Here is a 71,415-nt window from a genome sequence, read left to right as displayed (position 1 = left end):
TCCACACTCCGATACATCCGGTTTTCCACAGGACTGGCCAAACGTGCCTTGCCTGTGTGGCAGGCAAGAGTGTGGAAGTCCCCACAAAAAATATGAGTGTCTAGGTTCTTTAGTGGATGCATGCTGCTAACTGAAAAATTCTTTAAGCCATGCTGTGCACAGAGCTGATTATTTTGGCAGCTCGAGATCACCCGGCAGTGTTCCTGTCTCTCATCAATACTGATGTATGTCATAGCAAACGCACATGGAGGCTCTAGGACAGTGGCGTCTAGGGGGAGAGGAGGGAGCTGGCGTGTTGCTTAGATGCCAGTCAATGTCCAGAGCCCACAGACAGCACAGTGTGCTGCTGGGCACTCACATGAGAGAGCTCTCACGTGGCTGGAGTCGCCATGCGTAGAAGACCTGTGAATGGAAGGAAAGATGAGTTACTGAAGCAGCCGGGTGCTGACTCGCAGGATGCAGCAGCAGGTTCCAGGCTATGCAGAGTCCAACACCAACAGCTTGGGCAGGAGCAGAGCAGCGTAACTGGGCGATGAGCCGTGGGGCTTGGGGCAGGGAAGCTTTTCCTTTTCCAGCCAAGCCAACAGTGGCCTTACACTACCTGTCTGAATTTGGAGAAGTTTATCCTACCTACCATCAGCAACTCCCTCACAATAACATTGCTCAGCTCTAGAGACAAATGCTCAGAAGTGCTTGCTGCAGGTTCAGCTTACTCACACAGCAGCACTATGGAGACAGCAGGTTTACAAGAGATAGTGAGGTTCCTTCCCTAAAATGGGGTGCAGACAAGAGTGTATGAGTTAAAGGGGATGCTGGAGCTGGGAAAAGATGACATAACTGTGGTCTCCTTGAAGACTGAAGTAGCAAGGAGGAAGAAGAAGGCTGACAGGTGGTGGTTTTGTGCCTGACAGTCACATTTCAGCCCCTTATTGCTCTGATTCACCCTTCACAAGGAAGATACATATGGTTTATTGACTGCATATGGTAGCCAAGCATTGCCAAGGCCTTTCCAGTGCAGAGACAAAGGTATCTTACAGACTTTGACAAATGCACCCTCCTGACTCCTTAGCCACAGGCTCAAATGATCATCCTCCCATGACAGCTCAGTGGAGGCCCCAAAAGAGAAAGCTGTGCTTTTCAAGGCTCCTCTATGAGCTGTGTTCAGCACTGTAAGGCCCAGGGAAGTGGACAGAGCCTCCTTACACTGAATGGAGAGACTCTAGATTTCTTTTAGAGATTTAGGCCTCATGGACTTTCCAGCAGTCACACAAGACATCAGCGTCTGCTACACTCTAGTCCACTCCCTTCCTTGGCAATCAGAGGCAAAGGGAATGAGTGAGTGCCATATGTAGAGTAAGACTGGCAGGGGATATGGGGTTAGCCTGAGATTCCTAAGGGCAAGATAGAGCTGGGATGGTGGGGTATATGAGTCTTTAATAATAAGCCAGGCAGGAACCAACCAGGTTGAACACACAGGAAGAGGTCTTGATAAAGCAAGACAGAACCAGTCACAGCCCAGATTGTTCTGTAGTGCAGCTGGATTCCCCACATGTGGCCAACTATTCAGGCAGCACAGCCATCTTGATCAGGAGGGGAATGAAGAGGTTTGTTACTCCCTGGAGGCACCACAGGCACCTAGCCATGTGATGCACCAACAGACATCTATCTGAAGGGAAGTCTGAGGTACTGTATTGCCTGGAAGATAATCTTGCTAACACACTATGAAGCTGATTCATCCTTGCTTAGAGTGACTCAAATTAGCATATTTTTCCCGCATTAATGAAATTATGTCTAATCTCATCCCAGAGAGATGCTCCTGCAGGTCACCACTGAATGAAGAATATAATCCTTCATACATCCTTCATAACTGCTAAAAATAAAAATTAAAACTAGCTCTCAAAGTGTGCTGTTCCCCAAAACGTCACAGGCACTTCTCACCCGGTCTTCTCATGGTGGGGCTGGAGCTCCCCCTTCTTCACGGCTCTGAAGGAGCCCACAGGTGACAGCAGTGAAACGTGAGGATCAGGACTTTCTGTGCTCATAGGTTATAACATAATCTGTCAAGAAAGAAAGAATTATATGATGTGAAAGCCAGTCACTGAGCAGAGAGCACGGCTCCTGGTAGTGCCAGAGGGCTCCTGTGACAAAGTGCTGTTAATAAAGGATGCCAGGCCCTGTCAGGTTAGTCTGTGATCAGGTCACAGCCACAGACTAAAAGCCACCACATACTTTTGGCACTATGCTTTCAGAACAAGAAGAAAGAGAAAACAGCCCTTGTGCAGTGAGAGCAGAGAATACAGCTGCCCTTGGCCAAGGCAGGGAGTTACACAGAGTAAGGTCTGAAGAGAAGGCAAGGCCCAGGAGAGGCAGGATCCTGGGCTGGACACAGGCTCGCAGGCTCGGCATGTGTGCATGTGACAGCAAAGGGGCCAGAGGAGAAAGCGCACAGGCAGGGGCAGAAGCAGTCAGGAGAGGAGCAAGGAAGCAGAGGCACAGAGACAACAGGGTGGGATCTGTCTGTGGCTGCTCCATTCACCCAGAGATGGGCAGCATTGAGAAGACAATTGATTGTTGCCCATGATTCTCTTCAGGTGGAAGCTCACAGTCAGGACTCATGCAGCTGACCCCTCTGTGGGCTGCAGGTCAGCGACAGAGATGCCAGCCATGGGAGGTCAGGGGCCACTCTGTCCCTGCCCACTCAAGTGCACAGCACCCACAGCACCCCTCCATTTCTCAGGGGAATGCCTCAAACCCTCCAGCAGGTGAGGGTACCCCTCTGCACTGCACAACAGCACAGGCCCATTTCCCCAGCAGCCACGGAAGGTACCAGTGCTCTCAAGCTCTGCCAGGCAGTATGAACCTGCTGCTGCTGCTTTGTCAGGGCAGGATTTCCCAGAAAATGGGCATGTGATGGCAAAAGTCACTTCCAGGGAAGGAGCAGCTGGAAGAAACCTCCTGTGGGCACAGTGGGGCAGGCAGAGTGGGGGACAGAGAGTAGGAGCCAGAGGCAGGTTTGCAGAGCAGAGGAGCCAGAGAAGGCAGAGAACAGACAGACCTGGCTGTGAGACAGCAGGGGACAGAGACTTTCCAGAGGAGGCTGCACAAAGTTTGCTGACACGTAGGCAAGAACCAAAACTTACTGGATTAAGTGCAGAAAGATGGGAATTTTGTTCCCAAATAATTTATTTTAATATTTGTCACCCATTGGGGGTGAATTTTCTTTCTCTGAACAGTGATTTTTTTGGTTTAAACACTTCTAACACAGGAAGTCCTTCTGATACTTCCAGGAGAGCTAAGAGCAAAGGTGCACATGGATATAGCTCACAGGTGGGTAAGCAAGGCGGTCTGGTGCCCTGGCTGGAGTGAGAGACTCAGAAATCAGTGAGTTCTGTTCCCCCTAACACCTGCAGGGCAGATCTCGTAACAGCCAGCTCAGGCAGCAGCACCTTTGCTCCCTGTCACTCCACTCTTGGAAGGACCATCTCTTTCCAGCTGAACTCTTGTGATCTTGCCTGTTCCTCCATGCCACTGCCCTGAGGGCTGTGCACAGCATGTCAGGCAGCTAAGCTTAATTTCACTGAGCACCCAAGGCAGCTGCTGCCCGAGTCATGACCTGGACAGGGGACTGGCTGAGGCACAGCCTCCTTCCCCCACTGCTCAGGGATGCTTGGAGCAGGAGAAAAGCAGTGGCCTCTCTAAAACACCAGGTAATTTGTCCCTGGCTTGTAACCAGGAGACACTGAGTGTTTCTCCCTCCTTCCCCTGTTCTTGTGCTCCATGGCACACAGCAACTGCATCATAGTTTCAGCTCAGATGCCTGCATTTACCAGGTCATTGACACCCCATGATATAAAACATGTGCCTACACATTCAGCTCCCAAGTAACATGACCACAAGCCTGCTGGAGGAGAGCACAAGATGGAGACAGAAAAAAAGCCCAAACCAAGTTAATATGCTTCTGGTTGATAAGCTACAGATGACCTCTGAGCACATACTTGTGGGCCTGTGGCACATCCAGAGTATTTGGCTACAGTCTTATATGGTCACCAACAAAGAAACACTGAGAACCACAGCAATTTCAAAGTTTGTCCTCCCACCACCTCAGAGCTGTAAGCACATGCTATAGCTACAGCAGGTGATTCCAGGTATTGACTAGGAAAGGTCAATGAAATGTGAGGGAGGGAGGGAGGGAGAGAGGAAGGAAGGAAATGCTGATTTCTTACATGGTGACCCAACTCCGGGTCCTAATTTACCCTCTCCTAAAGGTGCACAGCAGCCCTAATGTATCCTCTGCTCTCCTCCAGTTAGACCAAGCACTGAGTTGCCCATCCATTGTCAGTGCCCCTTTGTCACAGTGTGGATTGATGCTCCTTTGTTTATCCCCTGGGCACTTCAGGCACTCTTGTCCACACTTACCCAAAGCTCAGGCTTTATTCTAGACCAGCAATCCTCCAGGCCAACAGTCACTTATTCCAGACCAAACAGCAAAGCAGAGTTTAGTGTTGCTGCAGCATGTCACTGCTCCTCAATCACATTGTCTGTGAAGCATTTTCCTGTTCCCTGGCTCAAGGACTGAAACGTTTCTAGTGGTTATCAGCCTCATGCCTTAAGTGAGCATAAGACTAAGGGCAATGTGTGCTCAGCTTATTTTCTACCATGTGATTCTGTTTAATCAACTTCTCCACTACTCTGATAAGTGCCTGCTTGGAGACTTGCCATTAACCTTAATTTTCCTGTAAAATCCCCCCCAAGAACTTATTTCTCAAGGATTAAAGTTTGAAGGATAAATTATTTCTTCCCAAACACATCAGAACTGTTCTGCCTGGCTGACCTTCCCAGCAAAGCACGAGACAACATGTCAGGAGGATGAAGCAGGCACGCACAGGGTAAGTAGCTCATTGCTGATGAAAAACACTGTGGAGAAGACCAGACATGTTCAAGGACTCCAGGAATACCAGGACAAGGGACCACACAGCCTCACAAGGCCTCAGGAACAGAGGCCATCCAATCTGGCAGGGCTGAGTAGGTTTACTAGGTTTACACAAGATCTACTCTATAGACTTCTCAAACATGGACATTTGTTCCATGAAATGGTGGAGAGCAGCTTGCATCTGTCTGGCATCTCCTGCCTGATCAGAGACATCAAATCAGGCTGGTACATTTTCCACCTTCCACATTCACAACATTTCAGACATGAGCAAATGAGCTTCAGAGTCATGACCATCACACCAAACTCCTGTGTCCAAGGGAGGGGAATAACTGCAGAGTCTTACTCCATCTTGAAATAAGAGATTACACTAACCTTCAGGTTTTATTCTAATGTCTCTGCATTAGGTTTTGCAAATTGCAGCACTGAACAGAGGTTGGTTTATTCCAATCTCCCTTTTATTTCAGAGATCCAGCCAGCTAGAGGGATGTGAACAGCACATTTCAAAGAGCTAGCTAAAGGATTTTAGCAAGCTATTTTACTGCTGTGAGCTTTGTGCTATCTGATACAGCAAACCTCATGGTCACAGCATGATCTGTTTACTGACACGTCATGCACATCACTTCAGCTGCCTAGCAGAGCACCAGCAGTCTCAAGGGAAAGAATGCCAGATGTTTTATTTTTTTAATATTAAAGGTTAACAAGAAAAAGAAAGATGCCTTGGCTGTATTTGCTTTCTTAGCTGTTCTCTTAACCAGTACTTGCTACAGAAACTGGTTGATGAAGATAAGGTGACTGCAGTTAAATTTCTGGGGTTTTTTTTTTGTCTGCTGTAGAAACTGAAACAGGAATTCAGCTTCTATAGTGTCTGTTAATTGCAGCAGGAGAGGTACAGCCACAGTACAATTTCCTGGGTTTCTTTCTCCTTCCTATGGTAAACATAACTTTCCCTGAGTATTACCACTGCTTTCATTGTCCTCTGCATGGCATAAATCAGAATTGCTAACAAGAGGAACAACTGCTAGATTGATTTCAAAACCAGGTAATAATGGGAAAACAATAACCTTTATAGTCTGCTCACTGATTTATAGTTCCTCTGTTCTCACCTTAAGCACAAGCAACAACCACAAAGTCTCAGAGACAGCTTGGCACAGGGAACCCCTGAAGACAGAGTACAGCCCAGGGTCAAGAGGGTGCTGAGAGCACAGGCAATGGCATCAAATTCTGCTGTGTTATGAGCTGCTTGCTTCACCATGTGATATTGTCTAGCCATTTTCCTCCTTTCACATCTCTTTTCCTAATCCTTTTACAGATTTTTTCTTACTTCTCCAAGTCTTCCTCCATCCCACTGCATTCAACACAACGCAACTTGTTGCTAACAACTTGTCCAGAAAAACTGGTCTTGGCCACAGTCAGGGCTGGCTGGTCAGAGCAGCCCAAAGGGCACACATGTGCCAGGGAGATGTGTCACAGGAGAATCTGGCCACAGTATCTGCTGATCACCATAGGAACATCCTCCTATGGATCAGCTCAGTTCCAGCAGGGAGAGTGTAGGAATCACCATACCTTCATTTGAGTTTCTATTTGGGTCAGATTGGCTCTGAAATAGTCTCAAGGCAGTGCAAAAATTACTCCCAAAACTTTATCGACTCATTTAAGTATTCTTGGCTCCTTTTCTGTAGGATTTTTAAGCTGTGGGGGAACTATTTTTATTGACATAAAAGGTTTCACCTGAGAAGCCCTACTGCTTGACACACCTGTGCACTTGGCAGCAGTGTCTTTGACAAATTTTTCTGGCTGCTCTCTTAGTCTGAGCAGCTTCTCCTTCTTGACACCCATCATGGTTTTCTCCTTGTTCCTCTTTCAAAAAGGCTATGATGAGATGATGCTTCCAGCCTACCTCCAAGGGCAGGCATTCCAGCACACTGATTTCAGGTAGAACACTTGCAAGGTGATTTGTGCTCCCTCTTGATTCCCTGCTTTGGCAAAGGGTACCTCCTTTTGTCTCAGCAATGCACCACTCAGTCTCTTGGATAATATTGCTTCAACAGTCCTGCTGATGATGCAGCAGAGGGACTGGAGCTTCAGAGGATTGACATTTATCTTGCAGCAAAGGAAGGCTGAGTAGGTAGATTCTGTAGCAAATGCTCCTGGAGACATCAGTGTGACACCCCCATCAAGTGTCCCAGCTGGAGCTGCTTGTCATCGTCAGCTGGGAAGCATCCCAAGAGATGGCAGCATCCACCATCTGCCAAGCTTTCAGTGACTCAACACCCTGGCTGACCACAAAGCTCCTTTGGATGACTCCCTCTCAGGCAAAGCAAGTTCCATCTGCAATGAAGTCTTCTCATCACCCACAGCACCTATGAATCTGCAGGGTACACCTGACTGACAGATGCTGCCCTTGTCTGTAACACTGTGAGCCACTCTGCTCCCCTCTTACAGCTGGAGAGGGAGTCCACAGGGTTATAACCTGCAGAGACAATGCTCAGGCTTGAGTTAGCTGATGCTCAGGACCCAGGTGGTTTCCCCCGACCTGTGCAGACACCATGAACCAAGCATTCCCCAGCCTTTGGGTCAGGCAGAGCAGATCTTACCGACCACCCCCTTGGTCTTGGCGCACACACACATCACTCACTACTGGCCTTACGAGGAACAGACGTGATCTGAGCACAGGCTCTGACCTTGCTCCATACCTGGCAAAGACACATGCAGTTCTCAGAGGCAAACCTGAGCCAGGAAAACCTACCCATCCCCCTGTGAGATCTGGGAATTATAAAGCCATATGTCAGCTCACTTTACAAGCTGGCACCTCCACTTCTCCTTCAAATTCCCACTCTGCATAGGTATAACATCAGCACTCACTGGAGAAAATGGTTCCAATATGGCTACAAGTGAATTTGTTATTTCTTGGGAAGTGGGGAGGAGAAAAGATTAAGGCTGTGAATTGAAGCTCAGTCCCAGCAAAGGGTCCAACATCAGTTGTGACTTCCCAGTGCCAGCTCCAGACCATTCTCCTCTGGCTCCCTGCCAGAGGTGTGCCCCAGCCCAGCCCTGATATGCTCAGTCAGTGACTCACACACCTTTGAGGCAGCCCAGTACTGCCAGCCCAGTGCTCTGCCTCCAGCTGTGGTCAGCAGCACATCCTTTTGGAAAGAGCAACACAGATGGAGCACGTCTGCAGCTGAAAAATGATGAGGTGGGGAACTACACCTCACATCATCTAAAACTGTCTTGATCCTCTCTGCATGTGTTTGAGGAAGGCAGAAGAGACAGTGCAAAAAAAGCAGGGCACAATGGGTCAGTTGAGTATGAGAACTGACAGGAAGAAGTAAAACAAGTCAGTAGCAAAAAAGGGCTGGCTGCTCCCTTCCCCTTGCAGCATGTGAGGAGGATCAACAGAGCCTTCACCTAAGCTGAGTGTTGTCATCTTTTGTGCACTGAAAACTGGCATTTCAACTCACCATTTTCATTCACATTCTGGCAAGAAAGAGGTAAAAAGCCAAGTCACACTTACTGGGAAAAATAAAATCAAGTCCTTTTCTAATGCTGTCATTTAACTCATGATTTACTCTCATGATTTGCAGGGCCTGAGTCATGATTCTGGATTTCTTTCAGGGTGGAAATACCCCTGGCTCAACTAGCAATACAAGACCTTCATGGCACACAGAAACAGCACTTCCCATGCCCTATTACATTGCTCCACCAGTCCAAGGACAACAGAAAACCAGTCCTATGCAGTTGACTCCCTCAAGGTGCTGAAGGTATTCCTTCTTCCTTGTTCTACATTTGTCCTAAGAGTCTCAGCCTAATCCTTAAAATGCATAGGGCACAGGAAAGAAATCACACCCTAATTCAAAGAATAAGCTGTACGTCCAAAGTTCCTACTCCCTTCCTTGTACCAGGAAAACGTTTTTTGCAGCACAGCCACAAATGTTAAACATTGAGTGCACCAGTGACTTACTGCATCACTACTTCCAACCAGGCAATATGAACCTCGGCTCCCATCTTACTAGTGGGGAAAGAAGCCCCACCACTTAATTCTGTTGATCCCAGTTTGTTAATTTTGCACTGGAAGCCACTCCAGCAGTCCCCAAAGCTTTGGGTAGGTGGATGAGCAGAGCTTTTCCATGCCAGCATATATGAGATCAGAAAGAGACCTTGGGGAAGGAAGGGGGTGTTGAGGACGGTGAGGGACATGCATGATCTCATCCTACACCTTGCTTGGTTACATCCCAAAGCTGTCAGGCACTGTGTCATACTGCTGGCAGGCAGGTTTGCCATGAGGAAATGTGGATGACAGCAGTGCCAGTAGTCCTGGCTGAGCATGAATGGCCACAGGCAGTAACACTTCCTGTTCCTTTGGCTTTGGAGGCACTCAGCAGTGCCTCTACAGAAAACCAGGCAGGACTGTGCCCACCACCTGTCTCAGCTGAGGGATGTATCCTCACATGGCCCAGCACTGCATGTTGCCCACTACGAGGCAGTGGGAGTCCTGACAGGGAGCTGGTGCAGCTGGCCAGGCTCCGCCCCTGCATCAGTCCCAAGGAACATCACAAGCTCTTCCCTACCTACCAAAAAGAATTTATTTTCTTTTGCACTGATTTTTCAACTCCTCCCACGGGCCTCTCTAAACGACCCCCTCCCTTTCAGATGCTGATGCTTTTCAGCTGATTAAACTGTGGACCAGACCATGAACTGGGTGTAAATCAGTATTGCTTGTCAATGCTAATTTACACCTGCTGAGAATGTCCCTTCCTTCACCATTTAGCAGAATTATATGACATGTCTTTTATCTCCTCTCACAGTTTAGCCTGCCATTCCCCTTTCCTGGCCCCCAAGCCTCCCGCTTTGCTCTGAACTCCCTGGAGGTTTACAGGATAAGTTGCTTATTTGCAATGTAAAGTGTCTCTCAGAACCACAGCCCCGTGCAAACAAACCCAAGAGAGGCACATTTATCCCTACTTGTGCAACAAATCCAGCCCCATCTTTTCCTGGCAGCAGTTCCCTAAGCACACGCTGCACAGAACTTGCTAAGGGAAGAAATATGTCCCTTATTGCCATTACACAATGCAGGATTTCCCTGGCGAGATGCAGAGGATGGAGAATGAAAGGATTGATTCCACAGAGACCCTGAGCTCTTTCCTTTCTCATTGAAACTGATGGTGATGGCTTACCACCCAGATCAGCACCCTGTAGATTCTGACTGTCAATAGGCAGGACACCATTAATGACTTCTTGTTGCTATGGTGATATTGATGGATACTCTGTGGTGTTGGTGGGGATCCTGTGAAAGCTAGCAAAAAATAAAAAAAAGTGGGTCAACAAAAATGTGTTTGTCTACAAATGGGCAGTTATGTGACATACTTGATAAATTCAGTGGCACTTCACACCTCTTGCCTCCTCCTGCCTCCTGCAAGAACAGCACGGTGTTCCCCAGAGCCAGTGCAAACCCTCCTGCTCGCAGCAGGGCTCTGGTGCAGAGGTGCAGTGCTGCAAGTGGATTTCATTACTAGGCATTACTTTCGCAGCTTCACCCTGGCAATTCATTTCACATACAGAATAAAAATCTTGGCTCCAGTGAAATCACTTGGACCTGTGCCAGAGGGCACAGAGCCAGGATTTCCCCCAGCTCTCAGGATGCCTTATCACAAGTGACAATTTCATTCAGCTGCCTGGATAGCCACTGGGAACCCCCTGCCTCTCCAGAGCTGTTTCAAGCGTGGAAAAGCCACTGTTGCAGTTTTTTGCTCTATTTTGCTGAGGCTCAGTGCTGTGCTCTCTTTGAAGGTGGTGTCATGGGCTCTCTCTTGGCTTCCTACTTTGCAATGTGCAGTTTAGAGCAACCTTTCACCTTTCATCCCAACCGAGTGACCATTGGAAATGACAGGCTGGGCTCCAGTTACAACTGGGTCTTTTCACTTTGCACAAGTGTTCTTGGGATTTGGGGCACAGGAGCCATCTTCCTAAAGTAACACTTCTCTCTGACCTTGCTTTCTCTGGGAAAATCATTCCTAATTCATGCTGGCGGCACATTAATGAAGAAGTGATAAAGACCCAGTGGAACTCCTTATTTCTCTACAGATGCTATTTATCTAAGCCCACCAAAGAGTGCACAAACTGCAAGATGCCTTGTTTTGGGGGAGATTTTAGTATGATTAGCAAATTTTAGACTATGCTTTTTCTCTTAGCAAAGACTCTTATCTTTTCTGCTTTGTTTTATATTATACAAATACATACAAATTTACTAAAGAACCTTTTATTCCTAACAGTAGTACCACTCGAGGCATGTATCACTCCACCACCTGACGGGCACTCTTAATCCAGAAAGTTTTTATTCATTTGGATCTGATATTACAGAAGAATTATATCCACAGGGGAGCATTATCTATAGCAAAACCATTACATGGATAGTTTTGCCAGTAAATGCCCCAGTGCAGATCAGATTCAATGGATGTTTCAGTGTGTTCAGATCCTTTGTCTCCATATGAACTCAGGAACTGGAAACAAAATTACCTTGCCCCTTTCTTTTGCATCTTTTGATATCCCTAGTTCTAATGGCCTACAGAGTCTGAAAGCACTTTACATCAGGAACAGATCCCAAGAGGAAAATTCAGTTCCTTTCTCTACATTACATGTAGCTGCTCATCAAATTTCCCGGGCAAGGTTCCTGAGCACACGGAGGCTGGACCAGCACTGACAGAGGGTCTCTCTTGTATGGCAACCCTTTGATCAGAATGACAGCATCATTTATTTACTTTTGTTTCATATTCTTCAATGCTCCAGTAAGTTATTTTTCCCAGTTGATTATCAAAGGCAAAGGCTGCCCTTTCAAGTTGGATTTGCACCTCTTCCCTTCCCCTCCATTTCAATTAGCTATGGAAATTACTTGTATTTTCTTTTTCTATCTCCTCTTGCCTGCCTGTCTACACAAGAGGCTTTAGGAACACTGACGGCTGGAGAAAACTCCAGCTGATGTCTTCCCTGTAGGAAATGTTGTGACTTGCAATTAGCACATCTAAGTGCTCTGTTTGACCTACTGCTGGCAGGGTGGAGAGCACAGACCCAGCTGCAGTGTCCTGCCTTTTCCCCAGCTAAGAGCAAGGGATGGAGGGCTGTGAGTGCTGCGGATGGAAGAAAGGAGGTATCACCACAAACCAGAAGGGACAGACAAGGACAGGAACTGGTTTATTACACTAGAAGACAGAAGGTGATAGGAATGCAAAAGCTTCTTGAAATAGGATCTCTGCCTTTGGGGAACTGCTGTTCTGCTGCGTTTGCAGCTATTACTTTTCTGCAAACAATTCTGTGACTGCAGAAACACAACAGGCAGTGAACTGCCCAGAGCAGCTTAGGGCTGAGCAGAAATGGCATTTGGACTGGGCTGGAGCTCTGGGATCCTCCACATGGAGGTGCATGGATAAATGTCTTAAGGCACAAATCCCAGCATGCTGCAAGGAGCACACATTCCACAGGGCAGCTTTCCAAGCGTGATTTGCCCCAAACAGCTGGTTACCAAAGGTTTCTGAGATCACAATATCAAGACTTAAAAACACATCAGATGTGTTCAGGATAGGAGAATCACTCTAGGCTGTATTTGACACCAGCTGGGCATTAACACCCAGGTCACCCCACAGTAACAGCATTTGGAGAGATCAGACTGGAGGCAGTACAGATCCATGGGATTTCTCACCACACACATCTTCCCTAGACACATCGTGTCATGGTTTACTGGAGATGTTTTAAAGTCATCATTAAGAAACAAATTCTAAGACTGATTAATACCAACACATATACCCTTGGGATGTTCCTAACCACATCTATATATTCTAGCTTATCAGAATTGCCATGGGGCTCTTCCTTTTTGGTTTTCTGCCAGACCCTATGCTACAGTGAAAGGTGATGGAAGAGGAGGCAGGACATGCCCCTTGTTTAAAGCCAGCTGTAAGAAAATGTTTTTATTTGCTCAGATGTACGAGACACTTTGTGCAAGCTGCATCTTCATGCAGTGCAGGCTTGCAACTGTAACATGGCGAAAAAGAATAAATGCAGCAATTTTGCAGCTCTTCCTAAGACAGTGAGGGAGAAGGATAGTGAATCAGATTCCTTCTCCATGTGCTGCTGGAGTTAAATATTTCTCCATCATATAGACCGTATGACATTAAATATGATGAAGACCCACCCTGGAACCAGAATCACAAGACATTCCATGTCATTTCTTATGCCAGTAACTTGCTGCAGGGTCTGAAGCTGGCAGTTCCCAACCAGCTCTGGGCTCTCACAGCCTGAGTTAGATATCATTACTTCCGTGCCCTTTTGCAAAATACTCCAAGAGCCTAATGAAGGTCACTACATTCTTGTTAAACTTAATTTTTTTCACAACTGGGAAAAAATAAGACACAGATCATAGCAGCTGATGAGAGTTTTTGCATGCACATTTATTTTACCAAAGTAGTGCTAAAAACTAAACCAAGAGCATCAAGGCAGAGTTGCAGGCAACCAGCCATTTTTTTTAATAACACAGCACCCAGTGTTTGCAGCCTTTGTGGTTGTCACAAAGTACACACACCTACCCAAAGCTGCATAGCAAAGAGGCAAAACCACACTATTGATACAACTTCACAATACCAATGAAAAGAAAGGAAACATTGTCCATGCAGACATCTAATCCCTCATGGGAAACAGGCAGGAATCCCCTGTAAACATCTTTTTTAAGGAGTAGTCTGAGAGGATACAGTGGAGATGCTGCAGTCAACATTGTGGTAAGAGTCTCATGCAACACAGCATCTCAGAAAAGAATTTAATCTCATCCTCATAAGTACTGTCCATCAACAATTCCTGTATGTATCTATAACACCTCAGAAAGTTTAATTACCACTTAAGAAATGGAAGACTAGATGAGCCATGTGACATTTCCCACCCCAGACCCTGTAGGTCAGCATTATTTAAGACAACTGGGAGCTCGAAAAGCTAAACATTAGGGTTGGCAGATGAACAGATGGATGGATTGCTGCCAACATAATCCATCTTCCCACTTGCCTCCATGGGACTGGGTGACATTCAAAGCTAACTACTTCCCTGTGCAAAGAGAAATGCATGTGGTGCAATGAGTAGGCTTTAAAAAGGACACATCAGCTGGCAGGACCAGTGGCAAAATGCTTTATGGCTGCTGTTTAATGTGCAGGTGAGACTGTAAAAAAGAGGCATCAGGCTGTGACAGAAGAGGGGACTGTAGTGACCAGAGTGGATTAGCTGTAACACAACATCTGAGCAAGCTGCTAAAATCTGTCAGGATGCTGTCCTTTCTTCTTTACACATAAGAGGTCTAAATCTAATTAACCTTTTAATCAGAGCAGATAAAATTGTGGTATTGTCATCAAAGGGAATGGCTTATCTACAGCTTCATGAAAATTTACATCTCTGCTCAACTTGGATTTTTTTTTTTTTTGCTTGAGGCACTATGAGCAAATTCCCCAAACACTGAAAAATAAAAAAGAGTAAAGTAGGAGATGGTTTAACACAGCCAGTTACTATGCAGATACTTGCTCATCTGATTCCAGATGGGTCTCAGTTCAGAACTTTCAGCTCAAACACCTGTTCTGAGCACAGGGGAAGTTCCTGCTCCCTGACTGGGGCAGGCATAACAGGAGCTGTGACACTGTGACAGCATGAATCGTGCCACCCTTCCTGACCAAGGACACTGAAGCCCACAAACTCCCACTCACCCAGGACTTTCTGGTTTTCTGCAAGGATTCAAACAAAAGTAAAACAATCTCCTACATCTACTAGCCATAGCAGGCTGTTCTGTCAGCTACTAGACTACAACATAGCTTTTTCTAAATTGATGCAAATAACTGTGACATGTACCTTTGTACCTACAGGACCCCAAAGAATAAAGGTTGCTGTCTCTGACTGCTCTGCAGTATAACCCAGATCAGACTGTATGTTGTGGGATTTTTCTTACAATGACTGAAGTCTTCAAGATTTTTTACATCTGTTGGCAAACATTAGTACTGTTGACAAAGTCAGCCAGCACAAGCACGTGCAGAAAAAACCCCAATCAAGATCTGAATCTGGGATTCCAGATAATGAAGCTTCCTGACTAACGTACTGGCACATCTGCTTCACTGAACTTGCCTGTGTAATCTGAACCAAAACCACCACTCATTTCCATTTACTACTGCCCATATGTCACCTCTAAATATACTTGCATACTAGCCTTTATGCAACGTTCAGTACAAAATCCATATGGCTCCTCTCAGCAAGGATACTTGCAAAGTGAGTCTGGAGATGGAGCTTCTAAAGATTTCTTTCTAAGCATCATACAACAGTTGCTGTAGATAGACAGAGGTGGAAGAGTTGTTACAAACTGCTCCAGATGGACCACGTTTCCTTTCTTGCATGAAGCTAAAACAGATTTCTTTTCTATGAAATGTTTCCTAGTGATCCCTCTGGAACAGAATTTGGGTAGCAGGGCAGATCCAAGCTTAGGCTGAGGAGTGTTGTACAGCTGCCACTAATTACTTTGACCAGTCTCATCAGGGACCTTCACCCTTGCTCTGCCACCCATTGGCCTGGGAGCTGCATTTAAACCCTTGTCCTGGCCCTTATGTGGCTTGTGTTGTGTGTGCTTGCTCTGACCTGCTTAGCTTTACTTCTTTGGTGACATCAGAGCTGTGCTGGAACTACAGGTTTCTCTCAGGCCTTTTGGATGAAAAAAGATCCAATTGTGGGACCCACTCTACCCTTCCTGTTTAGGTGCAGTGGGACTGTGCCCCTTTTCCAAGGTTCCTGTCTCAACCTGCCCTGTTGTCTGGCTTCCACCTCACCTTCCTTCTTGGAAGGAAGATGTCCATCCTTACTTGCTTCCTGACGAGGAGTTTTCCAAGCCCTTGAAATTGGTGAGTATAATCCACAATTAAATAGAAGAAACAAACGTTCCCATGGAATGTGTGAGAAGAAAATCAAAAGTTTTTGAAGCTCTCCTGCAGTGACCAATGCTGGGTGACCTTCCAGGATGTAGAAGCAAAGCAATTCAAGCCTGTCCCACTTGGCCTTCTGACTATCAAAGAGAGCCTCTGAATGTTAACAACTCACTGTAACAGATAAAGGGTAAATATAGGTTGGCTGTCACTGCCTGAATCGCAGGAATAAAATGTGGCAGCCAATGAACTTCTTCTACTTAAACCATCAAGACTCTAAGACCATTAAACTTTCCCATGCACTGAAAGAAAAAGGTTCTATGACTCTAAGAGACTGCAGTCAGAGCAGTAAGTCAGGGGCCTTGTGCTGCTGTTGCTCTTAGTCTTTTAGATGACGGGTTCTTAACTCCACAAATTGTTGTATCCCTTGTGGACACATGCTGTGTTAGACATAATCTTGAGAGATAGCAAGGAATTGATCACAGACATAAAACATAACTGGTTGCTTAGTTACCAATGATCACTACACAGTTACATTTGCTGTGTGCAAACAGAGCCCTGTGCAAACCAATTACCCCTCATTACAACTCTAAAATGTCAGCTTCAGAGAGCTGAAAACAACTGAGCCAGGTAATGAAGGGAAATTTTTGTAGAAAAATACAAATGATAATTGGGAACTTTTTCTTCCCCCTAAATGTTCAAATAGGCACAATCCTATGGCTAAGGAAAGTAAACATATAGGTTTGAAAAAAATAGGATTCTTATTTATTGGAAAAGTGAAAATGAATGTTACACTGGGAAAGTAGAAAGTAGTAAATAAAAATGACAAGCTAAGAATTGCACAAAACTGAATGGGGGTAGAAGACATAGGGAGAATTAAAGAGCTTCAGGATTAATGATGGTATAAAGGAGCTGAAATACTTTGGGCCCAAAAAACAGCACGGTGTAAGTCCATAAATGAAGTGAGGGGTGTGGTGGTTAGGGGTAATGGCTTAGGCATGGGAAACAGCCCTATGTCCTTGTGAGGCAGACCTGAAGAGCCAGCAGGTGCAATGGTTCTAGGATCTGCAAACAGGCTTCCCACTTCTTGAAACACAGATATATGACTATTGCTATTTAATACACTGTGAGGAACCACCCTCATACTTCTCACAATTAGGTGCTATTCTTTTATGGTCCATCCCCAAAGAGCAAATCAATAAATCTCTCATAACTTTGACCTTCCTTTAGCAAGGTCTGTCTTTCATCTATCAACCAAACAGAGCTTTGGTGCCAGCTCTGTGGATAAACTGCTTTGCTTGGATGCCTCACCAGAAGCACATTCATGAGAGGATGCACCACAGAGATGCTGCAGGTTAGATACTCATGGACTAATCCACACACTGAATTTATCAGCAGGACTGTAAACAATTCATTCTTAGCATTGCTTGTGTCCAGCCTCTCTCCTCCTCAGAAGTTCATCTTCCCTCTCCTAAAATACATGATAATAAAAGCACCTATGGAGATTTCTGCCTTCCCTGCATGTGCTGTAAAGTGTAAAATCTGATTGTGTCCTCATGACAATGTAAGTTCTCTGAATACAGGAAGAGTCAGATCTGGATGCAGCCACAGTAGAAATGGGTTTGGGCTCCTCTCCAGTAAAAATTGTATGGCTTGTGTACAGGAGGGACAAGGACCATAAGTGCTAAGTCCTCTACAAGACCTGGGCTGGAGAAATACCCTACCCTGGGTAACCTGCAGTTTACAGAGGAGAAGAAATAGACCCATTTTTTCTGTTCTCACCTCTACATGCAGTGCAGCACAATGTAATAAAAAAAATTCTACAGGGGACAAAGAGCACCTTTTTGCCTTTGACTCCATTATGAAATTGGTTCCTATGTGGTCAGGAGAGAAGCAGAAAACAGAATGTGCAATATTGAGGCTGATAATGAACAGAGAGAAGTGTGTTCCTGTTTATTCAAGAGATGTACAAGCTACAAGCACTTCAGTGTCAGGAAGCATTTTCTGTTGTTGAGTTTGAGCAGAAGCTCAGGGAAAGACACTTTACAACAGCCACCAGCTCAGCTCAGTGTTGGCTGTGGAACTATTGCTCTGTGAAGAAGTTTATCAGCAGCCTGGATGGGATGTCTGCAGGGTAGGAGAGGTGCTGCTTGTTTTTACATTAAGAGCTGTGTGGGGCAATGTGTGCATGTGTTACATTGATGGCTGATCCACAGAGGTGCTTCCTAAATGGGATTGTTTCATAAACATCCAGCCTGCCCTGGAGAAACATTAGAGACGTAGGAACAATGCCATCAGAGAGAGTCTGTGTGAAAGATGGGAAGTGCCCCTGAGCTGCTGTGGTGTCCAGGCCATCTGCCTGAAGGGTGACACTCTGCTCTGGGGGTCAGCATGTAGCAGCTGAGTCTGTTTCTGTAGAAGCAAAGCCACCTTCCCTGTGCAAAGACAGAGCTTTGTGATCTCCTGAGAGATGGGGGAGTTCTGTTGCCTCTTCTGCTCCCTGTAGATCTATCCCAAGTTAGCACTGTCTGCTGCTAATCCCTTGGTCATTATCAAGGCCCTCAGGTATGTAAACCTGGACCAAATGAAAAAGGCCTCAAGAAATAATGGGCTTACCTCATCATATCCCAGCTGGCAGCACTGCTGAGGACATGGTGGAAAACTTGATTTATTAAAATTGATGAAGGAACTGGCTAGTCTTGAATAATTCATTACATATCAGCTGCTGCTGAGGTAATAGGAGCTCAGCAAGATCCTCTTTAGCACTGCACAGTGCCTAAAATCTTTAAATAAGATGAAGTCAAAGATTGGCTAGTTAAAGATTGAAGGGCTTTCTCCATGTGAAGTGAGAGGCCCTGGCTCCTGCTGCTGAGGTCATCCAGCTGTGAAAATCATCCACGTCTCTCAAATGGAAGCCAGCCTGCTAATGTCACTGATATTTGCCAGGGCATGAAACATTCTGCCTCAGCCATCAAGTTCTGCAGAATATAATAGCTCCATTTTTCCCAAATCTTACTGGAATCAGGTTTAGTTTTCAATATTCACCACAAGCTAGGGATGTCTGAGGGTGTTGGCTTGCTTTTCTGATCATTATGCTTGAAAATAAATCAGCCTGGTACACTAAGAAGTAGGCACTACTATTTGAGTACACAGCTCTTGAGGTGCAATCCCTGCTGCTGCTCAGGGCTTTTGTCAGCACCAGCAGAACCAAATTATCCACAGCCTGGGCAGTGGCTGGACTGGGTTTTGGAAGCATGTCAGAAGCCCTAGAACAGAATCCTGCTAACTTAACGAACTTGACGAACCAAGAGCTCTTTTTAACTCCACTGATGTCAATGGTAAAACCTTTGCTAAACATGTAAAGCAGCAGCAAAATAAGGCACTGTTATAAGATGGCTGGAACGCCTCTTCCTGTACGTCATCCTGCAGAGGTCAGAGAACCTGTAGTTAATAACCAAAGAGGAAAAACCTATTGATGTAATGGACATAGTCCTGCTTCCCAGCTGCTGGTATGGGGTCTCCACTATCCACAGTTATAGACTCTCCCTGAAGATCAACACTTTCTCTCTTTCCAGCTGGTGATGATGGAAACTGGCCCTACAGCCAGTACTATTCTCAGCTCCAGCTCTGTTTTGCATTGCCTTCTTTCATCCTCCACCAGTCACCTAGGAATTTGTGAGGTGCTGATGGTACAGTGCCTCTAGATCATTAAGACAGCTGAACATAAGACAGCCTTTGACTTAAGATCCTAATGAATACAGAGATTGTGATGCCTTGTTGATTTCCTCAAGCCAGATTTTACTTCCAGATGCCATTCCTGCTTCAGCCAGAGCAGATGATTTTAGCCAGTGTCTGAATTATGTTGGTAAAGGTACTCTGATGTACCACGGGCATCATGAGACAGTTGACATAGCAGCAGAAGACTGTCAGTTTCCTCTCCTCTCCAAAAATACTGCTGCATCAATCACTTGTGAAGGTGTTTTAAAAATTAAAGCCAACTCACCCTTGCCTTGAAATGCAGACAGCACTTTCTCTTCCTGCTGTCTGTTAATAGCCTTTCTGCAGGAGGTCACACAACACTGATTTACACTCATGAGCTTTTTGTGGACATAGGTTAAGACCATTTGGAGAAGCCACAAACTGAAGTTGTGACTTCTCACCCTGAAGAGTGCGAATGAAGCAAATACTGTAACTCTCACAGCTGCAGAGTGGAAGATATTGTGAATAAACTGTAACTTGGTAACATCTGAGGCTAATACCTGCTCCCTGATCTCCTGAGACAAGACACTCCAATTCCTGTGTTTCAGCTCCACTACCTGTAAGGGGACAAAATAAAACTACTTTCCAGCATCTGCAAGAACTCTCCAGGCAGTCTCTGAGAACCAAGGAAAGTCAGGTAAGATTTCCTAAAACTGAAGTGTAATTACTTGAAATTAACTTAATTCTGAGACCTGTGCTCAGGTGTAGGAGCTCCAAGCCACTGTCTGAGCAGAAGCTGGCGTGGCGCAGGGACATGTGCCCTGAGGGACACTGTGCCTTCCCCTCTGAAGTGGCAAGGACAGGACTATGGTTTTAGAAGAACAGTCCATGACCCATACACCACCCACCACCAGCATAACTCTGTGTGCAGTTCTGTCTTTGCAGCTGCTTTTGATCTTTCATTGTTATTTTCTTCTCCTTTTCCTTCTTTCTTGCCTTTTTTTTTTTTTTTTTTTAATAAGAGTCATCTGTTCCCTTCTGGAAAGGGCACCTGATTGGCACAATTGCCTTGGGAGCTGGTTTAGGAGGCACAGTGCCCCTCTGACCTGCAGTTGCTATGTGGCTTCCTTTGCTTTATTCCTGCACTAGACCAGCTGGTATTTATAGCATTTTCTCTAAGCAAGGCATCATCCCTGAGGTACACTCAGGTGAGAGCACTTCAGAGAATTCCCACTGGGGGGTGAGAGTAAAGGACTTTATTATTTAAAAACCCAAACCAACAACAAAAACCAAAAAATCACAAATCCTGGAGGAAACGCCATTTCCTTTCAAGTGATTCTGTGAGGTAGGGACTGCAAGAGAAGTAGGGAAGCAAGAGTTTTACCAGTTCCAACACAATCCCATTTTTTTTTCAGGAAGATATTAAAAGTCCATTCCAACGCAAACCCTTCTGGGGAAGGGTGGAAGCTGAAGCCTGTTCAAACATACACCTGGTTTTAGCTGGGATAGAGTTCATTTCCCAGCCTAAACAGTGAAAAAAAGTTAAGAGAAGGGCACAAAGCAACCTACTTCTTATTCCAGGCAGAAAGGAAGGCAAATGGTATAAATCAAGAGTAGGAAAACTTAGATGCTTTTCTTAAAGTTTGTTTGTTGTTTTGTTTTTGTTTTTGTTTTGTTTTTTTAACCTAAGAGATATAAAATAGATGAAATTGAGTTGGCTAGAATTTTGGGGACACTGGAGTGGCAGGGTTCACTAAAAAGTTTGTAAATTGTCTGAAGAGACACATTTGTTTCTCTGGGGTACAAGTGAGGGAGTAAAAGGGCCTTTCTTCCAGTTCTGTCCTTGGTAGTGATGCGCTGAAGGTACATTCAGTGCCACTGATGGCCCAGCTAAGTGTGAAACCTGGCTTTGTCAATACAGCAAAAAGAAAAAGAAATGTTAAATGCTTTTCTATTTTCTCTAAGGATATGGTAGAACTAAGCCAAAAACCTGTATTTGTACTGCTCTGCCTAAGGCAGCATAAGAACCTTCTCTGGTGAATCATAGGCCCCAAAGCTTTTACTCCTCCTAAATGAGTGCCAAGTATCCTGGGGAAGTGCTGCCACGTACAAGGACACAGCAACACTGCTGGGCTAATGCATGATGGGTGTCCATGGCTGAGGGTCTGCAGGATTCTGCCCCAAACTCCCTAGGATGATGAGGTTTGGGATCTAATCCTCTGTATCTGACTTTTCACTGTGCCCCAATTCACGTCAGTTTTTCTGCTTAATGCTATTTTCTGATCTTCTATAATGCATTTGCCAAATATTTTGCCCAGTATCTTCTGGGAAGCTGGTGAGAGACATTCCTCACTGTTCAGAGGCCCACATATGCAGGATGTTGGCAGGAAGGTGCACAGGGTATCTTTGGAGATCAAGGAAAACAGAAGATTGCTGCCACCATGCTTCTACGGACGTTGTGTGGTGCAGAGATAGCAGGTGGTTCCTGGCTGGGGCTGGTCATGCACTTGCACCAGTGCAGTGGCACACCCAGCCTGGCTCCACTGAGCCAGGGGTGCCACTGAGCCTGTGGAGCAAATTCCTGCTAATGAAACTGCAGATCATCTTGTAGTCATCCCTGTTACAAGCAGCAAGACACTGTCTCAGCCTCCTGATCACAACCTCTGTTAGGGTTTTGTATTAAGAGAACACAGGCTCAATTTCTCATCCCCATTATAACTTCAGTGATGTAAGTGTAGAGGAAAAAAGACATTAAATACTCTGCATCAAGGACTGCTGGGTCTTTTTCCAAATAAAGTGGAGGATTCCTCAGTAGGGTGTAGTCCCACACAAGCAGCTTTGATGACCACTAGTCTGTCCTCACAGTCAGTACATCAAACAGAAAGGCAGCTGGGAGACCCAGATTATTGCATACAGAGAAGCAGTACCACAGGCTAGTGTTTACCCTCATTTGCATAGATGTAAAAAACCTGCTTGGAAGCAAGCAAGGATACTTGATTTTTGCTACTGCCAGTGTGAGGAGGACACTGCATGGGTTACAGAGCTACCAGGAGAAGCTACAGTGAAATCAGCCCACCCCTCTTCAAGCCATTTACTGCAACACAAGGCAGAATGAATCAATAATATGTATCGAGCTGGGAAAGTTAATCTGCATCCAGAGCATCATAACAAATTAAAAGGAAATAAAATCAGTACAATTCCACTGGCTCTCATTACTATCACAGTGGAGAGTAATTAAAATCTATGGGGCGAATTCAACGCTGTAGGAACTCTCCTGAAGCCAAAGGCACTGTACGAGGGCATTGCTTTTTCCAGATGCTATGTTTTTCCAACAGCAGCAGGAATGGCAAAATGGGCAGAGTGGATAGGGTAGAGTAAGAGCACAGCCTCTTGAGGAGCTAGGCATTCTGCTGCTTGCCCTTCCTCATGTGGAGTCATGCTGCACACCTGCTGCTTTTGTGTTTGACGTGCTGACTTTCAAAAGCTCCAGGCATTTGTATGTGGGGCTCCCATTCAAGGACTTCCCAAGCCAACACACAACTTCCATTCATCAACTCTGGCTGTCACCTCATCCTGCCTGATCCCTGCTCTCCTGCATTATCCTGCTGCCTTTGCACTCCTCTCTCCTCCCCACTCCTAAGCACAGCCACCCGTGCTACATGCTCTCTTAGGTGCTAAAGAAATACCTTTTCCTGCCACAGAGCACCTTTTGCTATCCTGTTGCCTGATAAGACTCTCAAACTATCTTTCTGTGCTTCCCTATAAACTCCTTATCCTTTGACCCACACAAATTCCTGATGAAGCTGAAGGAGAACTATATCACCTGCCCCAAAGCCACAGCCACCTGCAAATTACAGCTCCGCTCCAGTCCTGCGTTAATTATAAGCTGGAGCTGTGCTATAAGGCAGGAATTCAGCTTGAAGCAGCGTTCACTGCCCAAACTTTGATATCTTGACTCTGTGCAAGGCCCTACTGCCCCACAGCCAAGGTACTGCCATGACTCAGTGGACACCTGATGCCCATTGAGTGGAAGATGTGTGAAGCACAGGAAGCACATTCCTCATCACTGCACACAGCACTGTGTCCAACTACCCAACAGTGCAGCACGAAGCAGCGGTGCAGCTGCCACACTGGCACCCAGAGGCAACTGATGGTGACAGCCAGTGGCACAGGGCTGCACGTGCAAAGTTTGGTTCACGGGGCTTAGGAGCTGGAAACTGCCATTAAAAGAGAGAGGCACTGGATGGAACAAATCAGTCTGGGGAAGTCCTATAGATAGTGTGTAGCAAAAGATTTCAGCTCAGCGTGCTTGTCCAGCTTTCACCTTTATGAACCTCTTATCTCCCCTGTCACCCCACCCTGTGCATGGCTTCCACCTATGGAAGCTGTGTCAGCAGGATGATGCAGCTACTAAATACCATGTGTGGCCACCAGTCTGCACACATATAGTGCTGCTGAGGGCTCTTCCACATGGACATGTTTACCATATAGTAATTATGGTAATCTACAGAGATAATCCAAAGTGGATCGTTAATGCTGTTTTACAAATTGGTGTACTATGGTCCTGCAGGCGGAACCACGGACCAAGAGTTGTATTTCCAGATATACCATGATCTTGTTCACTGTCTGGAAAAGTAGAGCTCTCACTTGACTTGGTCTTACCTCAGAATGCCTTTCAGAAGTTCACTTTATTACCACATATCCACATCTGTAACCATGTTCAGATTCACCAATGAACAGCACAAAAGCCTCATTCTTAAAAGTCTTCAGCACCTTAAAAGGCACAGCCATATTATCACAGAATGTGCTTCAACATTTCAGCAAAAACAGGTGCTCACATCTTTCAAAACAATCCACAAGGAAAGCAAACAGAAATCTGCCCCTTAATAAGCACCTATCTAGTGGCCAATCTCCCTCATTTTTCTAATTTCCATCTGAAAATAGCAGACCTTTTCTCCAGATATATAAACCTCATCTGCCTTTCCTATTACAACAACTTTGAGCTGATTTGTATGATATTTATACATTCTTCAAAGGGATTGCTCTTTAAGGTAGTATCAGCTTGAGGTACCACTGGAGTTTTGATCTGAATATTACTCCACTCAAAAGGGACTGTGTTCTGACCGTCTTTATAGGAGGTGAGATACAGGTAGAAGAATGGCTTTTAGGCAAAGAGGAAATAAAGTTTCTGAGTCTCATCCCTCTGTACAGGCCAGGGGGAGTAGGGATCTTCTTCCTATGGAGGTCAAAAGCCATCCTAAATGAAAAAACATCTAAGGTATGCACTAATGCATGCTGCCCTATTGAAAGCATGAACAGGATTGCTGATGTGGTTGTGGGCTATGCTAGTGTCTGCAGCTGCTTCTGGCCGGGTTAGCTCTGTTTTATGGATTCACTTCATGCTACTGCTGTAATGAAGAATAGCCTGAGGAGTGTGCTGAGAGCCAGAATAAAAAGTGTTGCAGAGTTATTGCTCCACTGACTGCATGTGACCAGAAATATCACAGCACTGTGTAGACAAGCAATGACTGTCACCCTTGAGAACTCTGTGGTACCCAGGTAAGAAGAGAACCCAGAATAAAGGGCAGAAGATCCTCACTGAGAGACAGGACTGGCTGTTGAGTTAGCAGACTGGTTCTCAGAGCCAGGAATGAGACATCGATTCTTCTGGCTGGAAGGTGCTCCGAAACTCCAGTGGCAGATCAGATCAAACAAGTGAGCTGTGCACTTCAATCTTAAAAAGCTGATCAGCTCAGAGGCTGCTTATCAGTACAAAGGAGTCCATGGCCTACCCATTCCTCTTTCAAAACCAGATTTTCTTTTTCTTTCTTTCTCTCTCCTGTAACTTTGGCTGATGCTTTTTTTCAGTGATACCAAGCTTTTAGGGAAGCTGAAGTACTGTGTTGTGAGGCCTCCCCACTGCAGGTATGGCTTCTGCAATCATAAAGCACTAATTTCCAAAGCTGTTTCTCCCTTAAATAGGAGGAGAAGTGTCACACTGGGGCTTACTGACAGGTTATCTTGTGTTGTGGAAACCTGAGCCCTGATTGTCCACAGAGAACAGAGCTGTTGCAACAGCTGTGGTAAAAAAGGGGCACATCAGTGCAAAACAGTTAAGCACCGCAAACCAGCACTCCTGAGGGAGTGCTCTCATCTGCTTGTAACTGAGAGGTCTCAGTTCAGGCCTGAGGGGTTTTTTTCAGGTTAAACTACCACAGCACAGATTAGCAGTGAAACTATTGATCTTTATGAGAAGCAGTTATCTCCCAGGCTCTTACAAGGCACTTTCTTGGAAAGGCTCTTTCAAGACAGACCTCCTCTTGGAAGGGGTTGCTTCTGTCTACTCCTAGAAGCAGGCTGGAAGGATCAGCCACAGCACCACAAACAACAGCAGTATTTCAGCACAGAGCTGATTGATATCTCCAGGCACTGACACCCTGCTTGATATCTCCAGGCACTGACACCCTGCTGGTCAAGGGGGCTCAGCTTCAATCCAGTACCAGCCATGGCTAGTGCTAATTCCGCTCCAGCCAAACTCTGACCCACTGCTCTGTCTCTAGACCTCTCTGCAAGGTGTGTTTATTGAGAAAGATGCTTGAGACGTAATGATCCTTAAGATAAGCAAGGACTTGAGTAGAGGGAATGGTAGGGAAGTTGTCCTTTCAACAAGCTAGGAAGCCAGCAAATAAATCTGACACAACAGCTCCAACAGGCTGTGATACTAGAAATTATTGTGTATCACTTTTGTGCTAGGTCTGAATGGAGCCATCTCTGCTCAATGTCTGAGGGTCTTTAATTCCATTTTTCCTCCGGGAAGAACCTTGCATGAAAAGTTCAGCTGTGTGTACTCTGAGTCTTGTGAATCACTTGATTGTGGTCAAAGCCACTGTCATCTTTCAGTTGCTAACTGGCTTCCTAAACATGCCTACAGAAACAGTAGGATTGCTGTGTGGTAAACAAATTACTTTTGACAAGAGACGGCCAGCACTGCTCCCAGACGCCAGGGAAGCCACAAGACGGGCTGCACAGTGTCTGACTGGAGCAGCTCTAGCATTGCATCCACAGCTAGTGCAGTGTCAGGCTGCTTCTGCAAGCACTGACAAAGAACCGAGCCTGCAAACTCCCACCACCATCTGCTGAAGCTTCATATCCCAAAGGAAAAATGGATTTTTGCTTACACGTATCTTTAAGCATTTCAACAGCAGAAAAGGCAAGGGCGTAGACACTCTCTCTAGCTAAAAACACAAAGCCATGTTTTTTCTTTGTAAGAAAAAATTTACTGCTGCTCCTTGACTTCCCATCTAGGACAAGGTTTCTTTCAAAAGCTTTAGAACCTTTAGTCCTTCTCTGGAGAACATCCTTAGGACAGGTACCACTGAGTTCCCAAACATGTTATTTCTAGAATGTGGAAATAAACACAGGTTCCAAAAGGTCTGCAAAGGGCCCTGAAATGTTACACAGCAAAGTGAATATCAGCAGACAGTGGAGATTTTTTTCCCCTTGTGCTTCACCTTGAAGCAGCTGTTAGCAAAGCCAGAAAACTCCTCTGCCCCTTGGTGTATTTAATACAGCCTTGGCAAAAGGACTGCAGTCAGCTCATGAATATGGGAATTGCCTAATTCTCCAGCTATTCTTATTACCTCAGCCCGAGGATCCCAGCTTTTCATAACTAATTCCTGAAATCACAGACTTTCCTCTGTCCTTTCTGTCCTTGAGCAGCAAATCACTCCTCCTCATGTAACAGATGCTGGTGCCTGCTGTGGTGCCACCCGTTTTCCCAGGGCCCTTCCCCAGCAGAGACAGCACTGTGGACAAGGTTACTGACCCCCGCACAGCTCCCAGAGATACTCACCCTTTGTTGCTGTAACTTACAGGAGGATGTCTGGAAAATAACAAATGCTGTACAGCCCTGTGCAGTGGCTCAGGCTGGCTGAACATTCTGAAGCCTGGGCAGGGGCTGGCAGCTGCAATGCAATCTCTCTCTGGCAGCAGAGATCTCTCACTCACCCTGTTCCCACAAGCCGACTCCCTCCGCATCCCACCTTGTCTGTGACTCCCACAAAGACTCAAGATTTGCAGTGCCTCCCACCTGTCACTTCATTTTGCCCTCATTGTCATCTACATTCTCAGCCCACCTTCCCTCTCTGTGCCCATGTACCTGTTTTCTAGCTCTTTGTTATTTTTCCTTATCTCACTAATCCTGACAGCCCCGTCCATCCTCCCAAGACTCAGAGCTAAAGCTGTTCCTGTGCTGGAAAGTGATAATGGCTGCCAGCAACCAGCTGTGAGGGCCACTGCAAACTGAAAAACAGATGGAAGCTGAGACTGAGCTAATTATGAAGCAGGGACTGCAAAACTTGTGGAGATGTTGGGCAGAGGCACCTAGTTTATTCCCAGAGACAAACAGGTACCTCCTTTGAATGCTGGCAGGTGACACAGGAGCAGAAAACTCATCAAGCTGTGGACAGCTTTCCAACCCTGACTATGGAGTGCATGTGATGCCTCCTCATCTCACTAACACCCACGACTGCTGCTGCCAAGCTGCTCTGGACAAGGAGAATGTGCTCACTACAGTGGCAGCTGAGGAAATCTCCAGGCTGCTTCCAAGGGCTACACTCCTGCAAGGCACAGGCAGGTTAGGTCTTTTGTTGTAAGCCAAGAAGCAGCTATAGCAGCACAGGTTATACTGCAACAGGATCTTGGCAAAGTGGAAAACAACCCATTAAGATCTTCCTGTTTCTTTTCTGATAGAGGATTTTTTTTTTCCCAAGAGCTTGCCAAAAGGGTAACTGCATCAATGGAAAATAAAAACTGGGTTATGTCCTCCAGTAGTTTATTTCTTAGTTCCAAACTGGCTCATTAAAAAGCTGCAGAAGAAATCACCTCTGAAGTCCATGGTTTTGTAATCAGAACCTCCCTTTCAATTAGTCATGTTATAGGGCTGTAAACACAATAATTCCATCAATACTATGGAACAGTCATGTTGCATCTGTATTAACATAAATGTGTGCTGATGTGCCATAGAGCTAATCTGATATGACAGTAATTGGCTGATGCCCAGCCATGGAGGCCCTGGAGCTATGCTTGCTGTCTCTCCTCTAAAAGAACTGTCCTCTGAAACACTGGAAAGGAAACCAACTGTGATGCTATATCTTGCCTGCCATCAATCAGAGCTGCAATGCAAGCAATGCTTCTTGCACCTGCATCACTGAGGGGTTTGAGGTTGGATGGTAACTGTTTAGTTGGGGAAGCTGTATTTGAAGTGCAACTTGATCTCCTACAAACTTAGATATTAAGAAATCAGGATTTCCAGGCTATCTTGTTAGACTAAATCAGACTCAGCAAGCTCGCAAAGGATAATAAACTCAGAAAATCCATAAAAGCATTCCTTTCCCTTTTCTCTCTGACTACTGGGAGCTGTGCATCATCACCTAGTCTGCAGTAGGCTTTTCTTACACAGATGAAGCTTAAGGAGCTTAAAACTTTATAAATGCTTTGGGGCTACCGTTGTTATCTTGTACAGTGCTCTACAGACAGAGGCAAGCCTTAAATCTGAGACTGCAGCTGGGGTTCTCTGGTTAAAGGCCTTAAAGGAGATCAATATAAACAATGCCTAAGGATGTGAACCGGATCTCAAACACAGTCCATCTCCTGTCTGGGCCATGAAAGCAAGTGGACAGACTCAAAAACCAGGCTAGATCAGGAGTCTTTGCAGTTGCAGGCACAATAGGAATCACTTATTTTGCTTTTGGCAATACACCCTTCAAAGAGCCTTAGCGAGGAGAGACCGTGTCTCTTTTTGAGGGATTCTACCAAAGAAACCACAGCAGACACCCAAGCTGTCTGTATCTGGCTCATCAGCTCTGTGTAAGCTTTGCTGTCTGGATGCACAATGCCTTGCCTAATGCATCCTTGATCACAACAGAGCTCTTGGGTTCTAGCTCAGCACAAACCAACTAAGAAAGACTTGTTTTCCTCAGAAACCATTATTCTCAACATTATGGCACTAGAGGTGCATCACTTTTGGCAATATACAAGAGCAGTATCTCAAAATCCCAGAGCATTTGTGGCTGACAGTGCCTCAACCATCTAATGGAGCAGCCAGTAAAATCAGGAGAAAATTTTTTAAAGTAAGGTGGGGAACAGCACTCTAAATAGGGAATTTTGAATCTGTGCTTAGGTTCTGGATTTGACTTAAATCTTTCTAGGTCTCTTATCTGCTCCTTCATCTGTGAAATGAGATCAATAAAACCTCCCCAGATCTGCGGCAGTGCTCCCAGTCTTAATTGATGTCTGTGAAGCATTTTGAGAACCATGAGTGAAAGAAACCACTACCAAGCCCTCAGGCCTTACTATAATACCAACAAACAAGCAGAGTTGTTTACAACGCTTTTCAGCGCCACAATGACTAGGAAATGAGGAAAGGCTAAAGTGTAGATGCACCCAGCGCTGCCTTGCTGCAGTGTAAATGTAAATGGTAGGAGCAGATTTTAGAGGTTTTCCTCCAGGGAATTTTGTTTTCAATAAAGCAGTAAAACTTCTACCTCTCTGGATTCAAACAGATGCTCCTGCTAACACCTCAGGTACCAAAACCTATTATGAATTTGGGAGAATGCGTCTTGGAGCTGAAATCACATGGAAATTAATTAAGAAATGACTCACTGGGACTTTGCAGATTTAAAGAGCCAGGTGCTGCCCAGCTACCCCTTCCCAACGATTGAACTCAGCCTAGTACCGTACCAGCACACGATATCCCACCTTGAACAGGATAAAAAGCCCCTAGGCATCTCCAAGGCTCTATCCTGCCGACTGCAAAGCTCTCTGTCCCTGCGGGCGCAGCTTTAGGAGCCAAGAGCAGCGGCCGGGCTCGCCCGGACCAGCTCACGGGCAGAGCGCTCCGGCCCGCGCTGCGCCAGCGGAGCCGCCGCTGCTGGAGAGGAGCGAGCGAGTGCGGGGTGCGGGCACATGCGGGACCCCGGCAGCGAGCAGGTGTCAGCCGGGCCGGCTGTGGAAGGGCTTGGGAAGCGCGTGTATCCCCCCGCTCCCGGTCCCCGCGCTGGGCGCCGAGCTGCCGGTAGGACCCGAGGGGCCCCGCCGGACCCGGGGAACGAGACCCAGCGCACAGATAAATCGCAGAGCGCTCCATGAGCGGTCCGGCAGCCCTCCCCGCCACGCAGCCATTTGCCTTTGTTGCAGCCCCGCGCCCGCAAGGTGCGGCGGGCCGGGGCCGGGGCTGAAGAAGGAGCTCGCTCCCCGGTCGCTCTTCTCTCACAGTACGGCGGTGGGGACACGTTCTGCGGGACTGGCTGCCGAGAGGGACCCGCCCGCCCGCCTCCCGCACCTGCCTACCTGCGGAGCTCGCCCGGGACGTGTCGCCCGCCGCCTTTGTTGTGCATGCCCGCCCCGGCAGCGCCGAGCCGCGGGTCGGCTCCGGCCCGGCCCCTCGGCGCCCGCCGCTCGCAGGCCCGGCTTAGCCCGTCGCCACGGCAACGGCGGGCGCGGCTCGGGCGAGGTACCGGCCTCAGCGCCCCGCCCCGAAGGGCCGAGGGGACAGAGCGGGCGCTGCTGAGGGGACGGAGCGGGGGGACCCCGGAGGGCCCGCACCGAGCGGGGCTGAGGGGAGCGAGCGGGGCGTCCCCGCGGGGCCGGGAGCGGGCGGTGCTGGGGAGACAGGGCCGGGGGTGTCCCTGCGGGGCTGGGAGGAGACGGCCCTGCAGCCTCGGCTTTAGGGCGCTCGTCTCTTGGTGCCCGCCCTTCTCCCCAGCCCTGCGCCCCTCCTTCCCCAGAGTGCCGGGCAGCTCCGAGCGCGGCTTAGATTAGCCCTCGGCTTCCTCTTACGGTGCTTGGGATCCCTCATTTTCCATATCCGGTAGCTTTTCTTTTGACTGGCCACCTCGGGAGTCCCTATCTCCGGTCACAGAGCGCACGTTCTTTTGTCCTAGAGCAAGCACGGCTCTGGTGACTCTCCTGACTCTCTTCCTGCATCAGCCGCTACAGGCTCTACACGTGACGGGCAGTCTCCCTGGAAAGAGAGGAGCTGCTGTGAGAATAAAGCCAAGGCAGTGGTAACGCCTCCGTTTATCCCTGTTCCTGGGCGAGGAACGAACTGTATCCTGCATTTACAACTATTCTAATTTACCATTCATTTTAGGGATAACCATGACAGCTTGAACCTCTTCCCTTGCAGTCAGTAAGCACTTGGCTAATTAATAGTTATGTTGATTGTTTCTAGCATTAAGTACTGCAGTTCACTGGCTCTATCAAGTAACGCTAGATTGAGCTGGGTCTTGTTACCGGACTTAATACACGTGTGCCTGTGTTCATCTCGTTCTGAACAGGCAGGCTCTGGACTGGTAAGACATGTTAAAAGGAAGGTCCCTGATCAGAATTGCTCACATTCATGAGTTTTTTTAAGCGATCCAGGCTAAGTAAAGGCATTGTTTCTGTTTGAAGACATTAATTAGAAAAAAACTAAATTCTGCAGAAAAAAGTTGATTGTGGAGAGAAATAAATAGCATAGCAACCCTGAACTCTTTCTATGTGTTCAACACCTGATTAAACTTTTTTTTTTTCTTTTTGGGGTCCTTCAAACTCCTACTTAACCTTAGTAGAAAGGGATTTCAGTGGCACTGGTCTCACAGCATCCTCCACTGAAGGCTCTTAAATTACAAAAAAAATATACAAAACCTCTTCAGTAAGCCTCATGTGTCAGAAGAAAAGACAGAGGCAGAATGTGCTCAAGGTTACAGAGATGTTCTCTGACACAACTGGGGAAAACTGCCAGAGCTGTGGTGTCCTGTCTGCCCGACTTTGCCATTCTGTCCCAAGAAGGCACCGGGGGTAAACCCAGCCCTGCCTTCAGGGAGAGCAGGGGAGAGAGGACAGGAGGCAGCTGTCCTTTAGTTCCCCTTGGTCAATCTGGGCCCATATATTGCTCATGTCTGTAAACAGTCTCCTTCTTAAAGGGTTTTTCACTGGACACAAGGACGCTTGGAGGATGACCTGGTGTTACTGTGCTGTAAAGAAGGATGATAAAGAGAACTTAGAGATCTATTGTGATGGTCTTTGCAGCTCCCCCTGCAATGAGCTGCCTCCTTTTCCGTTGCAAGCTAATTTATAAATAGACCAGATTCCGCTACTTGGAGAAAGCTTTTGTCTCTCCTTGTACTCGATATATGTGATACTCTGCAGTGGAGAGCAGATGTTTGTACCAGATTCTGCTCCCATGGAAATGGGCAGTAGAAGACTCAGAGGCAAGGGTGAAATAGCATCAGGGTTATCTCTTGTCCTCAGCTCAGAGCTCCTGTTACAGCCAGTCTGAAAGGCCAGAAGATGCCCTTGGATTTAACAGCACAGTCTCGAGTGTATGCCTGTGTCTCTGCAGGAGATGGACATCCTGTTGTTTGCAGAGTCCAGTTACAGCTAAAGCTAAAAAAAAAGCATCTGTCTGCATAAACAGGAATTTTCCTCAATTGCAGGAGCTAGAAGAGGACACCACTTTGTCTCTGTCTCTGAAAGGGCTGAGTAATGTTTTCTTTGTTTGTTTTGTTCTTTTTGCTGCCTTCTTCCAGCTCCATGACTTTGGTGGTGCCTTTGGCAGAAGAACAGTTGCCATTGCTCCCATTTTATCCATATCCACCAGAGGATTTTGTTTTCCAGATTGTTTGCTGCTGCTGAAGTCATAGCAATAATGCTCCTGTATAGCTTTACTTAAGGGAGGGAAGAAACAAAACCACATGACAAATTGGTCCAATTTATCACAGCAACAGAAACCTGCAATTCAGCTGAATCGCCCCCACAGGCCAGCTTAGACAGCATCAATATTTAATGACCTGAGCGCCGCTGCCTTCAGAGGTTGGGCTCCACCTCTGCCCTTGCCTTCCTGCAGGTACCCCCCAGGAATGTCACCCCAGCAGTGTGGAGAGCACCCCCAGGATTCTTCTGGGCGAGCAGGGTCTGTCTTCAGCCTGCCAAGTCAAGCCTGCTTGCTACCCAAAGGGGCACAGTCCAGACCTGTTGGGTATGACTAAACTCCCTTTTTCCTGCCTGGCTGAATGACCCATGCTGTAGGTTTATGCCCAAGTAACATCTCCAGGCTTTCTGGGCATGCCTGTGGTCTGTGGCAAACAGGAAAGCAGGAGCAGGACTGGACCATCGCAGCTCATGGCCTCTCCTACAGTCTTTCTTTGGGTAATTGTTTAAACCAGACAGAACTGTTCATTTGGTAGCAAGCTGGAGGAGGCTTCTGTTCAGCCATCTATATCTGTTCCCATTATTAAGACAAGAGTATTTTATTCCAGAAGGGGCTGCAATGAAATAAAATGCCAGCAACGTGCCCAGCATGTGGTGCAGGAAGACTTGAAAAGAGAAGTCAAGCTATACCAAATCCCTCCCACTGTGAGCCAAGAAGGGCATCAGAGGAGGTTGGGAATCTCTGTTACTGGGCTCAGGCTCTGAACTGGCCACAGTAATTGGCATCCAAGAACATCTCACAGCATGTGGCCCCTTTTTGGCTTGCTCTGCCTGGGACAGCAACAAGTGACAAGTGATACAGCTATATACAGTCATAGGCATGTTCCCTCATGGCTCTCTTGCCTCAGTTTCCCTGGTCTGTAAAATGGATGTGACTGCAATTTCCTGGTGACAAGCACAAAGTAAAACAAAGCATTTTTATCAGGGCTGTGTTGGGGCAGAGGAATTTGTGCTGCTGGACCAACAACTTGAATTCCTCCAGCAAAACAGCATCTTCCAGTAGGTTTTCTATTCACTTGAAAACCCCCATGATTTAGCAAATTGCATATTCCAAAGGGGGAGTTTATTATCCACTCCACTGGCAGCAAGTGACAGAGGCCATTACAATAAATGGCATTTTGGGAAGATGGCTCTCTAATTCACTTGGTATTTAACACTGACCACGGGGGCTCAGCTCTTTAAGATACATTCAGCAAAGCCCTTTTGTGACCATCTCCCTGCACTCAGGAGCTGTTAGAATAAGGGTGATTAGGAATAAATGTAAAAGCAGAGGTTTCTGCATCAAAATAATTTGGGCCAGAGGCTGTATGGCCGAGGGCATTTAGAAGGGAAAAGCTGGCTTGCTGCAGTTCATCCAGAGATGCTGGGCCATTTCCAGTGCCAGAGCTTGGCTGCTGAGGGATATCTTCCATCCCCTGGAGCACTTGGTGACTGCATCCAGACCCTCTGCTCTTGTAGTTGTAGGGTACCAGTCTTGTTATGGGCATGGCTCAAAACTAACATAGCAGAGCTGTGCAGCTCAACAGATATCTGCAAGTACCCTAGAAAATACTTAATGGATTGTTTCATCAATTAACTGTCCAAGAGAGGAACTGTGAGCCAATTCAGTGCATTCCAAATCACAGTTCTGTGAAAAAAAGTTAACAGAGAGCACAGCTCTTCCTCCTGGCAGCCATCCAGTTATTAATTTCCATGTATCAGCTGCATCTGAATGGGCTTGGTCTTCCGCCCACTGTTTCTATTTATTTGTTTTCCATTCATCTCCACTAAAATTAAAACTCAAAGCCTTCCAGAGAGACTGGAAAACAAACATGTTAAACCAATACTGCTGCCCACATACAACCAGCAGAAACCCCTGCACTTTTTCCTCCTTTGCAGTGAGGCAAGATCTAATTTTTAAGACTCTGGCCTTTCACCTGAAAAATAGCACAGGTAGCTATGGCATTAGCACAGTCTCAAATTCTTGTTTCAGACACATCAGTAGGCAGCATCCTTCAGCTCTTGGCTGTGGGTGCTCCAGGTCACAGTGGCTGCAGATACTCAGTGCTGGAGATCTTTCTGCATGAAGCAACTTCTGCATGGTTTAAGAAGACAGAGCTGATGGTCCAGATCATTGGCTGAAAGTTTATGGGTCAGGGTTAAAGGGAAGGCAGGACTGGTGACATTATAGTAGGGGTCTGCTTCAGACTGCCTGAACAGGAAGATGGAGCTGATAACCTCCTCTACAGCCAGACAGGAACAGCCTCACATTCACAAGTCCTGGTCTTCATGGGGAACTTCAACTACTCCAATACCTCTTAGAGGGACAACACAGAGGGGACAGGCAATGCGGGAGGTTCCCAGAATGCACTGCTGATTACTTTTTTCTCCAAGACATAGAGGAACCAACAAGGAAGGTGCAATGCTGGACCTCATCCACAAGGAGGGGCTGGTGGAGGAATGCAAAGCCCAAGGGCAGCCTTGGCTGCAGCAGCCATGGAATGGTGGAGTTCAAGGGTGGCAAGGACCGTGCAGAGCAAGCTCACAACCCTGGACTTCAGGAGAGCAGACTGGCTTCTTCTGGGTCCTGCTTGGTGGAGTTGCCTGGGATAAAGCCCTGGAGGGCCCAAGAAAGCTAGTTAATACTCAAGAACCACCTTCTCCAAGCTCAGGAGCAATGCATCCTAACATAAAGGAAGTCAGGCAAAACCACCAGGATGCTTTCATGGATAAACAAAGAGTTCCTGGACAAATTCAAACAAAAGGAAACCTACAGAGGGTGGAAGCAAGGACAGGTAGTCTGGGAGGAATACAGAGAAAGTACCCAGCCTTCCTTATGTTTGCATGCTTTCCTATTGGTGTCTTGGTTTCTTCTGGACACATTTTTATTTCAAAGCACAAAACCTGTTAAAATGTTTTGCTATAAAATCCCAGGCTTTTACAATGGCCAGATTCTTTATGCATCCCAGTGTGAATAAGAACTGAAAAGCCAAAGGTTGTGAACTTACTTTTAAAGTGATACAAATTTCAAAATACCTTCATTTGAAATTACAGTATTTAAATCCTATTTGCAACAGCACAATCAATAGGATTCAACTCTTCATGTACAGGAAGGGATTCTTATTAAGTAAAATGTACTAAAATAAGGCTTTGGTCTTTTTCAAATGTTTTCCTTCCTTAGAAACATACACAAGTGAGTGCATAGTGCTACATATGAGTCTGGTTGAATATGAAATTCTTCTGCTTGTTACCTAAAAGGATTTCCTTCCTCCAATAAAGAGAGTTTCCAATTCTGTGTTTATAGCATCATCAGGAATTACATCATCCTCCATAAACTCATCTCCAAGCTTCTTCCACCACGGCCAACGAGTGTATTTTAGCATAGTGTTGTGGGCTTGTCTTGCCTTGGTAGCTACAGGGATTGATCGACTCATAAAGGCACCAAAATCTTTTCCTGTGGTCTCTGCTAAACCTGGAGCATCTGCAAGAACAGGAAGAAGAGTTTTCTTATTTTTGTGGTTTTATAAGTATTTAAAAAAAAAAAAAAAAAGAGAACACTACCCTCCCACTTCCCACTGTCCTAGGCCACTCCTTTCCCTGTGCTGGCATTGCAATTTTATAACTACCTGATAAATCATAAATCTGATTGGAGAGGCAATCCAAATAATGGCTAATCTGACAAAAGAAATACATAATGGGGTAGAAAGAAGAAAGGGAAAACATGGACTACTTCTTTCAGGTGCAGTGGTGGTATCCACCAAAATGACTTCCTGTGGAAGTATAACCTCAGAGGATCTCCTGGTGACTACTATGGATCAGTGCTCCTGGTGCAGGGTGACATCAGCTTGGTGTTTCCATTGCTCTGATGCAGCAGCCTTGTGGCTTCCCTGCTTGGGGGACCCAACACAGTGTAAGTGTGTTGCTGATTTGCCTGCTCAGGGAGTGATGAGCTGCAGTGACAGCACGTGAGAGACTAATGGAATTCAGTAACTTGCTGAATTCTGCCCAGCTTGGGTGCTCTCTGGTGGCTGCAGTTTGCTACTCTTGCTTTTTCATGCAGCCACTTGTCTGGAATTAAGATAGCACAGTAGTGAATTCTGTTTCACTTAAAGCCAGGCCAGAGAACATGAAAACATGGAAATTGCAGCTCAAAGACTTCCTTCTTCATCTGGAAGGGGTGAGAGTGTCTTAACCAGCAGCTTACTCACAACACAAGAAAACAAACCAAAGCAAAACAAATGTGGGTGAATAGGCTGTGTGAGACCCCCCTTTTTAAGAAATTCTAATGCCTGTTATGGGGCTATTGCTTTTCTTGTGAACATATCAGAGACTTTCAGCAGAAGAATAAGATGCTCCTTGAAAAACAGGTGTTTATCCTGAACCTACAGCAGCACTTGGATAATCTCTAGCAAAGCCTGGATCTCAAGATAAGGCATATGACAAAGGAAGGAAGATATTTGAGTTTTGAAATGAGACTTCACCACTGCTCACTCTAATTTTCCCTCTAAATTGGTTTAATCCAAATGGTAATCAAAGCCATGAGCAGAGCAGTCACATACTCATTAGCAGCTCCACATCGGTGTTGACCTGAGCCAGCAAAGCCTCTCTCCGCTGCGCTGCTCTCTGATCCAGCCTGTTCCTCAGCAGGAACTGTGCCAGCTTTGCCTGAGCCTGCATATGCAATTCTTTACTCCTTTCTTCTGACATTTGGGAAGCCTGGAGGAAAGTAAGTTTGTTACCATTAGGAGCTGGTTATTTTAAACTTCTGGGGGCAGAATAATGCCTAAACAAGGAATGCAAATGCTGTTCCTAATTGTTAACTTTGTAATTTTGCTTCCTCTGCAACTCTCTTCAAAATTATCCATCATCATGTATATAAATTTTCCAATTACTGTTTGCTTTGACACTTTTTATTAGATTAATGGTTACAATCCCCAATATCCCTGTGCCTTGCTGCCAAACAAGCAGGGTGAATACGTACATACCTCAAATGGATTATCTTGATCATAATTTATGAAGATGAATATATTTCATCCCTACAGTATTTTATGTTGCATCATTAATGCAAATTATGAAATGACTAAGAAACAGACCGGATGCAATTTGATGTAGTCATCCACCTTCTGCTGCAAAGCTAGTCTCTGTTCATCAGTCAGTCCCTTGGGTTCTTTCCAAGGAGAGAGAGGTCTCCTCCTCCTTTGTTTCTCCAAGAATTTACAAGCCTTTGTAAGGAAGATATGAGAATATGAAAATCACAGAAATGAAGTTTGTTTTCACACTTTGTTTGTAAACAATCAGTGAAAGTGTTTCAGTACTGCATCTGTTAAAGCTTAAATGCAGCCATGATGTTGAAAAGACAACATACAAGGTCAGCATGAACACTAAATAGTAACAACACTCATAATAAGTTAGTGATTCATCTGTAGTATGGTGACATTCCAATCCTGGGTTTCAAAGAAGCAGCTTTTATATTTTAGTTGCAAGACTGTATTAGGCTTTGTAGCCTATACAAGGTTTAACACTTTAAAGCAACTTGTGGCTCTAGACTATCACCCCCAAGAAATTTTTTAATAAATTATGGCTACATTGACAGTAAGAGAATAAACAGTTTTATGAGGCTTCACAATAATCCATTCATTCCTATCTACTGTTAGAACAAAGTATAAATACTTACTGCTCTTTGAATGATGACAGCTGCCTTATACTCCTTAAGAGATTGTTTCTGCTGGTGAAAAATTCTTCTTGCTCTATACCCTCGCCAGAATCTCTGGATAGTTAATGCTGATTTCTCCTCCATTTCCTGCATGTATTTATTCACCTGACCTTTGTTACAAAGGTAACAAAAATCCACAGTTAGAAGACTGTGGGTTAGGTTCTCTTAACAATTTACATTGTAAATCCTCAAGCTAGAGAGCACCAAAAAAACTTGTGTGCTCTCAGTTAAAAGCCCCTCTTTCCCCAGGGTCTCCTGGCTGTGGGTTAGGTCTTGCAGATCATAGCTGCAATGGAGCTTTATAACACAAGAAAACTGTCTCTCCCTTACTCCACCATTTTTAAGGCATCAGATCTTGATCAATAGTTACTGAGCCCTAGGGGAATTAGCACATTCTCTTTCAGATAACTGGGTCAGGAGAAGAGACAGTAAGACTACAGGGCAAATAGACATGCAAGATTGGAAAACAGATGTGGGGAAATAGCTCCTAAGGACACCCAGACACTTTAATCTTCTGCTGTAGTTTAATATAAATCATACTGGCATGGACAACTTCCAGTAAGGCCAGCTGTCGTTCATGGAAGAGTCTCATGGCCCTCTGTCTCTGAAGTTGCATTTGCAGTTTTAGAGCTTCATCTTCCTTTTGTTTTGTTAAATGCTGCAGCTCCTGTTCCCGTTTAGCTCTGCAATACACAAATATATTAACAATTACCTTAAGTTGTACATTTCTTTAAAGTATATCTCCTTTTCTTTGGGTTAAATGGTCCAGCATTGAGGAAGAAAATCCACAAAAAAATCTGCTATGCCAGCTGTTGGCTGCAGAATGACACCAAGCAATGAGAAGTCTTCTGCAAACTAACAAATTATCACACTATCTATAGCCAAGAAAAACTCTGAACCATTCTACAAAATCAAAGTATAAATCTTTATTTAGGATAAAGTTCTAGGGACTCTGAAGGGAATCATGCTTCATGTGGGACATTCACAGCCAGAATGAACTGGAACAACAATTTTGATTCCATCATCTGCTGAAGAGGTAAAGCAACATTAGCCTACTCCATTATCTCCTCCAGTATCCACCTTTTCCAGTCCATCCATTAGCATGCATGGCACCTGCTTCCCACAATACATACAATTATTTTTGTACTGACTGCAAGAGTAGATCATAATGTTGGCTGCTAAGCCTCACTTGTTAATTTTGAAGGGATTTTTTTCCTCCAGGAAATACAGACTGGCACATTTGGTCCATCAACTTTGTCAGAGAACACTAGGAAAGAATTTTCTTGAAAATTCTTCCTGATCTGTTCTAGATGTGATGTTAGGATGTTGCCCTGCTGTGCACTGGACAATCTGCAGCAGAAGTTTCACAGATGAGACAGTTGAAAACCCTGCAACTGGCCCTGGAGTGTTTAAGCTACTAACAAAAAGTACCTCAATGAAATACACAGTAACATATCAATATAGAGACTAACATAAAATACTTACTATACTGATGTATTGATACTAATAATTACTGAGTCCACTTGGCCATGGTCTCAGTGAAGTATGAGGAGGCGTGAACTAAAGCTAAACCCTTCCCTTCACTGCCCCTTTTCATCCCAATGGACCCAACCTAGCAGCTTAAGACCTGAGAACATACAACTTTACCCCACAATAAGGTAACAATGGGACTTCTCTGCTCCTACTGCAGCAAAATCACTTCCCCACTCAGGACCTGAGTACCTTCACTGGGACCACAGCCCAGGGTTCTGCTCACCTCTAGCACTTTTCTGGGGACAATGAAAGAAGTGCTTTAAGCACGAGGAAAGAAAACCAACCAATGAACAGAGAAGAGTTATAAGGGATGCCAGAGGACGAAAATGTCCACAGACTAGACCTAATGGCCAGGTAATTCTGCTATTGCTGCATGGTGCATACCTTTAGAGTCACAGTACTAATGAGCTATTTGTGTTTCCCATCAATAGTATAAATTGAGCTATAATTTTTCCACCAACCACACCTTCTCTTTAGTCACCAAAACTGGGAGAGATTGGGATGGAAACTGTTGTGTAAAAGAGATGCACTGGATTTAAAGATCTGACCTCAACAGATAAAAAAGCCTCCACCACAATCGGACAGACCATAATCCTTTTACAACTGTAATGCAGACTTCAGGTGTGCCCACACACCTACATACAGAGACAGATCATGATACATGTGATTATATCAGAATGGTTTCTAACTAAAGGTTTTCAGCCCACACATTTCTACAAATTAGAGCGCTGTAAATTTTTACATTTTTAATTTAGGTAATTAATAGTTTAGTCTAAATATTATTTTTCTAAGACAAATGAAGTCACAGGATCAAACAAGACTTTTGTTCATATTTTCTTGATAAAACTTTTAATATTTTGCCCATCAACTTTTATCAGCTTCACTAGGTTGAAAACTACAAAAACGTTTAATGAACTTCTCAGATGCACATCTGTGAAACCAAGAGTGTCTGTCAGGTATTTAAATGAGTCTTTAATACTGATCCTTTCCAATGTAGTCTGCAAAACGCATTTGTCCTCTGTTTCTCCTAATGATAAGATATATTTGCTTGCACAAGACCACACTGTGACAGGGAACTGCCTCTGAACTAAAGTAAAACATACACAGAGTAAGATCCAAGCTTCCTTCCACAGTTCATGGCACAGAGCAGCCTCCCTCTGGTCATTTCTTTAGAAATGTAAAATGGTTTCATTTTTGATGCATTATTAATAAAAATTATTGCCATTTAAAATGCCCTACAATTAGCTATGTAATAGTGAACTAGCTTCAAAGAGAGACCACAGGCTTTAACATTCACTGAGGAGATATTTCTCCACAGTTTCAAAAGTTTATTACTTGCAGAGTTTAAGATCTTCCTCTGCAGCTGCAGGTGAGCAAAGTTTGGAGTTTCAATCTTGGCACTATTTAACCACACTTGTTCTAAAATAAAGCTGTGAACATAACCAGAGCCTGACTGCTAAAAATTAAAAAGTACTCTTAAAAGCTCTTCTATACTCATGTTCACAGTACTCCAAGCACTATTTTTCAGTGTAATGTTTTGAGGTAGACAGAAGAAAAGCAACACTGGCACTGTACAGTTACTATATTTGCTCACTACACTGGGACTCTGTAAGCCATGAACACACACAGCTGTAAGGACATTAATAAGTTTCCATTCCTCTCAGTATTAAACAAACACTTTAAAAAGTCCATTTAAATTACTCAAGAGCTACCTAAAAGGCACACGCTAATGTTTACAATATTGAAAATATGACACAAGGGAGTCAAGCAGCTTGGTGATGGCTGATAATCTCACCATCCTTTCCCTGCTGCTTTTCCATGTTACATCTTAGCCCATCATCCAAAATTTCTGGGCTACAAGTTTAGCTTGCAGGCTTGCAAGGTGCCTTATGAGGGAAGGAATATTGGCTTCAAGTGTATGGTGGAGTAAAAAGGAGTGACAAGGAGGTCTGACTCCATTACAAAAGTGCAGTGACCAGTGGCCCTCAACAGACACACTGCTTGCCCCTGGAAATGTTTCAGAATTTAAACACTACACCTTAGATAGTCCAATATCCTCTTAAGGCTAGTCTAGACAATAAAGCATAGTTGTTTGCTTTGTATCACTTTGGTCACAATGCAATGTGATTTGACAGTGATTTATAAGGTCTACTTTTGACACAGTAATGATCGATGTGCAAAAAGAGTTTGAAAAAACTTGCTGTGGAGTGTACACTTGATTTTAATCCCTTAACCTATGTTAAATTCACACTAAATTTCTCAAAACAATTAGCCTAACACATGCTAACATTACTGCTACAGTCTTATTCAAGTGAGACAAGCATTATTTACATAGCTTCCTTCTTCTCTGCTGCTCCAAGGCAGAGGATACTATTTCTAGGTCACTGAAGTAATTCTACTTCTGAGAGCCAAAGATTTAAAAATTAATGAAGAACAAGGTCTTGCAAGCACTAAACTGGCACTATGGGCCTTGGTTTCTGCAGCACTCTGGCATGTGCAAGCTCCACAATAGCTCCAATGTAATTTACAGAGTAATTTTGTGGCAAGTTAACTATTTACCAGTTATCTGTCCTACCACCAGTACATCATCTTCTAGTGCTGTTTAGTGCAATGGGAGGGATAGAGACAGTCCAAACAGAGAGAAATGAGGGCCATGGAATGTAGGATATACAAGGACAGGCAAGGTGTGTTTAGCCTAAAGGAAGGCAAATCTGTCTCTCACTACCTAAAGAAGTGCTAGAGAGCAGACACAGCCGGACTCATGGGGGTGCTCAGAAAAAGGATGAGAGGCAGTGATAAAGAGTGCAACAAGGAAATTCCCACTGCCTGTAATGCAAGAATTCTTCACAAGGCAAATCATCCAGCACAAGGAAAGAGATGAAGTGAGATGGTAGGATCTCTGTCCTTGGAAACCTCTAAAACTGGATGTGGCCCTGATCATCCAGGTCCCATTTTGAGGTGGGGCCTGCTTCAAACAGGACACTGAATTAGATGACCTGAATTTTTCCTCTTCCTTTGTGATTTGAGAAAACCCAGCCCAACTGAAACCTTCGTACTAAATCCTGGTTTTTACTGTTTTTCATAAAGTCATACTGTTTACCTGAAGCTTCTCTGTAAAGTGACCACTGCTTGGGGCAGTTTTTTCAGCCTTTTCCTTGTCTGAAATCCCCGCCACGCTGCCTGGATTATACAAGCTGCTTCATGCTGCTTCTGAAATGAATAAAACAGTTGGTTGAATATTGTCTATGCATATAAAAACACTTTATTACTGCTTGCATAATTGGACAATATCAACATTTGGCCAAACCCCATCAGTTTTCAAATGCATCAAATTGGAGAATTTAAAGTCTCATGAGACAGTTATTATCATGAACTCCATACTTGCCCCAAAAGCAGCTAATCTGACCACCTGTATTGATGCTGTCTGTGATAAACAAATGAATCTACAGCACAAATATATATATTATATATATATAAAATCAGCATGAGAAATTTGTATTTGAAACAGCTGAACCACTTGATATTTTGAATGGTGATTCAATCAAAATACCTACACTAGAGAGGACAGAAAGACAACTTTGGAGATAGAGCAGCAGGAAAAATGTTACATTTGCAGTGTGATCAGAAGTCACTGAAATGCAAACATGAAAAAAATCTATTCTATTCTTAAATGGATTTTTTAAAAAAACCACAAACAAACTGAATCACAAAACACCCTACTCTGTTGAAGATGAAAGCACGTCTCTGCAAACATAACTGATTTTCACTGAAGTATTGTCTCTGAGAAACCTGCATGCAAAATTATTTCAAGATGCTCCTGAAACACACATTGTCTCTTTCATTGGGAACACAGTCCAGGTGGTGTTCTTACTGCACATTTTCTGTATATGACTTAGTTCTATGTAAATGCTGCCTAGAATTCAGAGATCTAAATTTGTAACACTGATGTGAGAAAAGCAGATGCAGTTATTTTAATCTGATATTTAGCAAAAAATTATTTTTCCCCTATGATTATATTGAAATCTATGGTGAATCTGCACAGAAAGCCAATCTCTTGTGTCACAGTCCCATATTTTAATGACCGAGCAATTTCTTGATGTTTTAAAAAACTACATTAAAATAATTCCAAAAAGGTAATTAAAAAATTAATTAACATAGTGAAATAATAACACAGGTTTTGAAAAGTGTCTACAAAGTAATATAGTAAATCCCTTCTAAACATACACAAATCACACGTAAATGGCATTTCACATCTAAATAGGATTTCACATCTGAAAGTCACATAAAACTTAATCACCTGCATTTCTCCTTTTCCACTGGATTGTTCCAAATACAGCAGGTCCAAGAGTTGATTGACCTCCCTGTCAAATCCTTTGCCAGTCCACTGTTTACTTAAAAGCCCTTTTAATCCTAAGAGAAAGAGAAGATGCTAATTCAGTAACGTGAATTTATCCTTCCAGGCTCTCAAAGTAACAAAGTGTGAATCAACAAATTAAATCTGATTCTATGTGCAAAGAAGTGTGAGACCTGAAGACCATCAGCCATCTTTGAGTGTCAATGCATAATCTTATCAAAGAATGTCTGGTGCTCCAACTATTACAAAGAAGTATTATCCAGTGGTTTTGTATGTCCAAGTCAGTATTGACTGACAGCCAAATTACCAATGTACTTTCAGTGTCTTGTCAGCAAGTCATTGAAAGGTGCTAAAAAGGATTCAAAGCACCACAAAAGTGCTGGGTGTTGCTAACACTCTTTTCATATTTTTCACAGTAAAATTTATTTATTTCCAACTGGAATTGTTTGATGTCTGCCCAGCATCATTTAACTGTGAGTGCATGTGCATCCAATCCATGAGACAAAAGAGCTTTTTGGGTTTGCAGTAGCTACAAAGCACTCTTGTGCTCCCACCACAACATACACACACTCCCTATGCAAGCAGACAGTAACATGTGCTAAAATGTTTGTATCAGACAACTCCCTGTAGAGCCTAAGGGAGCCTAAGGGCTCTACAGGGAGTTGGAGGGAAGAAGAAGGAAGGCAGGAAGTATGTGCATGCTTGCCTCCTGAAGAACTGCAGATTCAAGTAACTTTTCCATCTTCAAATTATTGTCCATAAACATATTCATACACTGGGCAACTCAAACACAATACTCACGTGTACTTACAGGATCTGGAGCACACAGAAAGGGCACCTCTGTGGCACCATGTACACCATTTTAGAAAAACAATGACAGTTAAACACTCCAGAAGAGACAGGCAGGACTCCAAACGGGTGCCCCAAGGCTGCCTGAGCCCTGCAAAAGCAGGGAGCCAGGCTACACAAGAGAGCTCCCTCACACAAGTGCTGTGGGTCTGACACAACCACTTGCCAGTCTCTGTACAGACTACACAGCCATATGCTCCTTCTGGCTACTGACAGGGAGCACCTCCAGTGTGCCTCACAGATGTGTCAACCCATGCAGGACAAAAGGCCCTCCAGGGAACCTGACATAGGGACTGTGCTGGTCTTGGAGGTGCCCTCACCTCCAGCAGGCTGTCTTCTCTTAGCAAAGCTCACACCAAAGCACCTCACACTGCCACTGTGAAGCCAAGGGACTTCAGTGAGATGGCCAGATGGTGGGAATGCTGTAATGCTTTCTCTGTTGCTTTCATTCCTCAAAGTCTCTAAAGGATTCCAAAGCCCAAATTAAAACTAACAGAAGGACTCTAATTAAAAAAAAAAAAAAAAAGTAGAGAAAAAAGCAATTTTTTTTTCTCTTAGTGGAAAGAGAAAACATGTACAGGAGAGAGATGAAGAGTTTCTAAATGTTCTAAATGACTGTGGCATACTGTGATTCTAGAGCAAAATAAAGCATCCTTTGATGGAGATCTACACAAATTCAAACAAGCCAGCATTCTACAGCTGGGATGATCAGACCATCAAGGCAGCTTCTCAAGAATCCACGATGTGATAGCAGTCTTAGGCACACTATACTTAATTCCACAATACAAGGAATCCCTCCTCTCAGTTCTGTAGGCAAAAGGGTGGCAAAACTCTTCATCCAATCCAGAAATTTATCTGGCTGTTACTGTATAAGAAGTAGTCAGCACAAGTACAAAAAAAAATAGGAATTGGACATTTTGCCTTGCATTTCTTCTTTTTTATTGTCCTTGTCCTCAAAGGACTGACACTGCTCACAAGCAGTTTTGACCCACGATAACATCCAGCACATAAAAGACATGGCAAATTTTATGCCTGTTCCTTAGTCTCCATGGGCATGATAGAGTACAAAGGGGTTTCCTGGAGCTTCCTACTATGCTAGAGACAGAAACATTAAATGGGACACCTCATTAAGGAATGAATAACAGAACAAATTGTACACATACTCAGCCTTATCATATGAAGGCATCAAGACAAAATGATAAATTAATTTCATGAATTCTTGGAAAGAGCTCATTCCAATTACTTGTATATCAAAAGACAGCTCCTGGATAACTAAACAGCCTCCTATCAGACAAGCAGAGCTGCAACAGCTAGGGTCAGCAGGTCACTAAGTAAAACTTTCATGCTCTGGATTAGTGAGCCTTAGCACTGTGGCAGATGTGACACCGGGCTCTCTGACTGTGGCCGTACAGGCACCCTGCCAGTGGATCCCTCAATAACCAACCTGCACAGGGAAACAGAAAGAAGCAAAAGCCCATCAGGCTGGAAATCACAATCAACAACTTTAAAAGACAAGTTGCCACATGCAGAGTGCTCAGTACACAGAAGAAAATAAATCTAGGAAACAGAAAGAGGTGCAGTACCTTAAACTGCAATGAAAATGAACAGAAGGGGGAAAAACACACAAAGGAACATGGCATTGCAGTTTCCATCTGTACTGGAGAGTTATGTACCATAATGGGAAACCTCTGTCTTTTTATTTTCACTGGAAATGTAAGAGGAGGCTCAGTGATTGGTTCCATGCATGTGTACAAACCTTTGTAGCGAGCTGTGAATAACTGCACAAGCTGTTTGCAAGATTTTGCCACTAACAACAGCAGTTTTGTGGCAGCACTTCCCACAGCAGGATTGGTGGTAGAGGAAAGCTTATAAACAAGTTCATCCAAAACAGAGTGAAGGGTCTCTTCTTCAACCTGAAGCAAGATAGAACTTAAAAAAGAATAAAGAAAAAAAAGGGGAACGGGACAGAACAGAAGTGTTAATTGAAAAACATGAGCTTTTTAACAGTGACTTATTTTCAGCTATGTCAGGCTATATACAGCAAGCCAAGATGCCCAGCTAGCTGGACCAGGAATATGATCCAGACAGTACTACTGTTTCAATCAACCAATTACCACTCCCTCAATTTAAGAAGATTAAAATCCCAGCTTTTTAATGCTTTTCATTTCTACTACAAAGAATAGGGGAAAAAACCCCAAACAATAAAACACAACAATGCTTGCATATGAAACCGTTTTATTTTACCAAGCAGTGATGAACTTTTATAGTTATTATTAAGAAACATAATGATATGAAAACAACCAACCTATTGATCCTCAAAATATTGTGTAACATAGACATCATTACAATTGCTGTTTCAACATCATCTGTGATTAACAACTGCAGGAAGCGATTATTTTGTAGCACTGCAAAGAAAACCAAAACCAAACAAACAAGAAATCATGCAATCAGAACCAGACTTGAAAACACCATAAACCAAATAAACTTCATCATAAGTCATAGCAAGTAAAACCAGACACTGTTTCTGGAACAAACTCCCTCATTTATAATTCTTACACTGAAACTTACTGAGATAACTACAACCTCCAAAAACCATGGTGAATCCTGTTTTTTCTGCCTTTGGACATCCCTCAACCCTTTAAACCCCTTTATGTTACAATAGTACCCTTTTCTTACAACAACAGTGGAATTAACACTGGGATAACAAAATCCAAAAAAGTTAAGGACTTCAACCTTGACAGTTTGTTGCCATAGATTATTTAATGCAAGTACACTGATGTCATTAAAGCACCATCTTTTTTATCCCAGTGTATCACTGACTATGTATTCAGTAATTTTTCTGACCATATGTGTTTTTAGTTACACATCTTATGATCCTTTAATATTTGTCCAATAAGAGAAACAAAACCAAATTCTGCTTTTCAGAATCAGTGTGATTAACATCAGTTTAAATGAAAGCTTATTTTGGTCAGAAATATATAGTGAAGTTTGTTAGATATTTGTAAAATTTCCTGTCATGTCAAAAATTTCAGAAATCTGTCTCCAAATCTATCTACTTATCAGGGCTAGCAATGTACTCTGGTCAAATTTCTGTATATTTTAATCACACACATGACAATATCAATTGTCTCTTATTGGGGAAAAAAAACCAAACCAACAACCTGATTTTTAAAAGGTATAGACTTACAAAGAGAAATTACAGGATGACACTTTAAATATTTATCTCTGAAAGACTAGAAAGGGAATTTTGAGTATTTTCCTTTAGTGGATATTTACCATTTTAGATATTGCTTTTGAGCTGACTACTTGAAAAGACTGATTTAATATCTACTCAAGTTTAGAAGACTAGGTGGAGATTAGCTTAAGAATGAATTTTAATACTTGTAGTTGTCATAAATAAATGTTCAGGTGTTCTGTGGGTTGACATTTTCCTTACCATGTGCTGCTAGTTGAATGTGCCCACCGAACAGCCAGCAGATGGCATCAGTTACTATTTGGAACCAGTGTAAAAAGTCTTGCTTTTCTTTATCCTAAACAAGAGAGAAGTAGGTAAAAACAAGTGTATGTATCTTCATTAAGGACTTCATCTTGATGTCATGGGAAGGTTTGTATGCCTCAGGAATTTGGTGACTAAACTCCACCAAATTTCCAAATGAAGTTGGTGAAACTGTAGGAACTAGTAAAAAAAACCACCCCAACTTGTGAGACCTTTGAGGTCAGAGATCAATCAAGAAGATCTGAGGATACTAAAAAAATAAAAGCATCCATTTGGGAAAAAAAAAAAATCACAACCACGAGAGAGAAATCTTGTTTACGCCTTAAAAATATTTGATAGAATTGGAGGGATACGACAGATAATAACTCAGCAAATAGGCATCACAGATTAAATGCACTAAGTGGGAAATATATTAAAGAAGAGGGGGAAAATAAAAAAAAAGGTTCCTGATAACTGGTATGATGAAGCTTCAGAAGCACCTCCTATTTGGAGGTGTGGGAGCAAACACCAAACCACTATAAAGCTGAAATTTGATCTGTTTGCCAAACAGACTCCATCATGTGCTTGCCTGTGATAGCACTGAACTGGAAAAAAACATAGAATCAATCATAGAATGGTAGGAAAGGACCTAAAGTACATCTTGTTCCAGCCCCACTGCCATGGGCTGGGACACTTAACAGTAGACCAGATTTTTCAGAGCTTCATGAAGCCTGGCCTCGAATGCTTCCACAGATGGAGCATCCACAGCTTCTCTAGGCAGCCTGTCCCAGTGTTTTGCCACCCTGACAGCACTGCATATCTTCCCAATACCTAATTTAAACCTTCCTCTTTCAGGATCAAGCCATCACCCTTCATCCTGTCACGACATGCCCTTGTCTCTCTCCATCTTTCTTGTAGGTCCTTTAGGTACTGGGAGGTGATATAAGTTCTCCTCAGAGACTTCTCTTCTTCACACTGAACAACCCCATCTCTCAGCCTTTCTTCATTGCAGAGGTGCTCCAGGGCTCCCCTCTGACCAGTAGGAATTCAGGTTTTCACACATGAATGCATATACAGATGCACATTCCAGTCTGTATTCCAAGTGTGAGCCACAGACTACAGGAAATCCGGAATCTTGGTGTGTGGAACAGCCAATGGATTTTTGACAGTACCTCGCTGCTGTCAAATGTTGTTACAAAGCACATGGTCATACATCCCACAATAATTCAGCCTCCACAAATGAAACCCTGGAAAGCCTATTCCTAGATCCCAGCTGGAGCCCCAGTCCTCAGTCAAAGTTTAACTTTGTATTTGGTCCAGACTGACAAGGAGAGATACAAAATAACAGTAGTATGTTAATCTGTAATATTATCTGTTCCGTGTTTTGGCAAAATGTCAGATTCTGAAAGCCATTTCACTACTTTCCTTGACTTTAAAAACTTGTACAAAAAGCAAAAGAGAGTAGAATAAACTTTAAATCTCTACTGGTAGAGTGGGATTTCCAAAATTCCACTGAGCAAGCATCAAGTCTGGGTGCCCAGTCACCTCTGAGACCATGAAGTTTAAAAGCCAAAGTACTAATTATAATGTAGGCTGCATTTGCATTCAAAAGAAATCTTTGCCCACAAGCATGACTCAAGTAGCATGTAGGCTGAGACATAATAAGAAAGTATGGGGGAAATTACATATTGTGGATAAGAGTCTCCTGGGATGTCATTTAGGGAGCTTCCTTGTCAAGCACAAAATGCACTTCTCAAGTACTGCACTAGCAGAAACTATGTTATTGCACTGATGCTTTCTGAGAATTGATTGTCTGTGGTGTCTATCACAATACTTTGTAGGAAAACTTTGGCTAAATGCAAGAAGCCAGTGAGCCAAGAAATGAGATAGTGTGGAGAAGTGGGGATATTAAAAGAAACTGTCAGAATCCATGAAGATGGTAATTTAAATTACTCATGGGTTTTTGTTTGTTGGGGGTATTTTTCCTTCTGATTCTAGAACTCAGAATACTCCAGAAGCATGAGGAAACCTCTCTGAGCAAAACCCTTCTTCATTGCAAAAAAAGAGGAAAATATGAGAAAGTGTTTATATCTATAAATTCATGAAGTCTGCCTTTAGCATTCTCCATTTGCAAGTTCAGAAACAGTGAGCATTCTTGGAATTTTTTTGCCAATTATGCAGCACAAATTGAATGACAAAACAAACTTCAACAAATCTGATTTAAAATCTTAGAACTCCCTAAAGCATTTTTTGTAAAGCTGAATAAAATTAATGAGAACTAAATCATTACGAAGGCTGAACTAATGATATGCAAAGTTAAGACACTACCGTGACTGGGATGCTGTCTTTTGTAGGGCTTTTTGTAGCGCTTTGCACATGTCATGGAGCAAATGCTGTACAATTACAGATTTCAGCTTCAGAGCTCAGAGGCATAAGAAAAACTACTGCAATTTCTGGACAATAAATTTTCCTAATACCATGTCCCCAGAATAATATCCTACTTATCCAATATGCAGAAAGTTTGCAGGCGATCTCTTTTAACTATAAAACGTAAATACCTTGATTGCTCGGATAAATCGTGCTTGCAAGCGTTTTCCCAAAACCAGCAGGCTGTCTATAACTGAAGGAAGAAACTTTCTGTAAAATTCCTCAGGATCTTCTTTCACCTCTAGCCCTACACAACAATGACTGAAATGGAGTAAAACAAAACAAAAAAAAAAAAAAAGAAAAAAGGGAGAAAAGTCAACCTGAATACCCAAAGGCCTGTTTGAACAACTTTGAATGAATGTCACGTCATCAGAGAAATGCTTCAGTGGCATGGGACAATTCCCCCTGAACAACAGCTCACTGCTGTGACTGGCTCCAAGGTGGCTGCCTCCAAGGAAGAGCAACCACTTGCATGTTGGAGACCACATTACTATTTATTATGGCATTTCTCAGTTAAAAACACACTTTCTCCTTTAGCTTCATAGAATCTGTTCAGGCTTGCTCCATGTTCTAGGGAAGGGCTCTGATGGTCACAAAGAAGAAAAAAAAAAGGCAAAATAGAAAAGTAGAAAAAAAAAACTGATAAAGGAAACCTGATGATGAAGGGGGTGCACATTTGTCAGTAAAAATACGTATTAAAAATACACCACAAAACCTTCAGTGATCCTGTCTACAACTTTTCTCAAACTGAGGAAGGCATGTGGGCTAGAAATCAGTTCCTGAGATCTCAGCTCTCTTGTTTTATTCACCACAACACGTTGGTTGTTTCTGGAAGACTTTTTACAAGAAACTGCATGTTTTACAGCTGGTAAGTTGTTTCAATTCTGCACTCAGCACTGATACCAGTGCAACAAAAGAGCCTTCCTGACTTTTCATGAATTTTGCTTTCTGATATCTTATCTAGGCTATATTAACATTTTGGGAATGCACACACATAAAGCTGTCTACCAAAGCCCTTGGAAAACAAATTCTAGGCACGAAGCTGAGAGTCATCTAGCTACAAAAGGACATTTTTAGAGCTAAAATAAATGTCAGTATTTTCTGTAACTGAAACACCTTTTAGGGATGATTTACATATCACACTACTCTGGTGGTAACTCTTGCATCCCTTACTGAAATTCCTCATTATGAATTAAAAATTCATACTGCAGATTTAGCATAAATAAGAGATGGTCATATAATTACTTCATGCTTTAGAATTTTACTCCTTAGTTAAGCCAAAACTAAACTTGAGGAAAATTTAAAACATATTATTTTTCCTGACATTTAAAATTGAGATTGGATCACTGGGGGTTTGAGTTTAAAGTTTTCTTATTTACAATGCCATTCTCACAATATCACTACATCAGGTTATCTAGTCAGTATGAACTGTGTCATCTATTATATTTAAAAATGTAAATAGATACTTCAAATGGGTATATTAAATAAATATTTAAATATAGTCAAGCAGTGAGTCAATCAGGTTGAAGATCTTTGCAAGATGAAATCTAAACAAACAAAATAATTTAAAAATAGCTAAAATTACATAATTACTGGGTAAGAACTGTTGCAGTAGTGAGTACTGTCCACAAAAAAAGGTAAAGCCAACACAAACCCTGTTCCCACCATATAGTTCCCCCAGCTCAATGAAACACAATGCAAATGAATTAAACAGGACCAATTAGGCTATGCCTGACCCCTCTGCTCTTGACTGCTTCCCTGCACTTTAACCCTGGCCTTTCCTGAACAACAAGCCTTGTTCTGGATGGGAGCCAATGTATTACAGCTTGAAAAGAGAAAGAGCAAGATGAAAGGACAGAAAGAAAACTGGAAGAAAACGTCTTAGCTTTTTTTTTTTTTTTTACCTTAGTATCTCTGCTAGCTGGGCAGCAGTAGCCCAGGCTCCATGCAGCTGAGAGTGGTCTTGCTTAAGGACCAGCAAGCAGTACTGAGTAAGACCATAATCGTATATATCTTGCTTAATTTTATTTGATTCTTCACATCCTAAGGAAGGATTGCTTAAAATTCCTGTGGGAAGAAAGCAGGAGAAAGACAAAGAGGAACATAAGATTCTGATGCGCAGGGGTTTTCTTCCTTTTTCTAAAATGTAAGAAGAGTATATTTACACAGAACCAGGATCCAGGATTAAAGTAATTGCAAAAGTGCTAACAGCATTAAATATTTTGTCAGCAATTTCTGCTGCTACAGCTACAACTCGTTTTTAAGATTATATGACAATTGGGAAGGATAGCTAAACTTAGGTTTCCATTTTCTCTCTACATATTTAGTAGCAAGACATACATTACCTGGGATATGAACCATTTGTATGAATTTCCTAGGCCAGATAAAACCACAACCACTGGGAAACATATAGCTCCTTATAATTACATCCCAATTTAGAACAGGACCTGACTTGTTTCAACCATTCCTATGAGCAGTGGCTGTATAGCAGAAGGAAAGACAGGGAAGTCACACAGGAGCTATGGACAACCACCCTGGCTCTCTGCCCAAAGAGCGCTGGGAGAAATGATTTTACCAAATGTAAGATCCTTGCCTGTATCAGCAGGGAAAGGGCCCACATTATCAGCGTGACAGCTGAAAAGCAGAAAAAAATTCTGTCCATTTGCTCCTCAGCTCCTCCTCCTTATTTTTGCTAAGTCAAACGCCACTCTCAGGAAACGCTGCCATATAAACCTTCCTTACAGAGTTTCAGAAAAACCTTCTGTATTTAAGGAGGTAAACGGGAGAAAGATTTGCCATAGTTCAACAGCTCATAATTTTATTTTATGAACGTCATTAATTACCCTTTAACTTCAGCAGCAGCAGGGGGATGTCCTGTTCTCTGCTCTCAGTGATCTGAGCAGCCAAGGCCAGGACTTGGGGGTCCGTGGCTGCCATAGGGAACAGCCAGAAGCGCACACCACCATCGATTCCAGCCTCTTTCCTTTTTATGTTAAGGCGCGGGGTCCTCACGCCACTACTTCATCCCAGCTCCTGCAGCACCAGCTGCGAGCCTCGGGCTGCAGGACTCCCCCTGAGAAAGGAAACAAAACATGGAGGAAGCCCCACTCGCGCTCCCTCCCGAGGCCGCGGGCCGCCGGACCGGCTCCGCCGGCAGGGCGCACCTCCAGCCGGGCAGCCTAAGCACGGCCCCACGGGGCGGGCAGCAGGAGCGGCCTCACCTCACTCAGGGCCGGGGAAAGGGCAGAGGGAGCGGTGCCCTCTCCCACCGGCGTCACTGTCCCCGGGAGCGGCGGCGGCGGTGCCGCGAAGCCCCCAGGCCGCGGGGCCCCCTCGGGGCGCTCTGAGGGGACCCGCACGCACCCCCGACCCCTCTCACCGCCGCGCGGGGGCTCCCCCACTGCGGGGGGAGGGAGGGGTGATTGGAACGCCGATCCCGCCGTCTCCAACGCGACGGCTCCCCCACGCCCCCCTCCCCTCGCAGCTGTGTGGTCGCGGCCTCTCTCCGCCAACCAGGGCTCTCCCCTGCGGGAGGAGGGTACATTTGCATATCCGCGTGCGGGCTGCTGCCTCCGACACCCCACTGGCGGAAATCTACATGGGGACGCGCCCGCTGACCAATCCGACTCGGGGGAGGCGGGGTTCTGCCCCTCACGGCCTATCGGAGCCCGCGTGGGCGGGTCCCGCCGGCCCGGGCGGCGTGAGGGATGCTCGGTGCGGGCGGCGGCGGCGGCCCCAGGGCCCGCCATGGTGTGAGGCGCTGCCGCGATGAACGGAGCGGTCCCGTCGCTCTACGACCCCAAAGCGCGGGTGCTGAAGCTGGGGGAGAGCTTCGAGAAGCAGCCGCGCTGCGCCTTCCACACCGTCCGCTGTGAGTGCTGGGGTTGGGGCAGCTCTCGGGGGCTGCGGGGGTCGGGGAGGGGTTCGGCGGCCCCCGGTGCTCGCAGTCCCCTGTAGGGCGGGAGGTGGCTGCGGCCACTCTCGTAGGCTGCCTCTGTCCCGGGATTCTGGGGCGCAGCTGGGCCCTGAGTGCCGTGGAGTGCTGGTCCGGGATTTCGGGAGCGGTGCAGGTTTCAGTCGGTGCTGGGAGCACGTACGGCCATCGTATCCTAGAGCTGCCCCTCGCTATCCGCTGGGCACTAACTTCGCTTTTTATGCCTTTTCCATAGTGTCTCCCCGCGGTTCTGCTGGAAACCGAGCTAAGCTGAACCTGTGGCTCTGTCTTCTTTGCTTGCGCTCAGTTTTTAGAAGTTCCGTGTAATTCAGCAACCAAAGGTTAAAGGCAGGCGGCGTTAATCACGGAGCCAGTACGCCCTCCCTGAGTACATAATTACTATCTAGAGAGGTGTGTGCTCAAAGATTCTGAGGGTAGCTAGGAAACAAATGCTCCCAGGATTATAGTCCTTGGTAATTTAGGGCTGCAGCTTCTGGTTTTGTTGTCTGGTTATTTATAGAATGATATCCCCAAGATTCAGAGAATGTATGTTCTCTGGAGAGTGTCCGGTGTGCAAGATGGGTAATGTGCTGTCTGTGAGCAAAGGGAATGGCACTTATATTGACTCCAGCTGTAGAAATGGAGGAGAGGGGGGAAATAAGCTATAAATGGATTTAAACAAATGCTGCAATTTGATATTTACCCTAATTTTAAAAAGGACTAACAACCCCGTCTGGTACCTCCTACCCTTAGAGTTTCATGCTGACTCTTCTAATGTGATGATTTATTCTGAAATCTGTTTTGAAATCTCTCTTCCTTTCCAACAAATGAGACATAGAAACTGGCACGTTTATCAGTTCTATCAAATGCACATGCAGAAGAAATATCCTCCAACACCTGACTTTTTAAAATACTTGAGTAAAAGGGACAACAGCTGTTGGTTAGAAGTTAACATCAGAAGTATTGATATCTTCATTTTCTCAATTATTAACAACCAGTGGCCATATATAAAAGCAAATATTCTCTGATTTAATGAGAAACTTTGGAACTGTTGTATGCTTATTCCTGTAGGACGACATTTAGGAGTTTGCCCAAACAAGGTTAGCAGGGGTTGTTGTCACCTGTGTCGGAGCTGCGAGCCTCCTCCTGCGCGCACGGCCCTGCCCACCAGCTCCTGCAGCCTGGTTTTCCTGCCCGGTTGGTGCTGGCTGGAGCTGTGCTTCCCAGCTGTGGTCTGCGCCGCCTGGCCCAGGGCTGCAGGCCGAGCTGGGGAACTGGGAAGCTCCCCAGCTGCAGGAATGCCGCCGTCAGTGACCAGCAGCGTGTGAGATGGGGCGGCAGGCAGCGAGGCGAGGAGCGTGTGCCGGCCCATGGGTCCCCTCCGCGCCTTGTCCCCTCCCCGGTGCGAGGCAGGGCACCGGCATCCCGGGGTGCGAGACTGGCCCTGCCGTACCTGGAGCCGCGGGCTCAACCCCACAGAGGTTATCACAGGCCTTGAAGAACCTCTTGATGCTATCCTGTCTCCCTAAATCGGCACAGGCAGAGTTTTGGCTGTAACCTTTCCCAATATATTTGTGGTGGAAAGAATACTTTGTAGGTAATGGTATGTGCCAGAGCTGCCGTGGTGGTGCCTGAACATATGCTCGTTTGCAATGTCTCAGAGTTTTCAAAAGGACCAGAAATCGATACCCTCTTTTGCTCAAAACTTATTTTAACAAGCCCTTTAGATGCTGAAAAAACCAAAATGTAAATCAATGTTAAATTGGGAAGGAATTTCACTTTCAACAGAAATAACTATACTGAAACACCAAGTTTTTGTCAGGTTCTGACGTGCTTGTTACAGTAAAGTTAGAAACAGAAAGAGAAATGCATATTGAGGGTTGATGTTGTTCTTTGCATTTTCAGTCACTTCTCTGCATCTCCCATGTTTGGGATAAGCATTTTCAAGAATTATTTACTGATTCTTCTGAAAAGAATTACATGAGAATATACTTTTTGAAATATAACATAGCTTGTTTGGCTTTCTTAGCCATTAAAACCTAAAGGTGTTTTTCTAATTTTAACCAAAAGATTTAAATACTTATAATGGATCCTGAGAAAAGCAGCTTGACTTTGAATTCTATTGACTTACAGAATGATCTGCTCAGGGGAATGCTAGATGATACACTAGCAAAAAAGGCTTTTACTTAATAGCCTCCACTGGCAATTAAGTGGTGCCTGCATTTAAAGCATTCCTGAAAAGCCTGTAAATAATCTAGTTTGTTTTTATATTTAGATGACTTTAAGCCTGCATCTATTGATATGTCCTGTGAAGGAGATCTTGAAGTTGGCAAAGGTGAACAGGTGACAATAACGCTGCCAAATATTGAGGTGAGTTTATGTGGCTGAAGAGTGGCGGGCTTAAAAGAATGATTTATTTTGTTGTCCTAAGTATATACCCTGACTATGGAAGAGTATAAAGTTTTAGTGCTGTTTCAGAGCTGCCTGAGTGATTTTTTAGAGTAGAAAAACAATTGCTCTAAGACTGTAAGATTACAAAAGACCCAAAGGTTAAACAGCTACACTGTAACTTTAAGTGTATTTGCTGCACTGGAAATATGCTGTAGGATGACCCAGAAGTGTTGCGTACACAGAAAAGCTTCATGTGTATGTTGGCAGTGCAAGTTTCCCTTTGGTATTTATTGCTCTAGTGCAGTTCTAAAGCAGGAAAGACTGGAAAGGGAAAATTTACTACCTGCCATGCTTTACTGCTCTGCTGATATGGGAACTGAAACCCCTTTTGGTGAGAGGAGTCCTAGAGAGAAATAAGGATATATTGGGAAATAAGCATTTAATCAGTTTCAAACTAAGTTGAGTAAAACCCCAATCCAGTCAAACACCAGCTGCTTTTGGACATGGCTACTGTGAATCTAATTTGAATTAATTCAATTAATTAATTGAATTTTTAATGGCTAGAAATGATCACTTGTAGTGAACTTGTCACCACTGAAGGACTGCTGTTTCTAAGAAAAATGACAACAGGAGTAACACTTACTGGACTTCTGATTTAATAGGGCTCAACTCCACCAGTGACTGTGTTCAAGGGCTCAAAGAAGCCTTACCTAAAAGAATGTATCTTAATTATCAACCATGACACTGGAGAATGTCGCCTAGAGAAACTTAGTAGCAACATCACTGTGAAAAAAACCAGGTGGGTGATTTACAGGAGAAACAACTGTTCTTTACTCATTTTGAAAATCAATGTTAATGAGTCTAAATTGAGATATATAACTACATATCACTATTTTTAGGAAAACATAATTTTAGAAAGTACCTGGCCTTGCTCAAAGGAGTGAAAACCCTGCTTTCTCAGCAAACTGACTTGACATCTTTTGAGTCATGACTGCAGAAGAAATTGCAATGTATTTTTTTGTTAACCAAAACATGTTATATTGTTGAAAGAAATAGTAACTATTTTCTGATGTGTTTAGAGGGAGGGAAAAAAGATCTGTTTGGCTAAAAAAAAAATAATTTTGTGACAGGTCTCAGTAATTGTAATGGCTTGTTTTTCTCATATCAAGTTTTTTAATTTTTATTTTGCTGCTGAGTCAGTATAAGTAACTTCCAGCAGAATTATTATTTAGTGATCCAGAGCAGCAAGGTATAAAAACAAATCAACAAAATAAAGTTAATAGCACTGTATAAAAAATCATTTTAAACACATATGCAATGTTAATAGTGTAATATTAATATATTATGTGTATTAGTATAATAACTTACCAGTATAACTTATGTATCAAATGATGCTATTTAGAAAGGCATGAAAAGAAGGCATGGTACCATATTCCCTGTGTTCTTGCCTTTTTCCTTGCCTCTTGCCTTCTAGTAATTAAAAATCTTTTCCTTTAACACACAGAGCTGAAGGAAGTAGTAAAGTCCAGTCTCGCATTGAGCAGCAACAGCAGCAAATGCGAAATGCAACAAAGGTTCCAAACAACATTAAAAACTCTCCATCAAAGGAAAAAACGTTTCCATCTTCTCCTATGGATGATATTGAACGGGGTAAGCTCCACTGACACATAAGTTTCAGAAATTTTGCTGTTAACAAGCAATTAGTTTTTAAAAAGTTTTTGCGTGTGTAGGTTGTTTTTGTTTTGTTTCGTGTTAATTGAGCTTTACACTAGAAGCTGATTATGTAAGCAACTTCTCTCTGATATGGAAATGACCACTGTGGCTCAAGTGGGCAAAAAACCAGTATTTGTACCTTGGTACAGTAGAAAAACAGCTGAACCATTAGGCTTAATAATGCCAAGGGTCCTGCTGCTGTCTCCTTGACTCTGTCTTCCACTGCTACTTTAATCAAGTGTATGCTTGGTTGTATTGCCATACTGGAACTAAGTCACTTCCATTTTGGCATTGCTTCTTTTACTTTCTGTGCACTCAGCAAATATGTTACAGTACTTTACAACTCAACATACACCAGATAAAGCCTTGTGGAAGAAGATGTTACAATGAAAAAGACAGCTAAAAACTTGCATAAATCAACCCTTGAGCAGTGCTGTGTGCTGTTTCCTTGAGAGACTCTGGTTTGGTGTGACACTCATATTTCACTTAATAAGAGGCCTTATTTCCTTTGGGAGGACAAGGAAGATGGCAGGTGGTAATTACTTGCTACAGAAATGCTGACAGGTGGCAGTTTCATTGACTGGAACTGACATCTGCTTCCTAAGTTGTTCTGAATTCCTTTAAACAGATTTTTTTTTTTGATATATCATTTTGAAGATGGTTTTTGTTTCCATTTTGGTTTTAAACTCTGACCAGCAATCTATATTGCAGAAAAGTACTAGAATTCATCTAAGGTTCCAAAGAGGAAGGGAAACATGAGCACATGAAACAAAATTATGCCTTTTCTAGGTGGTCTGTTCTTTTGGGGGAAGTGGTGGTACCAAATACTGAAAGTCTCCAAAGTGACGGCCAATGTACCAAACTCTTGTGTAGAGCCAGTCCACTTTTGAATACTATTTAAAATGCTAAAAAAATTAAAAGGATGGTAGAGATATTATCAAGTCATCTAGTCAATTTTTCTGTCCTAAAGTCAGATTTCTGATGTAATTTTTAACCTGTTCTTAGAACCTTCCAGTGACAGATCCTTGTACTTGCTGGCAAGCCATTCCAGGGCTTTGCTCTCCTTACTGTTTGGGTTCTCCTGTATAGATAGTCTGACAGCAAGCCTATTACGACTTTCATATTTATCATGCAAGTACAGAGCAGATCACTGTGCTGCTTTTTAGCAGTCCTTCACAGACTCAAACTGCTGTGTCTTTTCCATTCTTTATGCAAAATGACACCAGTTGGTTCAATCTTTCCTTAGAAGTTTCCTTTCTAAATCCCTGATTTGTTGTCAATTTCCTTTAGCTTTCTTGCAATGAGTCCAAAAACTTCTTAAAGTATAGTCCCTAAACACATCTACCGAAGTTTTGGCAGCGCTGACATGAGCAAGCAGGCTGTCTTACAGGCACTATTCATCTTTATACACAAAGAACAAATAGTATCATGTCTGTAGTATCACAAGACCAAACAGTATCAAGTCATTTCCGCAGAGCATGGAGTGGCAGAACAGTGTAGGGATCCACTGTAACTCTCAGACTCTTCAGAAGTATTGCCTGCTTAATCATGCTTCATCCCATGGTTGTGTAACTGACTATTCCTGCTTAAGTACACAACCTGAAACTTGTTACTAACTTTGTTTTCTGGGGTGGAGAGGCAGCTCATTCTGCCATTATTCTCTAGTATATGTACTGCTGTTCCTTCACTGGTTAAAATTACTTCACTTAAAATCTGTCAGATTAAATTACATAAAAATTCAAGGTGGAGATCTTATTTCTTAGCTTTTGGTATTGGCCATTCACTTAAAATTTTTCTTGTATTAGGCATTGCTTAGGAGGTAGTGGATTTGAATGCTTAGGACTGTAGTGGTGTCTTTCAGTTAGGTGTCCTACAGCTCCAGATGTGTGGAGGATCATGTTCTCTTATACATGTCCTTAGTAAAAGAAGGATGCTTATATACTTCCTATTTTTATTTTCTTTCTGCTCCCCTTCTTTTTTTCCTTATGTTTGAGTAGTTCAGTCTTGCATTTTCTTTCTTTTCTTTCCTAGCATTGGGTTAATTTGTTCCTGCAGCCATAACTGCACTCTTAGGTGCCATTTTTCCTGAACACCATTTTCTTTTAGACAGGCCTTTGATAAAGATGGCCTTTCCTTTAGACTGGCCTTTGATAACTTAGAGTCTGTTTCATGGAAGTTTGTGTTGAAGATTAATCTTTTTATTCCTCCTCTCTTCTTCTCTTAAGCTTTGCACTGTCTTGCATCTTGGTGACTTTCACCTTCAACCTGTTCTGTATTGGGTAAATTTGAAGAGAGATGAGCTACTCTCTGACTTGCTTTATTGTGTCTGCGATATCAAAGCTGTTCTTGAAGTATTCTAAGATCTTGTAAGACCATCTTAACAAATGTCTAGGTAGTTACAATCTTATATCGTGATGAACTTCTGCACCCTGTATAACTCCTCAAGTCTTCCACCCACCAAAATTCAGAGGTCTGTTTCAGACTTCTCTCAGCACTCGTGTTTTGCACAATTATGTGCACCCTTCAGCAAAGATTAACTTCCTCTGTATGTTGGACTTATGTCAGAAATGCATACTGTGCAGCATTATTTGCATCTCCAAATCTGTAATGAACCAAGGATTGGAGAAATCTCCCTAATATAAACTTTGGGTGGCTCTTTTGGATATTCTTCGTGCTTGGTTTTGAGCAAAATGTCACATGGTCTAAACAAATGTATTGATTGCTGAATTGCTGGCAGGCATTTTGGGTGCAGCTGCAGACATCTTGCAGTGACTGATATGCGGATTGTAAGTGCAGTTTTTAGTCAGTGAAAGCCATATTTGGGGTGATAAGGAAAACACAGAACATTTTCGGCTAGTTGCAGAAATGAAAGGCTATGTGGGATGCATTACCCCATGCAATGTGGGGTTAAGCATTTGTGTTCACAGTCACCCTTGTTCTAACACTTGGCTTGAAAGGGAGAAAGTGCTCAAGCTATGAGAATAGAAAACCACATGACAGGCTAGATACTCACTTGTGCCCTTTTCTTTGTTCTGGAGATCTTTGGTGGGTTTGGTCTGGGGTTTTTTAAAATTGCTGTTGTGTGTGCCTGATATCTGTTGATTTTTTTTTTTTTCCCATCTTTCCCCTCTTCCTTATATTTCAATTATGATGAACGTAAACTGAGAAACAAATCCTATTGTTTGCAGAGCTAAAAGCAGAAGCCAGTATCATGGACCAGCTGAGCAGCTCTGACAGTTCATCTGACTCTAAAAGTTCTTCGTCCTCTTCATCAAGTAGTGAAAATAGTTCTAGTGATTCTGAAGATGAGGAAATGAAGCCCTCTCTTCCGATGTCGATGCCGTATTTGCAGCCTCAGCCTACTGTGTCTGCCATACCACAACAGGCTGTTCCTGACAAAGATGCCAGTCATAACAGATCCCAAGAGAGCAGTGGTCATATGATGAATACACTACGTAAGTACAAAGGCTGTTTTTTTCTTAGTGCGCAATTCCAGACATCAAGATTCTGAAAGGAAACCATATTGTTTTTAAGTATGTCTCTGTTATAATTAAAACTGTGGGAAGTGATGCTAGGGTTTGATTGTTCAGCAGCAGGCTGAATTAGACACTGGACTAGAAGGTTCGTGGTTCTCAGAGATAATAAATTAAAGCTGAAGCAGTTGAAAATATTTCCTAAGCTGTTCTGGTTTCCTCCCAGTTCTATACATTGGTAATTTTCTATTGAAAATACTTGAACTTGAATAACAGGGCGCTCCCTAAACATATGCTTATCATTTCTTGGATAGAACTGTGGGAAGGATACTATGGCTGCAATACTCTGAGTTACAGAAAAGATGGTGTATTCTTAGCTGTGTCAGTTACAATTATTCATGGCAGGGATCCACTGGCCAACATGGCAAAACTGTCCTTTGCATATGAGGAAGGTGGTGATTTGCTTTCAGGTGATATTATCTTATTCCACACATTCAGGCAACTAAAATGTATTTTGAAGAGTAGCTGTGATGTTGAATAGCGGTTGCTGCACAGCCTGTAATTGCATGCTTAATGTATTTAAAAAAAAAAAATTGGAAAATTCTCTCATGAAAAATAAAATTCCATTAGGTAGAGAAACTTAGGTTCACTGCCTAAATAACAGGAATACTCAGACATAGAAGTGAGTATTCAGCTATGATAACTCTTCCAGAATGATTACATTTTTAGTTAGCTGCTTAGCTGCCAGATCTTGGTTTGAAGAGATTTCCATCAACCCTGGTTTGCAGCCCAAGATTGTTATGGTTCATCATTTATATGTAAACTTATTATACTGAAATTTTAGGCTCTGGCAGATCTATTTTTATTTCAGCTCTTAGTGAATAACATGAATGATAGTTCTTTTTCTTTTTTCTCTTTTTTTTAGCTAGTATTTAAATACTCAAATAACCTGCATTGATATTTAATTATGTACTGCATGAACAGATAAGATCGGAGTGAAAAGTCCTGTGACTTTGTGTGCAGAGAACTAAATGCTGCTTTCATTTTACTGTCACTGCAGAGAACGTCTTCATGTTTACAATTTGTCTAACACTAGAGTGCCTCTTATTTCAACCCTTACTGACAAATGCAATTTCCCATTCTCCACTCTTTAAAACTGTTACGAAAATTTGATTAAGCTTTATCCCCAGTGACAGAATCTCAGGTGGAAAAGCTTCCAGTGAGAAATACAAATACAGGTGGCCAAGTCCACCAGTTTCAGCATAGGGAGAAAATGCTGCTTAAACCATGACAACATCATGAGTGTTTCAGGGGAAGTTGGTGGCTTGATGTTGCTTCAGAACCATGTTGACAGGTAGAACCTCAGGCCTCTGAGCTTGCCCAGGTCTTGAGATTATTGCCATTTACTTCTATTATGATTACAGATATATTACTGCTTAAAACAATTCCATCCCCAACTTCCAGTGCAGTTAACATTTACAAGACACCTCCACTAGTTAAAGATCAAACCAGCTACTTCCAGAATTGCTCTTCTCTAGCTCTGTTGCTGAGGGAATTTGGCAGGAGAGTGAAACCTGGAGAAACTAAATGGATAGCACATTGTTCTACTTTGAATGGCAAGAGTTCTCAGTCAGATTTTGTACAGTCATTTCTTCCATCTCAAATAAGGTTTTGCAAAAATAAAATACTGAATCAACAAATGTCAGCACAAGCTGCTTGCTTGTCTAATCTTGCTTTGAGGTGTGTGCTTATGTCTGTGACTAGTTTTGTGCACCTCTGTAGAATCATGGCCATACCAGGTAATTAGTGAAGTTTTTCTTTGACTTTTTTTGTGCAGGGAGAAGTTTGGGGGAAGCTTAGAGTTTTATCTTGCATGTAGAAATTATACAGCTGAGATTTTGTAGAACTTGGAAAAGGGAGGAGGTGGTGTCTAGAGCATGGCAACTAAATACAGATACATATCTACCTCTGCAGAAATCTGGGGCTCAAGACTGCCCCTCACTCCCAAAATACTGCTTCTTGCCCTTTCTACCTTGAAAAGCTGATTATATAGGCTCACAACTTGCCTTATAACAAAGTCTGTAAATGGTGACACTAATGAATCTGTTCTTCATGAGTATTTGATCATATGTTGCTTTATGTCTACTTTTTGTTTAAACAAGGGTTATGTTAAACAAAGTAGCTTTCCAAAGAAAACCCAGCATAGATTGCCTGTTCTGTGGCCTTGTGTTAGGTACTTAGTATTCAGCACCACTTCGCTTCTTTTGATTCTTGGTACAAACATAGCTGGTTTACTTTGACAATAATTTTCCCTTGTATTAGTTTGGTTTTGGTGTGACCACTAAGATTTCTGAGACAGTGATCACTCCTATGAGTTTCCCTGTCCCCTATGACTAGCAAGAATTCAGTTGAATATATTACACTCACTGGATTAAAAATATAGGAAATGTAATTTACAGTGCAATCTATTTCCCCAATTAATATTGCTAATAAGCAGCTGTAACCATGAAAACAATTCAGCAGTTTTCCCTCGCTTCGTTGCTGCCTCATAAGTACAATAGTCTAGATGTTTCTTTAGGGTCCTCATTAAATAAGCTTTCTGTCTTGGTACCAAATCCATCTGAAAGCCACCAGCTCTAGATTGTGCTATTTTGCCCTCTCTCTGAAGGTGTTTTTTTGAGATAGGATTGCAAAAATGAGGCAGAAAGCTTAGCCTGAAGTAAATCCTAACATATTAATTCTGACTCTGGAACTTGGAGTTCTTGCTTTTCCCATCTGCTGGTTTTCACAAGCATTGGTATTTTTGGCTGGTGTTACAGGGTTTGTGTAATTTCTATTAACTGTGTTGAAATAACTTTTGAAGGCTGAAGAAACACCATTTGGAAGGTTATCTTCTTGTTCACACTCCCTGTCCTCCCATAAAGTAGCTAGTGCATAACAGAGCTGGGATTTCTAAGAATTCACTGCAATTCTCCTTTGAGTGATAAATACATGAGTTAAATTTACCAATACCAGTCTCTGTCTTGAAAGATCTTTTAGGGTATTATATTGTTCTGAATAATTATTGACTAATAACTTGATTTTGTTTTTTCTAAAGTGCTTTTAAAAGTTATCCTAAAATAATATGGCCGTCATTTTTTTCTTTATATAGAGGATTGGAAAGAAAAAAAATTGCCTACTGTAATACTTTAAAGATTTTTGGAAACAACCATCTTCATTATTCTTTGTTTATATAAAGTGGTTTTGTTGTTGCAGAGAAGCATGTACCACTTTCCAAGCTTTATTGGTGACACAGTGGAAAACAAAGGAAGGCTAAATGCAGCCATGTTAAAGACTCCAGTGTTCAGGCAGAAATTATATGCCTGACAGTAAAAGATCCAATCTGAGTCTTGTGGGGTTTTCATGTGAGAATAGTGTGTTGGCTCAGTTTTCTCAGTTTCAGTGATTTTTCTTTTGTTTTCAGGCCATTTCTGCACAGCCTGAGATGATTTTTTTTTCATTTTGTAATGGTTGTTTGGCAAGGGAGGTGTGGGTAAAAGCATACCAGTTGGAACAGACTCCTAAAAACGTGTGGGAAGTTGCTAGATATGATTTAGATTGTGTAGAGCATGCTGCTGTATTTTTTGTTAGATATCTGTCATCCTCAGAGATTGTCTTCTCACACCCCCTGAGTTTATGGACATCCACAGCAAGCACAGTGTAGCCTTTTTACTTCCTCATTTTCAAATATATAGAGAGAGCCACCAAATTAAAGTGCTTTGTAAAATTTCTTTTGATGTTTTGTTTGCTCACTTGTTCCAAAACCAGTTTGAAATAGTAGGTCACTGATACATCTTTAAGTGGTATGTCAAAGAGCTGCTCTTCTTGATTGAGACACCACTTTGTTTTCAAGCACAGCTGAGTAGCATTCAGATGTGTTTCCAAAAAAACCCAACAACTTGTTTTTCATAAAACTGCATTCACCAGCAGTTTTTCCACTTGTGAAGCATGAAAATGGGGGTGGCAGATATAGCTAGGTGTTGTCTTTTGTGATCTGGTGATGTTAAATAAATGCCCTTGTGCAAATATGCTAATGGCTTCCTTGCCAAGATTTTAAAATTGTAGAAAAGGGATCTCTCTAAGGTTCTGTCGCTGTGAGTTTGGTTCTACACCTACTTATTCTTTTATCATAAAATAGTTTGGGTTAAAGGAGACTTGAAAGATCATCTGGTCCAGCCCCCTCTTACCTGTTTGCTATTAGCTTTTGTAAGCCTTAATTGGGAAAGGGAGTATAGTGAAAAAAGAAAATGATTTCCTTGAAAATGACTAATATGTTGACTCTTTTTCTTCTAGGAAATGACTTGCAGCTGAGTGAATCTGGAAGCGATAGTGATGACTGAACAACTTTTTGGCCTTAAATGCATCACCTTTTTTGCTAAATAAGTCTTAGCATCTGTTTTGCACTAAGATTAGATTACCAGAGACTGGAATGAATGTCCTCAATTTTGATAATAGACATCCTAATTTTCTACTGACACATCATGTCTATAATACAGCAGCATTGATATCCTGTCAGTGCTATGGTTATGTGTTTATCTTTCAAATTACTGTATTTACAGTAAAATTGTGTATGATCTGATTTTGATTATTTTTTGCCTCAGCCACCTGTTTTACTTGAAACTGATTTGTAACAGCTAGTTACTTTATATAAATAGCTATGGAATGGAGAAATTTCTGATATTTATGGAGGCAAGTTTCCTTCCTATCATTTAAATGCTGATCTCACAACTTTGACTTGGAGGGGGAGAAAGGGAGAACAATTAAATGAGGTCTGCTGTGTCAGCTACACTTTTTGTTCAGTTCACAGTTCATACCTTTAAGGAAACTGCTGAATAATGTGGTCCACTAGTGCAGTTACAGTTTACAATTGTACAACACATTGCTGAATTCTTAATTTCATTATATAATGGGACTTTATATATTTCTGAGCCTCAAGATTCCTAAGGGAACTTGTCTGTTCTCTGCCTGTTTTATGTAACTTGAATAGGGCAGTCTTTTTACAACCTTTTTGTATCTAAATTTAGGTAACTGCAGAGACAGCAATGAATTTCTTTCATTTAATTCTGTAACGGAAATCAGAAAATTTCTTTGTAGAAGTATAAAAGTAATTTAATAAAGCAAATGTTTATCATTTTCATGCATCAGATTCTGTTTTTATGGTTAAGAATTCAATTTTCTACCTAAAGCAGTCATGCCAGTGAGGTGGTGAGGCAAAGAAATAAAGCAGTGAAATAGTAGCTAATAAGGACTCTCCATCCTCTCTAAAGGACTGAAATGATTGTTGCTTTTGTTACACTGAGGTGACCCTTAGTAAGAGCTTGCCAAAAGTTTATGGTGATGCAACTGAATGTTTATTACAGATTACATCCAAATGCCAGTGAGAAGTAATACCATATTAGACAAGAAAAGGTCTTTTTCCACATTTGAAATTATACTTCAAGACCTGAAGAAGTGAGGATCAGACTCCAAATTTCATCCTGTAATTTACCATTTAAGAGTTTTGTAACAGTAGCAAATGTCTGTAGGGTGAGTTCTGACAAGATAAGTCTGTTCAGTCTTGCACAGAAGTCTCCTTTGCTGGATTGCAGTGGTTGGATCACAGCTCTGTGTCTAAACTGTGAGGATTGAATCCCATATGTCAGCCTGAATGCACAGACATGGAAAAAACTGCACACTCAGTAAATGTATACAATAGATAGTACTAGAGGAGCTTATTCTCTGAACTCTGCTCTATCAGCCCAGTGAAATATTGGAAATGAAATGAAATATGGGAAATGCTGCTTTCTGATGCTTCCAGACCTTGTGCTCTGCACCAGGTCACAGCTCGTTAATCTTCTGGCTTCCTAAAGCTGGTATTGTAAGAAGCAAAATGTTCTTGTGTTTGTACTCAAAGGCAAAACCTCAAGTTAATAGCCATGGGTGAGCAGGTGTTATCAAAGGGCTAAAGCACAACCTTGAGGAAGGATGCTATGTAATAACCCCTGTAAGACAGTGGAAACTCATGAGGGAAAGAGGATTGAGGTCTTTCATGGATCCTAGCTGTTAGTGTGGGAACTCTAGCAGAGTACCTGGCTCTTGGTACACACTGCTGAAAAAGTCTAGGGCTGTTTGAGGAGCTGAGGTGTTGCACCTTAGCACTAGGAGCAGCCCTGTGTGCTAAATGAAGGGGTCTATGATAATGCTGTGTCCTGAGCTGTAATGTCTTCTCTTTGCCTTCCCTCTGTCCCCAGTGGTTCACTTGTATGAACATCTTCCCTTAGGATGGTATTAAATTCTAATTCCAGCCAGAATGCTGCTGTTTTAACAGAATAACAGGGTACATTCTGTACATTCAGGGTGTACAGAGTGAGCAGATGTGTGGAAGCACTGACCAGGCCACAATCTGTATCACACAAAGCACATGTATTCATGGATTATAATCACTCCTTCAGTGATAAAACTGTCGAGTGCAGTATGTCTATAACTGTGCTCACATGTATACAGGTGCTTAAATATAGCTCAAGGAGTAAAGCAGATTTCCAGGTTCCTGGGTCTCGGGACTGTAACTAAGCCTGTGCTATCTTTAGGATTTGATCTTTGGGTTGAAAGCTTTCTAGGAAGGGAAGAATGTTATTGAAGCTTTTGTACGGTATTTAGTACAGAGCGGTTAGTGGCCAGTCAGGCATTTTGTCAAATGTACAATTGTGATAATGTAGGAAAGCTTCCCTTTAAGAAATGAGACAGGAGATAAGATTCTCTAACAGTTCTTGGAGAGATAAGGGGAAAAAGATAACATGTAAATGCATTAAAGAATAAAGCTCTGCATGCCATTTCCAGCCCAAACATAAGTGATTAGCTCCCCCCTTATCCATGTACCTGTCAAACAGCAGCAGGTGAGCTAAGGAGCTTGTGCAGCCTCTGCTCATGCAGAGGACTTGGCAGGGGTCTCATATGTGACTTGCAGGAGGCATTTCCTCCCCTAAGGCTGGGGTTGTGTGCCCCGAGCAGTGCTGAGCCTCCAACTCACCTGTAGGTTGTTCCCAAATGGCACAAGTGAGAAAGGGATTGCATGGAGATTTTCAAGCAATTTTTTTTTTTCACCCTGATTTGAAAATTCTATTCTTCTCCCTTAAAGCCAGTTTTATTCATGTGACATCAATTTAACTAGAAAGTAATAAAATCAGTAACAGCTGTAAGTTCCATGACCACTGTTCCTACAGCCTCTGAGTACCTCTTTCAAAATGACTTGAAACATATCTGGCTCTATCTTATTTCTTTCAGTTATTTTGTCCAGAGATTTAAAGCACTTGTGTGTGTATCTCTAAGCGGCAAGTATATTTGATAATATTTTGAGACATAATATATTTTTCTGTGACATTATAATGAAGCTATTGTGTATGTTTGAGATTTGAAGAACAGCTGTTTATCACTTATATTGATAAATCAAAAATACTTTTCCAATGCATCTGAAAACTTTGAGAATTTTTTAGTCTTCAATGCTACGGACCACTGCAGCCACAGTCCACCTGCCCCTTCTCTCTGCATGGCACCTGGTACAAGCCCAGTTTATCTGGTAACTACTTCAAGGTTGCAGTATTCACCCTCCATTAATTCCTGATATAGGGATTATGTGTGTTTACCAATTGTACTTACCTTGCCTGGCAGCTTCCAATTTTTTTTAAGAACTCTGTCCTCTTGTTTTTTATGAATCCTGCCCTGGGGCATGTGGACAGGCTGGGACCATCTCTTCAGGATAGCTCTGGCACCATGGTATTCCACGATGAACACTAGGATTGCCATATACTTGGGGTTTTCTAAAGGCAAGGTATAATAATTTTTCAGATTAAAGAACTTAACTAAGTCACTTCTGTGCTAACAGACAGTGCATTACCTTAACAACAGAATCCCAGTACTTTTAAGAATTATTTGTTGGGTCTTTCTTGACTGATTTCTGGGGAACCGAATATGAACAGATCATCTCAGATAATAGTTTGATTTGGTACTCAAGATGTTGATCCACAAAAATAATATAATTTCTGGCCAACACTTTTCATTTTCTTTAGAATTTCTACTGGGAGGTTTCTGAGCACAGCCAAGCCAATGGTTGAATCCTCTTTAAACAGAAGAGATGAGGATGCATAAACTGGACAGAAATGAAGAAGCTCAGAGGAAGAAAGAGAAAAGTTGGGTCATGATGGTTGCTAGGCTGAATGCTTGCAGTATATGTGAATTCCTTCTCTCACCACTTTTTGAGGT

At 43.3% G+C, this 71,415-nt stretch overlaps 2 protein-coding genes across 4 annotated transcripts; one reads left to right on the top strand and one right to left on the bottom strand.

Moving 5' to 3' along the window:
* Positions 1 to 35,390: 35,390 nt before the first annotated feature.
* IQCB1 (IQ motif containing B1) lies at positions 35,391 to 55,143 on the bottom strand. 3 transcript variants are annotated; one of them, XM_084209215.1, is made up of 15 exons: positions 54,852 to 55,092; positions 54,474 to 54,703; positions 53,535 to 53,697; positions 51,762 to 51,891; positions 49,165 to 49,258; positions 48,034 to 48,133; positions 47,485 to 47,657; positions 44,823 to 44,935; positions 43,626 to 43,735; positions 39,533 to 39,675; positions 38,954 to 39,102; positions 38,373 to 38,501; positions 37,839 to 37,995; positions 36,531 to 36,760; positions 35,391 to 35,896 (listed from the first exon to the last, which is right to left on the bottom strand). In XM_084209215.1, the coding sequence occupies exons 2-14, from the start codon at positions 54,565 to 54,567 to the stop codon at positions 36,531 to 36,533; spliced, it is 1,785 nt and encodes a 594-aa protein (XP_084065341.1). In that variant the 5' UTR covers positions 54,568 to 54,703; positions 54,852 to 55,092; the 3' UTR covers positions 35,391 to 35,896. The 3 variants fall into 3 exon arrangements, with proteins under 3 accessions (XP_084065341.1, XP_084065343.1, XP_084065342.1); XM_084209217.1 differs by lacking the exon at positions 35,391 to 35,896 and having other exon boundaries at positions 36,149 to 36,760; positions 55,010 to 55,143; XM_084209216.1 differs by lacking the exon at positions 35,391 to 35,896 and having other exon boundaries at positions 36,149 to 36,760; positions 54,857 to 55,092.
* A 207-nt stretch (positions 55,144 to 55,350) lies between these two features.
* Positions 55,351 to 68,281, top strand: EAF2 (ELL associated factor 2). The gene is made up of 6 exons (XM_084209299.1): positions 55,351 to 55,501; positions 57,840 to 57,934; positions 58,618 to 58,754; positions 59,460 to 59,605; positions 62,857 to 63,123; positions 67,474 to 68,281. The coding sequence occupies exons 1-6, from the start codon at positions 55,399 to 55,401 to the stop codon at positions 67,518 to 67,520; spliced, it is 795 nt and encodes a 264-aa protein (XP_084065425.1). The 5' UTR covers positions 55,351 to 55,398; the 3' UTR covers positions 67,521 to 68,281.
* The last annotated feature ends 3,134 nt before the right edge of the window (positions 68,282 to 71,415 follow it).

The sequence above is a fragment of the Fringilla coelebs genome (genome assembly GCF_963513975.1).
Source record: "Fringilla coelebs genome assembly, chromosome: 7".
Lineage (NCBI taxonomy): Eukaryota > Metazoa > Chordata > Aves > Passeriformes > Fringillidae > Fringilla > Fringilla coelebs.
This window is presented reverse-complemented; position numbering and strand designations above follow the sequence as displayed.

What these genes read in the sequence shown, in the direction of transcription:
- IQCB1 (XM_084209217.1), bottom strand. Translation starts at nt 54,567, where the DNA reads ATGGCAGCCACGGACCCCCAAGTCCTGGCCTTGGCTGCTCAGATCACT. An exon ending in GCTGCTGCTGAAGTTAAAGG is followed by an intron (nt 53,698 to 54,473) that starts GTAATTAATGAC and finishes TTCTTCCCACAG; the next exon opens with GAATTTTAAGCAATCCTTCC. An exon ending in CTGTCATCATTCAAAGAGCA is followed by an intron (nt 38,502 to 38,953) that starts GTAAGTATTTAT and finishes TTCCTTACAAAG; the next exon opens with GCTTGTAAATTCTTGGAGAA.
- EAF2 (XM_084209299.1), top strand. Translation starts at nt 55,399, where the DNA reads ATGAACGGAGCGGTCCCGTCGCTCTACGACCCCAAAGCGCGGGTGCTG. An exon ending in CGCCTTCCACACCGTCCGCT is followed by an intron (nt 55,502 to 57,839) that starts GTGAGTGCTGGG and finishes TTTTATATTTAG; the next exon opens with ATGACTTTAAGCCTGCATCT. An exon ending in TAACGCTGCCAAATATTGAG is followed by an intron (nt 57,935 to 58,617) that starts GTGAGTTTATGT and finishes CTGATTTAATAG; the next exon opens with GGCTCAACTCCACCAGTGAC.